Source organism: Helianthus annuus, chromosome 1 (genome assembly GCF_002127325.2).
Source record: "Helianthus annuus cultivar XRQ/B chromosome 1, HanXRQr2.0-SUNRISE, whole genome shotgun sequence".
In the NCBI taxonomy this organism is placed as follows: domain Eukaryota; kingdom Viridiplantae; phylum Streptophyta; class Magnoliopsida; order Asterales; family Asteraceae; genus Helianthus; species Helianthus annuus.
In genome coordinates, this window is record NC_035433.2 from 10,903,113 (window position 1) to 10,975,201 (window position 72,089).

Genomic DNA, 72,089 nt, shown 5'->3' on the forward strand with positions numbered 1-72,089 from the left:
TTCAGTGTTAGTAAATATCGTGTTTTATAAATTTAAAACTTGGCTAAAAGTGTAAAAAGGGCTTAAATATACATCAAAAATATATACACACTAACACGCATCAACCACATATTATGCTTAGCCTCACTCTTTGTCACTGAATATCATAGGAACAGACTAGGACGTATTTAAACATCCTTTTATACTTTGGGGGTATGTATAACCATATATACTAGCTTATGCATATCATTTATGCCCCCACAGTGACCACCATTAGGCATATGAGTTAGTTGTCCTATTGAACTTAGATCTTGAGATCTCCAGTCAACTAAGTTAGGTGTCCTTCACATACCCTTTTTCCATGGGTTTCAGTCTCATTCCACAACTTAATCTCTAATAAACCCTCAGGGTAAAATACACATATTTGTCCCGTGTAAATTGTATAATTTTTGTATAGATTTTATTTGTTTTCATTTAGTTTTAGTATTGTATTATATTATTTTGTGTTGGGCCAGGTCCTGGTGCAAATAGAGCGAAAATGGGTAATATGCAAATAACCAGCCAGTAGGGCAGAGTAGAGCGCCAATGACTGAAGTAAAATTACAGCAATTTTCTATGAGTAGGCCGAGCCCACTATCTCTAATTTATCTGTTAAAGGCTACCATATGAAAACTATCAAGTCCCATTCTATTGGTGAAGGTTGCTGTTATGGAATAAAGGGAGATGACATTTATTATTGTTAGGATAGAAATAAAAATTAAGGAGTTGATGTATTACAAATCGAAGAGGCTGTGATGATGATTATTTTTTTGGAGTGGGGTTTGACAAACAAAGACAAATGAGACGCAAGAAAATAAAAAGGGCCAAACATGTTAAGTCCAGTAGATTTTCGTGAATATCTAAATGGTTTGGGCCAAGCCGCACATCAATTAAATTGGGACGCACGTGAGTGGTGGAAAAAAAGATAATTGGTTGGAGCTTCCTTGCACGAAAAGGAATTTATCACTCTTAATATATAATTGACGGCTACATTATCAGACGGAGGAGAGGAGGCCGCACGAATTGGGGGGACGGCAGTAGACGCACAAGGATAACATCGGGACGAGGCTTTGCTGTGGAGTTCGACGATCAAGATTAAGAAGCATCTTTTGCAAGGTTCAACGCCACGGAATCGTTAGGTTGAAGCAAGAAGCTTGGAGAGTAAGGAATAACCGGGTTTTGCCATTCGGTTTCTTTTATTTTCTAGTCTTTTTGTTTTAATTCAATGAATTCATTATTTGAACCTTGTTTGATTATTTTTGAGACTTCGTTTGTTATGATTCGCGGCTACACTTCTTGTTACTACCTAGATATGGATGATTGATTGATATGTGTTTTGATTATATATGGATTTTTGGAAGCTATGGTTTATTTATAAATTGTAAACGGCTTGTTCTATCAGTTAGATGTGTTTGCGTGCTTGATAGTATTTGAATATTGATTATTGCTTCGCATGAATCTTGGTGACGGTCTTTATCACATAATAGAGTCATGCTAGAGTTTTAGGTTTTGGTGAGTGTCTATATCACATAATAAATCTCTAATCCTTTAGGGTGAAAATTGCATAAGTAGCCTTAGAAGTAATAATTGGTAATCTTATAAAATCAAGTGCTCTACTAATCGTCAATAGCTGTAAGGTGCGAGATTATGGATAGGTCTAAGTGTTTAAACCGTAAGGTAGGTCCTTCTTAGGAAGTTAACCTTTTGGCTGTTGTCTAGCAAGTCTAGCTGAGAAAACAAGCCTATCCTAGGTTTAGGTCTCGTAAGGGAGTGAGCCTTGTAGGATACTTTTATAAACCCATTAGATGTCTTGTAAAGGAGTCTAATAACCGGTAATTTAACAACCTTTAGGGGATCTTAGCGTGCTCTTGAGAAGGGTTAGGGGTCCTTAGATTTCCCGAGAGGTGAGAATTTTAAGATTCTGGTTCCATAGCAGACAACTTCCAAATATAATCATAACTAAAAGCAATCAGGATTCCTGTCTAGGTAGTTCCTTCATCATCCTTGAGTTCAGCCTTCGTGTGAGTTCGTGTCTAATTCGTTTAGTTAATTTAGTTGATTTTTTATTATTTTATTTAGGACTTTTAGAAACCCCCCATCCAAATAAACAATTAGTTAAGTCGTGTCAGTCTAAGTCTAGATAGAGTCATTAGCGCAGTAGAGTCTCTTGGGTTCGATACTCGGACTTCCTTAGGCTATACTACACCGATCGGTACACTTGCCGGTTGTGTGGTTTAGGGTTTAGAGAGTCTTAGTTTTATAAATTTAAAACTTAGAGAGTCTAGAATTAGGGTAATTTCAGTTGTTATTAATTAACCCACTTTCAGCACATCAAGTTTTTGGCGCCGCTGCCGGGGACTCTTGGCGATTGCGTTGATTACTTTGTTTGGACTTGATTGACATTATACGTGCTACGTGCTATTTGTTTGAGTCGTAGGAGTCTAGATTTATTTGTTTCTTTTTGTTTTAGTTTGTCGAGTCAGTTGTTAGTCTTCTTCTTCTTGATCTCCACCTAGTCCACCACCCGTAGCTCACATGGCCCGTAGGACAGTTTACGATCAGGCTACCACCGGCTTCGCCGGTGGGAATTCCCCCATCACCCTTCCAGAGATCCCGAACGATCGGTCTTGGCAGATTCCATCCTGCATTATGACTGCCATCACAAATTCCTGCCAGTTCCATGGTCGTGACGACGAGGATGCCCCCGCTCATATCAATCGCATCACTCGTCTCTGCAGCACCTTCTCCATTGAGGGTGTCAATCTTGATGCTAGGTATCTTCAGGTTTTTCCGTTCTCACTCGCTGGACGCGCAGCCGTTTGGTTCCATTCACAGCCAGCGGGCACCTTCACTACTTGGGCAGGTCTTCGCGATGCATTCTTAGCCAAGTACTTTCCACCAGCCAAGGCGTCTCGCCTTCGTGATCAGATCCACTCCTTCCGCATGGAGCCTGATGAGCCGTACCACTTGGCGTGGGAACGTTTTCAGACGCTTCTTTCCCGTTGTTCGCAACATGGTTTGTCTGATTGGGCGTTAGTTGAAAAATTCTACAATGGTCTTACTCCTGAGATTAGAGCTCGTTTCGATACTTCAGCAGGAGGGCAACTTATGGGCAAGAAGACAGTAGCTGAGTGTAACGATTTGTTTCAAAGTTTTGCCCATTCTGACATGGATTACAGCACTACCAGCAGGACTTCCATTCCTGTTCGTACCTCCTCGGCCGGTCGAGGGGTAAACCAAGTTAGCTTGGATCCATCGGTAGCTGCTGCTATGATCGAGAGAGTTAGAGAGGAGTTGAGGCAAGAGATGAGGCGAGAGCTGAGTGAGATTAAGAAGAGAGTTGATAGGTGTGAGGTCTGTAGGGGAGGTCACGACACGTTTGTCCCACTCTTACTCTAGAGCAGGTTGAGTTCATAGCTGGTCAGTCTAGGGGTCAATTTAGTAATAATAATAATCTTTTTAGCTCCAGCTGGCAGGGTAGTGGTAGTAGTAGTGGATATCGCCCTTCTGGCGATCCCCCTGGTTTTCCATCAAGTCAGTATCAAAGTAGGGGGACTGATTTATATCAGAGTGGTCAGTATAGTGGTTCGAGTAGGCAGTTTGCTAGTGGAGGACCGACTCAGGAGAGTCAAGGCAGTGGAAAGGCTCCTGAGGTTAGTACGAACAGGTTGGAGGAGATGTTCGCCCAGATGATGACGCAGACTCAGGCGTTCATGAAAAATCAGGAGCAGACGAATAGAAACCACGAACTTCAGCTAAAAAATCAAGAGTCTACTCTTTTAGATCTTCAGAGGTCAGTAGGGGATATAGCTAGGCAGTTGAGAGAGTCCCCCTCTGGTCAGTTTTCAGGTACCATTCTGTGAAAGCCATCACTACTCGTAGTGGGATGAGTCTAGGAGAGGTCGCGAGAGAGAGTGTTGAGTTAGAGAGTGACGCTGAGGTAGATGAGGAAATAGAGATGGAGGCCCCAGGTAAGGTGCAACATAGGCTAGACCCAGCAAGTACCGCACATACCGAGGAGCCTCAGGTTGAGAAGAAAGTAGAGAAGCAGCCGGTTAACGCTAGGCCACCGCCAGTGATTGATTATTCCCATCTTCCGTTTCCCGCCCATGCTAAGCAGCAGCAATATGCTAGGGAATACGAGAAGTTTCTTACGATGTTCACCCAGCTAAAGGTGAATCTTCCGTTCATAGAGGCCCTGAGATCCATGCCCAAATACGCCAAGTTCCTTAAAGATTTTCTCAAGCGTAAGGATAAGATAGGTGAGTGTTCTAGTACTCCATTGAATGGAGATTGTTCTGAAGTGATCTTGACTAAACTTCCTGAGAAACTCACTGATCCAGGCATATTCACGATCCCTTGTTTGTTTGGTGGTGATGTTAAAAACCACGCGTTGGCAGACCTTGGTGCTAGTATTAATTTGATGCCATATTCATTTTACGAAAAACTAGGCCTTGGTGATTTGAAGTCAACTCGTATGACTCTCTCGTTAGCCGATAAGACAGTTAAGTATCCGAGAGGGATTGTAGAGAACTTGTTAGTGAAGGTGGACGGGTTTGTCTTTCCAGCGGATTTTGTAGTGCTAGGTATGGAGGCTGATGAAAAAGTGCCGTTGATTTTAGGGCGCCCGTTCTTGAACACCGCTAAAGCGCTTATAGATGTCTTCTTAGGCACAATTACACTTAGAGCGGGTGACGAGTCAGTAGTTTTTGAGGTGAATAATGTGAAAGGGTCGAGTGAGGGAGTTGAGGCGATCGCTTCAGTGAAGGAGAACGAGAAGGTTGAGAGTGATGAGAAAGAGGCGGTGACTGAGCCGAGTCTAGAAAAGGTGTTAAAACCCAAGTGTGGGGATCCACCTGATAGGAGAGTAGAGGAGATAGAGGAGAGGTTACTAAGGTTAGAATCTAGGATAGAGACACTGAGTCAGGCTCAGTGTGGTGATAGATTTCGATATGAAACATCTAGATTCAAACCGCCCGATGACGAGTTGAGAGATTGTGAGAGATATGAGGGAGTTTGGAGAGATGCGGGAAATGATAGGTTTGATAGTGCTGCAGCCCGTAGTAGTTGGTATGGAGGTGGGCTACGCTTATATGATCCTCCATGAAGTACGTGAGAAGTTGTGCACCATTTGTAGAGTTTGTATATTGAGTCATTTATTTTTGTACTAGGAGTCTAATTTAGTAGTATTGAGTCAGTCTTTTGTTTAGAGTCGGTATTGCTTTGGTGTTTGCTTGTTTTTTATGCAGGTTTGAATACGTACCACCCGTACTCAATCTCCATTCGGGTGATTTTGGAGCTGCTTATCAGATATCAGACATTTATCGAGCATGTCTGTTAGTGTCAAAGCCGATCGCGAATGAAATGCTATACGATCGAGCTGGATTGGACGAGAGCATCCGCGCGAATTAAACCAGCTAAGTCTTTTCCGATTTGCCCTTGTCTTTTATTTCTTAGTTATTTTTAGTTTTTGAGTCGGTTTCCATCCTACATTGAGGGCAATGTAAAGTTTAAGTGTGGGGATGGGAACTATCGTTTAGTGTCTAGTTAGTAGTGTCTTGAGTCATAAAAAAATAAAAATACAAAAAAATTGAAAAATTGAAAAATCCAAAAATCCAAAAAAATTGAAAAAATTAGAAAATGTCCTTTGAAATAAGAAGTTTGCAACTTGAAAAGCAGAAAATGATAGAAAAGTTGGATTTTTGTTCGGGTTCAAATAGTAATAATATGAGAATAAATAAATGAGCTTGTGTCTAGTTTGGGATGTGCGGGTAGGCTCGGTTCGGTTTTGAGTTCCTTTGATATTAAATATACTTAATTGTTGGTCTACTAGTGGGTTCTCATCTAGGGAAAGTGGGGAAATTGAAACCGCCAAAAATAACATAAGGGGCCCCGTTATAAGTTAAAACCGTTAGAGTTTGTGATCATGTGAAAAAAATTAGAATAAAAAGTGAGCTAGAAACTAAATGAAAGTAGCCATTCCTATGTAGTCTGGGTTGGGGATAGCGACTCTACAGCCGGATTACCACTAGGGTGTGTGAAATCGACCGTGCAAAGCTATGAAAAGAAAAAAAATAATAAAAAGTACCGAAATTAAGTAGTCTGTGGTTGGGGATAGCGACTCTACAGCCGGATTGCCGCTTGTTTTGGGAAAGCACCGTCTAGACTCACGGAAAAAAAAAATGAAAAAAAAGAACAAGAAAAAAAATCTGATTGTAAACTCTCCTGGTTTTGATATAAGACGGTTGGAAATTGGTCCAGTAGTGATCGTTCCTTTTGTCCTATAAGTTTGAGGTGGGATTAGATGGGCTTGCAATTTTTAGAGTGAGACCCTAGATAGATTGACCCATATTTGAACCTAAATTGCATGATAAGGGCTTGGAACTGGGTTGGGTTTAAAAGGATCAATATACTTGCAATCGCGGCTAACACGAGTTTCGGTTTTAATAAAGTAACCTAAGCTTTTGTCCCGAATGATTTTCTCGACTATGATTCCGTTTGCATAATTCTTTTTCGAGGACGAAAAAAGGTTAAGTGTGGGGATATTTGATGTGGGGTAAAATACACATATTTGTCCCGTGTAAATTGTATAATTTTTGTATAGATTTTATTTGTTTTTATTTAGTTTTAGTATTGTATTATATTATTTTGTGTTGGGCCCTGGTGCAAATGGAGCGAAAATGGGTAATATGCAAATAACCAGCCAGTAGGGCAGAGTGGAGCGCCAGTGACTGAAGTAAAATTACAGCTATTTTCTATGAGTAGGTCGAGCCCACTATCTCTAATTTATCTGTTAAAGGCTACCATATGAAAACTATCAAGTCCCATTCTATTGGTGAAGGTTGCTGTTATGGAATAAAGGGAGATGACATTTATTATTGTTAGGATAGAAATAAAAATTAAGGAGTTGATGTATTACAAATCGAAGAGGCTGTGATGATGATTATTTTTTTGGAGTGGGGTTTGACAAACAAAGACAAATGAGACGCAAGAAAATAAAAAGGGCCAAACATGTTAAGTCCAGTAGATTTTCGTGAATATCTAAAGGCTCTCACTATCTGCACACCAAGTCAGGCTATCTGCACAATTAGGGTTTGCATACGCTGCGTATTGGTCAATACGCAGCGTATAGGGTTACCTGAATACGCTGCGTATTGGTCAATACGCAGCGTATATAAGTGGTAGGTGCACGACCAGACAGTCAAACCTAGTACCATGTCAAATCAGTCTTACATAGGGTGCGTATTGATCAATACGCACCGTATTGATAGACTGGTTTGACCTGATACGATGTTGTCCAGGGCACGTGAATAAAGTAATACGGTGAGTAGGGATCAATACGCTGCGTATTGACATGCCAGATGAAAGTCTATTTATCCCTCCATTCATATCTGTTACCCATCACCCGACATATACTTTGCTTTCCTTTTCATCTTCTTCTTCAGTAAATTGTTAGTTTTTGGTTCAACCTTGTTAAAATGTCATCATTTTGGAAGGATAATTATTTCGGTAATCGTTATTCTAACGACACATGGGGATCAAATGCTGCCAATGAGGAGGAGGAGGTTGTGTCTGGAGTCCCTGTTAATCAAGAAACACAGTTGCCAGACTTGAACAAGACTCCCACTCCACCTGTTGATGAACCAAATTACCCGGCGCATCAAGTGTGTCCAGATTACGGATACGGGTATGAATCTCCGTACGTGCAACAAAGTGGATACGGTGTTGAGAATGCACCTGTTGATGAACCATATTACCCGTCGCAGCAATCGTATCCGGGTTATGGGGTATACGGGGATGAAGGTGGATACGGAAGTTACAGTGGATACGGTGGTGATGGTGGATACGGGGGTGAAGGTGGTTATAGTGGATATGGGGGCTACGGTGGATACGATAGATATGGGGGTGACGGTGGTTACAGTGGATACGGGGGTGAAGGTGGTTACAGTGTATACGATAGATCTAGGGATGAAGTTGGATACGGTGGATACGAAGAACATGGTGGATATGGTTATGAGTCCCGTAACACATCACTTTATGAACCATCTACCCCGGGCAATCCATTTCAAGTAAATGAGGTATCACATTAAAATAATTATTGTTATTATATAATTGTTATTATTATTATTATTATTATTATTATTATTATTGTTAAAAATAATATAATTATAATAATTATTGTTATTGTTATTATTGTTAAAATACTTTAATTATAATTATAATTGTAATTATTATTATTATTATTATTATTATTATTATTATTATTATTATTATTATTATTGTTGTTGTTAAAAATATTATAATTATAATTATTATTATTATTAAAAATTGTATTCTTTTTATAATAATAATCTAGTTAGTCTAATTAACAAAATGGTTAGTTTAAACCTAACTTAGTTAGTTAAATCATAGTTATATCCTAACTAGGTTAGCATTTAATACAAGGGACCACTAACTGAGTTAGAGAACTCAGTTAGTCCAGTTAAGTGCCAAAAACAATAAAAAGTCCCTGAAGTTTCAAATTTTACGAAAATAGTCCCTGAAGTTTCAAAAAATTGACAAAACAGTCCCTAAAGTTTTGAAAATTGACAAAAATGGTCCCTGAAGTTTCGAAAATTGACAAAAATTGTCCCTGAACTTTTGAAAATTGACAAAAATGGTCCCTGAACTTTCGAAAATTGCAAAAATGGTCCCTGAACTTTTGAAAATTGACAAAAATGGTCCCTGAACTTTCGAAAATTGACAAAAATGGTCCCTGAAGTTTCGAAAATTGACAAAAATAGTCCCTGAAGTTTCAAAAATTGACACAAATGGTCCCTATACTGTTCAGTTAAGTATGCTAACTGAGTTAGTGTTTAAAGATGAAATCTTTATATGAAAGTTAACCTTGTTAAATCATTCTGTTAAAATAGTTTCAATAATAACCATATTAGTACCTGAAGTATGAGTTTCGATTATTATTATTATTATTATTATTATTATTATTATTATTATTATTATTATTGTTATTATTATTATTATTAATGTCTTTTTGACACAAATGGTCCCTGAAGTTTCGATTATATTATTATTAACGTAACTTTTTTTAGCGTTTCATGTCTCTAAATGATTTGAAGAATTGGGTACAAGAAACGGGAAAGGATAATGGTTACGTAATTGTTACCCGCCGATCAAAAAATATTGGCGGTACTACTGGGATGGTATGGCTTGTGTGCGACCGTAGTGGTGAACACCGTAGTAAAGCAACAGTTAGGAAAGCTGGTAGCAAAAAAATCGGCTGCCCATTTTCATTACTCGCCATCCGGGACGTGACGAACGACACGTGGGAGTTAAAAGTGGACTGTGCGAACCATAACCACGAACCTACGACGAGTCTGTTGGGCCACGCTTTTGTGCGAAGATTTACTAAAGCCGAATACAAGCTAGTGGAGCAGCTAACTGCTCAAAACATGGAGCCACGTATCATATTTCAAACCCTAAGAAAGCAGTTCCCCGACAGCCTGCACGTTCAGAAAGACGTGCAAAATGCGGTACAAAAAATTAGAGCGACAATAATGGACGGAAAGAATCCTATTCAGGCACTGGAAAGCCTGCTGCATGACCGCCGATTCATTTACGACACCCGACAAGATCCCAAAACAGATGTCGTAACAGAGATTTTCTTTGTTCATCCTTATTCAATCACTACGTGGCGTGCATTCCCGCACGTGATGTTGATCGACGCGACCTACAAAACAAACCTCTACAACATGCCATTTGTCCAGGTTGTGGGTATGACGTCGACTGGGAAGTCTTTTTGTATCGCACATGCCGTTATTTGTAAAGAACGAAGGGGTAACTACGTGTGGGTGCTTGAGCGGATCAAGTCAATATTGCATGAATGTATGATGCCGCGTGTGATAGTCACGGATAGGGAGCTTGCCCTAATAAACGCGTGTTCTAAAGTATTCCCGAACGCAAAAAGGCTTCTATGCCACTTTCACATCCAACAAAATATAGCTAGAAAGTGCAAGTCAGGGTTCGATAAAGAAGATTGGGGGAAATTTATGTCGTACTGGCGGACATTGTGCGAATCTTCATCAGAGCCCATGTACAAGTACAACTTGGAGAAAATGTATAACCGACTCGTGGTTGCCAACCGAGAAAGTAAGTGTTCCTTCAACAAACGACTCACCCAATCTATTATATTTCACACACGCTTTTACATTTCATTATTTTATTTTTACAGGTGTCTATGATTACGTCTACGAAAACTGGCTCAAAGACTATAAAGAAATGTTCATTTATGCGTGGACCGATAAGTGTCGCAACTTTGGTCAGCGCACCACCAACAGAGTTGAGAGCCAGCACGCAAATTTAAAAAGATACATTACGCGCGGGAGTTCATTGGAGCGAATAGCAAGATGCATCATTGATATAGTTGAAACTCAGTACGATGAAATACAAAAAAGTTTCACTGAGAGCATCGAAAAAACGATGAACCACCACAGACACCGAATGTTGGACAACCTACGTGGAAAGGTTTCCCATGAAGCACTTGATTTGCTGGAAAAAGAGCTACTGAGGAAGATGGATGTGTTGCGGAAACTTAACGCATCATGTGGTTGCCATATGTGGCTTAGCAAAGGATTGCCGTGTGCTTGTAGGCTGGAAAACTACACACGTACAGGTAAAAAATATTAAAACCACAAACCTTTTGTTATTTTGTACGATTTAGCTGTTTCTCACACCGTATTAACTTAACTGTGCAGGGCGTATAATACAACTCGACGAGATAGATGTATTCTGGCGTAAGCTTGACTTGCTCCCTTGTAAACTGGTAGACGAGGAGGTCGATATTGTAGCAGAGCTCAATAATGTGCGGCAACATTTAGAGGCGCAGTCCCCCGTTCAGCAAAAGAGTATGCTTTCAAAGATAAAAGCGGTTTTCACCCCGAAATCGTCAACCAAGAAACCACCGATCGTCCAGCAAAACACTCGCGGTCGGCCTACATCAAAGAAAGTACAAGAAAGGCTAGATGAAGCTGCGAGGTTAGACCAAGCTGCGAGATACAGCTCCTATGGCGAGGACAGCAACGTAATTACCGCTTCCCCCAAGCATAGGTACGATTTACCCCGACACAGCTCATACGTACCGTCAGAGGGCTCTCGTGGAACTGGTTCGTTTGTGAAGTCTGAAAAACCTAAAATGCAACCAAACAGTTCAACAAGTTCTAAAAAGAAGGAGACGAGGGATGATAAGGTTTTTCCATTAATAAAGGGGGACGAGCACTTGTTATGCATTAAGAGGTTTAAGAATCAAATTCCATCAGAGTTTCGCTCTTACATATCGCGTATACAAGATGTGACCCCAGACGGTCATTGTGGGTACAGGTCTGTGGCTGTCGGGTTAGGTTTTACGGAACACGCATGGCCCAATATTCGAAGAGATTTACTACTGGAGATTGACCATAACAAACCGCGTTGGAAGCATGTATTCGAAACATATAACGAAGGAGACTTTAAACGAATACGTAAGAGCATCGAATGGCATTCAGTGAAAGGGTGCGATGAAAGTCACTGGATGGAAATGCCCCAGGTAGGGCTTCTCATAGCGCAAAGGTATAATATTGTCCTCCACGTGCTAAGCATTGAATGGAGCTCTACCATCTTCCCATTAACGGATGCCCCACTAGATCCACGACCTCAAGCGATAACGCTTATACATGTTCACGGGGGACACTTCATACATGCTAAGTTGGAAGGAGACTACCCCATGCCTTTAGTCGACGTCGTCCGTAAGGCGCGTACGGGCCTAACGAGCGTCGAAACTAAGTCCGTCGTTGCCCGTTAGGCCCGTACGCGCCTTACGGACGACGTCGACTAAATAATATTTTTTTTATTATTTAGTCGACGTCGTCCGTAAGGCGCGTATGGGCCTAACGAGCGCCGAAACTAAGTCCGTACGCGCCTAACGACGGACTTAGTTTCGGCGCTCGTTAGGCCCGTACGCGCCTTACGGACGACGTCGACTAAATAATATTTTTTTTATTATTTAGTCGACGTCATCCGTAAGGCGCGTACGGGCCTAACGAGCGTCGAAACTAAGTCCGTTTAACGACGGGCTTAGTTTCGACGCTCGTTAGGCCCGTACGCGCCTTACGGACGACGTCGACTAAATAATAAAAAAATATTATTTAGTCGACGTCGTCCGTAAGGCGCGTACGGGCCTAACGAGCGTCGAAACTAAGTCCGTCGTTGCCCGTTAGGCCCGTACGCGCCTTACGGATGACGTCGACTAAATAATAAAAAAAATATTATTTAGTCGACGTCGTCCGTAAGGCGCGTACGGGCCTAACGAGCGTCGACTAATTAATATTTTTTTTATTATTTAGTCGACGTCGTCCGTAAGGCGCGTACGGGCCTAACGAGCGTCGAAACTAAGTCCGTCTTATATGTAGTAACTGCGTACAGGCCTAACGAGTGTCTCTGGAATATAACAGGTTCTGTGTGAATTTAAAGTTCAGAAGGCTTTATACGCTGCGTATTGATCAATACGCAGCGTATACGAAGTGTCAGTATACGCTGCGTATAGGGCAATACGCAGCGTATTAGCAGTTACTACATATAAGAATTAAGTTCCATGTTCTAACAGCTCCGGAACGGAGGATAAACTGGTTAAGGCGTTACGGTTCTAAACGATAGGTCACGAGTTCGAATCATGCTAAGGGCCGGTTCTTTAAAGAAGACCCCCTTTTATACTGATTTTATATATATTTACACTTTGGTCCCTGGTGTTTCATTTTTTATAAAAATGGTCCCTGAAGTTTCATGAAATTACAAAAATGGTCCCTGATGTTTGATAATTTAGATAAATGGTCCCTGATGTTTCCAGGATTTACAATAATGGTCCCTTATGTTTCAGGAATTGACACAAAATGTTTCCAGGTATGAAGTGTCAAATTTTACCAAGTTTATATACGCTGCGTATTGGTCAATACGCAGCGTATAGAAACCTGGCAAAAATTTGACACTTCAAACCTACCAAAATGACCCCAAATGTGCCTCAGTTTTATATACGCTGCGTATTGACCAATACGCAGCGTATAGGGACCTTGTTTTCTGTGCAATGATTGGTAATCAGGCACTGAGATCTATGGTTTATCTACGCTGCGTATTGGTCAATACGCAGCGTCTAGGGTTAACCTTATAGGCTGCGTATTGACCAATACGCAGCGTAGATAAACCCTAACTTTTGCTAGGGTTTGGTGTGCCAATAGGCACTTTAGTGTGCCAATAGGCACACTCATATCTAAATGGTTTGGGCCAAGCCGCACATCAATTAAATTGGGGCGCACGTGAGTGGTGGAAAAAAAGATAATTGGTTGGAGCTTCCTTGCACGAAAAGGAATTTATCACTCTTAATATATAATCGACGGCTACATTATCAGACGGAGGAGAGGAGGCCGCACGAATTGGGGGGACGGTAGTAGAAGCACAAGGATAACATCGGGACGAGGCTTTGCTGTGGAGTTCGACGATCCAGATTAAGAAGCATCTTTTGCAAGGTTCAACGCCACGGAATCGTTGGGTTGAAGCAAGAAGCTTGGAGAGCAAGGAATAACCGGGTTTTGCCATTCGGTTTCTTTTATTTTCTAGTCTTTTTGTTTTAATTCAATGAATTCATTATTTGAACCTTGTTTGATTATTTTTGAGACTTCGTTTGTTATGATTCGCGGCTAGACTTCTTGTTACTACCTAGATATGGATGATTGATTGCTATATGTTTTGATTATATATGGATTTTTGGAAGCTATGGTTTATTTATAAATTGTAAACGGCTTGTTCTATCAGTTAGATGTGTTTGCGTGCTTGATAGTATTTGAATATTGATTATTGCTTCGCATGAATCTTGGTGACGGTCTTTATCAGATAATAGAGTCATGCTAGGGTTTTAGGTTTTGGTGAGTGTCTATATAACATAATAAATCTCTAATCCTTTAGGGTGAAAATTGCATAAGTAGCCTTAGAAGTAATAATTGGTAATCTTATAAAATCAAGTGCTCTACTAATCGTCAATAGCTGTAAGGTGCGGGATTATTGCTAGGTCTAAGTGATTAAACCGTAAGGTAGGTCCTTCTTAGGAAGTTAACCTTTTGGCTGCTGTCTAGCAAGTCTAGCTGAGAAAACAAGCCTATCCTAGGTTTAGGTCTCGTAAGGGAGTGAGCCTTGTAGGATACTTTTATAAACCCATTAGATGTCTTGTAAAGGAGTCTAATAACCGGTAATTTAACAACCTTTAGGGGATCTTAGCGTGCTTTTGAGAAGGGTTAGGGGTCCTTAGATTTCCCGAGAGGTGAGAATTTTAAGATCTTGGTTCCATAGCAGACAACTTCCAAATATAATCATAACTAAAAGCAATCAGGATTCCTGTCTAGGTAGTTCCTTCATCATCCTTGAGTTCAGCCTTCGTGTAAGTTCGTGTCTAATTCGTTTAGTTAATTTAGTTGATTTTTTATTATTTTATTTAGGACTTTTAGAAACCCCCCATCCAAATAAACAATTAGTTAAGTCGTGTCAGTCTAAGTCTAGATAGAGTCATTAGCGTAATCAGTAGAGTCTCTTGGGTTCGATACTCGAACTTCCTTAGGCTATACTACACCGATCAGTACACTTTCCGGTTGTGTGGTTTAGGGTTTAGAGAGTCTTAGTTTTATAAATTTAAAACTTAGAGAGTCTAGAATTAGGGTAATTTCAGTTGTTATTAATTAACCCACTTTCAGCACATCAGATCCATAACATTAACAAATAACTTTGCATATTTGAGATCAGTTGTCATGATGTGTTCTTAACTCGTAAGTTAATTTTGCCTATTGTCAACTTCTAAGACTATAACCTCAGTGGTCATCTGAATCTGGTTATAATATATGTCTTTGTAAGATACGCTTATCATTTAAGGCAACACATCTCCATTATGCACTGCGACCTTTGTGTCCTCCACATAGTCGTCTGTTTGCAATGTTAGATTAGATTACAAAATCCTTATTGCCAAACTTTTATGATACAAATGCAAGATACCCCCACATTTAAGTGTTATAGGATATCATCCAGATGGGGTAATGAAAACCATTTCTACATACCCTTATAGGGTTATTTCTAAATGGATCCTCCCCCACATTTCTTGCCATTTGATTAACATTTCCGTAACTTCACTTATGATGACATTTATACACACATGATTGAACAAGATCAACCTCATTGTGTGAATTCAACTCATATTGCATTCCGAGTTGACCAAAGCAACACATGCCATTGTCATAAGTTTGTCACCAACTTAGAATAATTCTAATTTAACATCTAGAATAAGCTTAGACAATGAGTTCTGCTCATTAGCTTTTCGAACAAACTCTTAAAAAGTTACATGTCTTTTCCTTATAATGAATGAAAATTTTCCCTCAACTTTGTCTATACACAAATTCTTTTTGTGTTCATACACATTTGAATGTTTAGAGTTAATTAGTCTCCGTCAATACCCATAATTAACCAAGTACTAGTCTAGCATGCTTTAGACTACAATACTTTAGCATGTGAACAGAAGATAGATCATTCTGATTCTTACAGCCCTAAGGATATCATAATATCACTTTGCAACATTCATCCCTTGTTAAGACAAAATAATGAGACTTATTCATAATCCTAAAACATTAATATTTAGGAAGGTCTCACAAATTATTGTATATAGCACATAGCTAAATTTCATCATTCATTTAAGGAACATAACTTGATTACCTTTGATCTCCAACAATCTACCATTGACTCATAAGTACTTAAACATAAGTCTTAATCCAAGTCACTTTGTGAACACATTCATCACCAACAAGATGAATGTTTCTTTTCTACAATCACTATTATGTGTGAGATAGAGTCAACTAGATCGACACTCAACAACATGGCATTCATAATTTTGCCATAATTATTCATTAGGAGATATGTATATTTAGAATGCTCTCCCAAATGAAAGTAAAATCTCCATACACTTCAAACAATAATCAAGTGGTAGATGCATCTACTTATAAATCTCACAAGATTTATTAAAGGTATACAATAGCATATAGTATTTTTACTTTCATATGTTAGAATTCACACTTGTGAATTTTTCAATGACTTCTAATGAAGTATGCGACATGAATGTCGCTAGTGTATTTCATCTCAATACACTCACTACGTTCTTTCATTACTCATTCATGATGTGGTTATACATTTGATGTTTCATCTTTGATTTTTAGTCAATGTAACAACTCTCAAGTTGTTTATGTCCAAGTATTTTCATGTACTATCCGTTAAAACCATATTCTTTTAAACAATGTATAACCGACGTTATAATTATTTTCCACAAAAATAATTTATACGTCACAACCATTAGTGATTTATTTCTTTGTAAAAAAATGCATGTGTTATCCGAAGATATTGAACACAAAACAATAAAATACATTGGAAACTAAATCATAAGTGCCAATCACTTTTGAAATTTAAACAGAAGCATAGCCAATATGTAGACATCAAATAGCAAAGTGCTTTTATCTTCAACACTTTATAATCTGACCGAAATCTTCTCAACAATATCGTCCCATGGCATGTCTTGAGGTACTGCCTCAATAATACTCCATGCACTTGTAAGTACAAGTTCCCCATTTCATCTTGAAACTTTAAACTTGGACAATTATGCTCAAAACAATACCAAGTTGTTACAAATACTATATTTAAGTAGTAAACTTGAACAATTAAATTTGTTCACAACAACATCAAGTTGTTTTTCACCAAATAACATCCACTAGACTGTTACTTTGTTCACCATATGCTACTTCTAGTAAGAGTAGCAAACCATTTGAATTATCAATTTTATGCAAAACTTTGTTTTAAAATAATTCAAAACAGTTTCTTAGTTTTGCAATATATAATATTAATAATATCAATTAGGGTTATGAAAACATAGATCAAACCCAAAATATCAAATGGTTTTATATTGTTTAGTCTTACTACACATGTACTAAACATTTTCTAACATGCATGTTAGAAATAAAATGTTATAACAAGCACATTATAGAATCGAACATTTACATAAAATGTTTTCCAAATATATAGTTTATGAAATAAACCATTTCTCATCATTTTTAATGCACTTATAGGTAATTAAATGTTTACATAAAACATTTCTGTTCATTATGAACAATCTTTAACCTCATATTCATGATACACATTTTCTAACACACGTGTTAGAAAATTTAAGTCATTTTATATAAAACATCACAAATCACAAATTAAAGTTGGTGATAAAATCACACACAACTACACCATCACTTTATGGTGATTTAATTCTTGTATTTTTACTCTTCTATTTTTTTTCCAATCTCATTAAGTTAGGCACATAGCCTACTTTTAATACAAGAGACATGGGGTAGAGATAAGTCTCACTTAATTAAAGATTTTATTAGAGACATAAACTCTAATAAAAACTAATAAATTGACATGAAACCCTCCTTAAGAGTTTATCTTCCATATGAATGAAGAGTCTAGTAAATGATTTTAATTTCATTAAATTCATTTAAATACCATACCATCACTTTATGGTGATTTAATTCCTTGAAGCCAATCAAACATCAACTTCAATGTATGACATTTTATTTCTAAATCATACAAAGCATTAAAAACAATGCTACAACAAATTGCTTATATAAAATGTCTACATAAAACATTTCAAAGCATTTGTATTTTAACCATTTTTAACAATCATGTTAAAATGAAAGAAACTCTAATGCGCACGTTAGAAATATTAACATTTCCACAAAATGTTAATTCGACTTGCTAAAAACACATATATGGTTCAAATAAATAAGTCATTTCTAATACACACATTAGAAACTAAACAATTAAAAAATTGTTTCCAAACTAATGCTTTTCATGAACGTTTCTAACACACATGTTAGAAGACAAATGATTGCAAAAATCATTATAAGACTTATTTGTTCATATCAATCCATGGGTGAATGAAGAGTCTACTTTAAATAGAGACTTAATTAGAGACATAAAACTCTAATCAAGTAACATAAAACTCTTATTTAAAGACATAAAAAACTCTACTTAAGAGAATTTAACGTTTACAAACAACGTATGGTTTACACCAATAATTCCGGTCTAACATACATGTTAGAGAATTTAACGTTTACAAAAAAAACGTATGGTTTACACTAATAAACCCGTTCTAACATAAAAGTCAGAAAAATTAACGATTCCCAAAATCATTTCAAAACCAAACGTTGGAACCAAAACTATTCGTTTTGTACCACGGTATAGGATTTAAGATTGTATCTCAATCTCAAAAAATTCAAACACAACAAGTTGTACTACATACAAATTTCCCCAAAAAATTTTTTGTAAGATCATAACCTCTTTAAATATTTTTTTATTCTATTATAAATCCTTTCGTAAACCCAAAATCCTTATAAATAAGGTTTTTAAGATTGTACCAACAATCTCATGAAATCTGTTTTAAGTTTTGTAGGAATTAGGTTCACTTTTTGTAAAATATAATTACGAAGTATATAAACGTGGGTGATGCTAACCGCCTAACAATTACAATTCTATTATCTACACTCTTCTGATTACAAAAAATCTGGACGATTTCCGACAACGATTCTTTGATTTTTTTTAATAAACGATTGATTTAGATATTATACTTAGGGTTTTGATACAAAGTGTTCTTCGGTTTTACATCTCAAATATGTGTGCTTCACGTATAACTTTGTCTTTTATGTTTCCTTTAGTTTTGGTATGTATTTGTGTATTTGATAACATTATTTTCTTTTGATTTAATAACAATTCTTGTTTTCAAATATGGTAAATTACAAAACCAACCATACGTGTGTATTGGAGTGATACATTATGCAATGGATACGTCTTTGGAGAAATTTCAGAAGCTAAAGCGTCCAGCTAGATTTCTGAAGCATTTGATGAGATTTCAGACTTCTCCGGCGAGATTTTAGTCGTCTCCGCCAAGTTGCAGACTTCTTTAAGGGTCTACATATTCACACACCCAACTGCCTATTTCCACACCCTTCAAGACGCCTCGTATAGGCCGATACAAGGCGTCTAGGGTTACTTTATCTGACCAACTATTGAACCTCGTACCACGTCACATCACTCACATCAGACGGGGCGTCTAGGCCTGTACGAGGAAGCAATACGAAGGGACCAAGACGCCTCATATAGCCCTATACGAGGCGTCTTGAAGACAGATGTGACTCTGAGTCTGACATGCGACATAAAGCAATATGGGGTGTCTAGGGCTATACGAGGCGTCTCTGTTTCATATAAACAGGAACTTACAGTGCACTGTTCATCCACCCGAGCATTTCTTCCATTTCTTCTATTTCTTTGAAATATATTTTCTTGTTTGCATTCGTGTTCTTATCACTGTGAAGTGTTGAAATGTCATCATACTGGGACGACAACTATGTCTTTGGGTAGTATTCTAGCGACGTATGGGTGCCCGAAAACGTTCCGGTAACAGTTATTAGCTTAACTGTTTTAATTACTTGTTGTTTTAGTTGATTATTTACTAATGACGATACCGTTTTTTGGAGGAGTCCGGCGTTCCCGATTCTAACGAGCAAGAGGAGGTTGTGTCTAGTGTACGAGGAAAACAAAACATACCGTTTCTAGATTTGAACACGCATCCCCCTGTTGATGAAACATCCCCTGTAGATGACTCATACCATGCTGGTCAACCAAGTTATCCGGGGCAACAAGGGTATCCAGATTATGGATACAGGTGTGAATATTCTTACGTGCAACAACATTATCCTGATGGATATGGAGGAGACTGTGGTCATCAGCAATTCATTTTCCCGAGCGGTCCTTACGTTCAACAAAACTATCCGGACGTTGGAGGATATGGGGGTGAGGCACCCCCATCCCGGACAATCCGTACTTAAAAAAACAGGTATCAATTTTATTTTGTTATGTTAGATAGATTAATTGTTATTATTATTATTATTGAAATTTGTATTATTATTATTATTATTGTTATTATTATTATTATTATTATTATTATTGTTGTTGTTGTTGTTGTTGTTATTAATATTGTTATTATTGTCAATGTTACAAGTTTTCAACTCTCTAGATGAACTAAAGAAATCGATCGAGTCTTCGTTTCTTGAATAACTCATTTCCTTCGTATTTGTCACTCAAACTATCCCACAATTCCTTTGGCGAGTTTTTGTTACCGAAAGTGTGTAAGATCGATTGTGGTAACGACATCGTAATCAAGGACATTGCTTTCTCTTCGCATTCGTAATACTTTCTTTCATCATCAGTTAAATCAAGATAACCGGTAATTGTCAAAGTTCGAGCAGGTTTTCCTCCAATTCCTAAGGTCATACATAACCCCAGTTTTAAATCTTCCTCTTTGATGTATCTCTCAAATTGTATCTTCCATTCCGGATAATCTAACTCATTCAACAACACGGGAGGTTTATCACTGCTTCCTACTTCATTGTTGTGTCGAATACTTTGAACAATGGTGTTCTCAAATTGTTTGCCATCTTTACAAGATCTTGGTTTTAACAATTATTTAACACTTTCCAATCAACTAACTTACTGATGAAAACTTAACAATATCACAAGTACTGACAAAGATTAATTTGTTAAGAACTAACAACTTGAACAAATGTGGACAATGATTTTTCTCACAAGTGTGGACATATGGGGGAATGATTAAGTGTGGACGTGAATGATATCAATTAACAAGTGTGGACAGAATTGATTACCTAAGTGTGGACAGATGAAAAGGAACAAGTGCGGATAAGTGTGGAATAACACAAGTGTGGAATAACACAAGTGTGGATAAGTGTGGAATAACACAAGTGCGAATAAGTGTGGAATAACACAAGTGTGGCTAAGTGTGGAATAACATAAGTGTGGATAACAAGTGTGGATAAGTGTGGAATAACACAAGTGTGGATAAACAAATAAGACAACTACAAGTGCGGATGATGAATATCAATCACAACTGTGGATGACCAAATAATAACTACAAGTGCGGACCCAGAAGACTTATGTGCGCAGAAGTATTGATGTCAAAAGTTTGGACAAAAGAAATTCAAAAGTGTTGATGATGTTGTAGACTCACAGGTGCGCACAGACCCTTTTATAACAAGTGCGGACTAGTGAAAACCACAAGTGTGGAAAACTACTGACTCTGAATTTATTTCCCAAGTGTGATTGCACACAAGATCATTAATAACTTCAGTGAATTAGAAACCCAGAGAATTTGAAGAAATCTATAGATTTGACACAATCTGAGAAAAAAATTCAACAATCAAATCAAGCACAAATACTCACAACTAAACCCTAATCACCATCCATGATGAAAAATCAATAAACACATGAAGAATCCATGAAAATCGTGAGAAAAGTGTGAGAAAAAAAACCCTTGAAACTTGAAAACCCACTAGAATGAACAAAACCGAATGAAATCTAACCTCCAACATGAAGTCTACAGCGGTAAGAATACTCTGTATATAGAGCCTGCTCTGATACCACTTGTAAGGTCGTCTTCCTTCAACGAACACACGAATCGGACGGATCGAACACACACGCGATGTGCGGAAACCACCGCGTGCCTCGTACCGTAACGTAGAGCTCGTACAGAAGGTGTAGAAGATGAGATAACTGTCAATACACAGAGTATTCACAATCAACAATCATACAGATTGAATGAAGAACACACAAATCAAGGGTTTGTTTGCACAACAAGTTTTCTCCAAAAATTTTACTGTTTCATTGAATTCATTGGTCACCGATGGGTACAAGACACTTAGTATATATACACACCTAAGCCCAATGGCCACCAGCCCGCATTCTAACCCGGAGGTGGCGAGTTCGAGTCTTGCTCGTTCCCAATGCCCCTACGGTAGAGGATTTACCCCAGACTCAGGCTTGCTGGGTGGCGGTCTGCGAGATGGGATCACCTCGGCGGTTGGGAGGACTGTGGAATATCCCCCCCCCCCCCCCCAAAATAAGTATAGACCCCTTACTAAACCTACAAATGCCAATAGAATAGTTACTTTTATTATTTTTATCTTCTTTAATTTTCTCTATGATCTTCTAAATTTTTTATATGAACTTTTAATTTTTTAATTAGTTACAATTAACGACGTTAGTTAGTTTTTGAGTCGGGTGAGACCATCAGTGAGTCGTTAGGGCTAGCTCGTCAATTATTGTGTTAAATATTTTTTTTTAACTGAACGAAGCAACCTTAAAAATTATGCAAAAATGTAAAATTTTATGTAAAGTAAGATATCTAAATGTTTATCTACTTTTAGAAAGTGTGGAGGGTGAATTAAGAGGGGCTTGATGCCCATACCATGTTGGCTTGATAGGAGAAATATAGTGTTCTCAACGAGCGATAGCCACATAATAATTTATTCTAATTTTAATTTTAAACCAGCTAGAATGTTTATCTATTTTATGTTTTGAACAGTAAGATAATTACATATATTCATTACACACCTAGATGGTCAAAGAAAATTGCATGCAAATCGGTGTACACGTAGCATGTTGACAACTAAAATTGCATGCAAAGACGTAGCATGTTGACTACTCAATTGTTTATTTTTTATTTTTGATTTTTTTAGTTTGGTCGTTTGATTTTTTTAATTAAGGTTAAGATATGCTTTTGAATTTTCATCCTTTTTTGTTATTAGTGAAAAACTCTTATACTCAACACCAATATTCGTGAATGGTAGATTGTCAAAGTTTTCATTAAAAATTGTAAGATAATATAGAGTTCATAATATTATAAATAAGTTTAAAGAAAACAAATAAAGTTAAATTATAATGTACGTAATTTGAATGTTAGGTATTTTGATATATGATAATAAATGAGCCAAAGTCTTGATATATTTATAGTCTTAAAAACTTTGTATTTTTGACATTTTGATATCTTTATAAAGTCTTAAAAACTTTAGGTAATTTTGACATTATTAGAAATTAATACCCCTCAAATTTGAGGTTCTCTAGAAATCCCGATCAATCACGCATTCAAATTAAAAAATCTGTGTTGGAATGGCTATAACTATTTATCGGTAGGGAAGAGGTGTATGTATATGATGAACATTGTTAGTTTGTTTATAAATCTAGATGCAAAGAACTTGTTCGATCTTAAATTGACCACTACTTTTTTCATCAAGAACTTGGGAAAGCCTTTAACTTGTTCATGATCTATTACAACTGTTTACACTACAAAAATGTTGTTATAACTTGTTTATTCTTTAAAAGATAGCATATGATTTTGCTTTTATTGTGTGTTCTCCCTATCATAGTGTCGGGCTATTGTCAAAATACAACGATATACACAAAGGCATATGATGCATAAACGGAAGTTATTATGGAAAATCTAAGGTCTTCCTCTGTGAAATTTTGAGTATGTTGTATTTTTTACCCTGATCATTTTTCTACCAATGTTATTTGTTCCACGTTTTAGGAAAATTTACCCTAATAATCATATTGACATGATTTTTTACCGATATATAGACATGTAATTTAGCCTTCATCAAAGTAGTCAGTCTCGTTTCAACAGATATCAAAAGTTGTTGCATCAGCTTTATCAGCTTTGTATAAAGCTTTGTCGGCTGAAACGTCGTGTATTTAGTCTCCACTTTTGGTGAGATGGTTGAGATGAGTTGAGGTGACTAGATTTTGTCTCCACTTTTGGTGAGGTGGTTGAGATGAGTTGAGGTGACTAGATTTAGTCTACACTTTTTTTGAATCGGTTGAGATAGCTAAATGCCCACACTTTTTTGCGAGGTGGCGGAAATGGCGAAGCGTGCACTATTGGCGAAAGTGCCAGCTAAGACAATGCATTTGGAAGCTTAGCACCTGCTTTTGGGTGTCGGCTAGACTTAAAACCCACATTTTTAGAGTGTCTATTATGAAAATGTTGAAAGTCAACAAGAACAGCACACTATACAGCAAATTTGAGTTTTTCCACTAATGAAGGTTATCCGTTTGCCAACCCAAGTGGGAACATTTGAAAAAACACAACGCTGAAAGCACAAGACGTTACTCAATGTACAACCTATACTCTATATAACCCCATATGCTCCATGTTCTTAATGCACAATCAAGAATGTCATCATCAGGCTGTAAAGGTAATCTAATTGCTCTCTTCTAACTTCTTTAAGTTATTTTATATGATTTCATGAATAAAGTTTGTGGTTGGATGATTAATACAGGAAAGGATTCATGGCCCGAGCTTGTTGGGGCAAAAGGAGAAGCGGCAGCGACTACAATTGAGAAAGAGAATCCACTGGTTAATGCTATCGTGATATTGGAAGGAACTGCGACCACTAGGGACTTCAGGTGCGATCGTGTGTGGGTGTGGGTGAATCATAAGGGAGTGGTGACTCGAACGCCTATCATTACTTGACTGAGCTAAAGGCTAGCTAATAAAGCATGATCGTCATATCAAAACTTTATAAATAAATATATATGGCGTGTACCCCTTTTATATTTTATGACTACTGTTGTTCAAGCTTTGGTGTTGTTTCGTGGCTACGAAATGTATGATGTTCTGAATGGTTTAATAAGTAATGAAACAAGTTGAGAATTTATTTGTATTTCTATATATCTCAACTGAGATTTACATGTGTTTATATAGTCACAACATAATAACCTATGGAAGATCAAAGGATACTCTAACCGATGACATTATATATAATGGTAAAAGATCAAATACAAATAATCTTAACATACTAAACATACAAATTGAAGGAAAACTCAAAAAGACAAGGTGACATTTTTGTAATTACCACCAACTATCAAAGTTACTATACAAATGTGAACTCAACAAAAAATACCTAAAAAACACAATTTTTTTTAACATTTTTTATTAAAAAATCGCTATATTTTGTTAGCAAAAAAAAAAAAAAAATTTTTTTTTTGCTGCTACTAAAAGTAGCGATTTTTTAGTAAAAAATGTTAAACAAAATAATAATAATTTGTGTGTTTTTTTTTTTTTTTTTTTTTTTTTTTTTAGATTTTTTAGGTTTTTTGGGGGATTACCGTGACGTAGTTGGCAACAATATAGTCAAACCACACAATATATGAATGCACAGCAGAAGCATAAAGATAAATATAATCCAACCATTGATTGTAATATCGAATGTATCACAAATAGTTGAATGGTATCCACAGGAGGATCAAAATAATAAAAAGTATTGTTCAACAGACAAGGCATCAAAGCTTGCGAGACTTCTTAAGATGCTAAGGAGCTATAGCCAGCCGATTACGTTTAGTACCTGCAGTTAATCTTTTTGGGAAAATACGTCAGTTTACACTGGTAAATACATTCAACCGACACTTTTGTAAAATGTTTATTAAAAATTGATTTGAATGCACAAGGCACAAACTCTTTTATAACTTGGGAGAATTATTTAATATTATAATCTTGTGAACGAATTACATGTTCCTTTTGCGTTCGGTAGCCCGGATCTAGTCCGGGTTAAAGTTTAATAGACACACCACATTGCGTAAAACCGAGGTGGGTAACCCAACGGTTACGTCTTTTATTAATTATAGACATAATGCCAGGTGTACGCCTACACCCGGATGTCGAGGTCGTGGCCATTTCGTAAAATGATGCCAAGGATATCCGGGACATGGTCATTAACCCCCCAAAGGCTTTTAAGTAACAGGACTGTTTAAACGAGCCGATCAAATTATTCAATTAACCACCAAACGATGGAAGATTTGATGCTCGATCAAGCGGTATTTTATATATACCGTAACACAAGCCCGTATAACGGAAAATAAGTTAAAAGTATTTACCTTTGCAAGTACAGTCCTTAATTGATTAAATCACAGATATCTTTTACTGGGCTCCTATTCTGGAACGAAGGTTTTAAAATAACCTATTAGAATCCTAACGGGTCTTTTATATTAGCCGTAGCCTAGACCGGTCAGTTTCGAAGGATAGATACGGTTTAATCGCGTGAAAGGCGAAAACCGGGAATGGAATGTGATTCTGACCCAACAAGTTTGAAGGCTTGTTTTATATGGGTTTAATATTCACACTCTGGATTTTGGGGTCAAAATAATATGGTTTGACCCGTATCGGCTAATTTATGTAAACTAGTTACATAAGCCGAACCGTGCGCGCAATAGGCGCAACGGGTAACCGTAAGAGTCCTACGCTGTTTTCCTAAGTCAATATACTTTAACGAGGTTGTGGTATCAGTAGGATACCTTCCATAATGCCCGTAACGAGTTTTAGTTCATTATACGCCCCGTAGGGGTTTTCCGGTCATTTTAAGGACTTTTAAAGGGCTTTCTGAGTTCTACAGGAAATCTGAGTTTCCCGTTCAGTTTATAAAGTCCAAAATACTTTATTTATTATTTAAAATCAGTAGCAACTGGAATCGGGTCAAAAGACCTTGTAGAACTCAAGTTTTGGCCGAAAAGGGCATATTCGGTATTTACCGAACCGTAACCATAACCGCAGGTTATGAGCAGGTTAAAATTAATTAAAAATCTTTAAAAATCCCAAAATATTATTTTACAACAGTGAGTAAAAGGTCTGGTGTCGAAATCTTGGTTTAGGTAGGCGTTATGCTAATCGCGCCGTTTATTACAAAAGTTTCTTTTAATTGCGCTATTTAGCATAACTCCTATTCTGGACCTTGGATTGGCGTGAAACTTTAGGGACATGCTTAGAATTTAGTAAGCAAGGTTATGGTCCCTTCACGTGTCCGAAATACTCGTTTTATTTTGAAAAGGGCGTTACGGTCAACTTTTAAGCAATTAACGGAAATGCGTAAAAGACTCGGACAAACAACGAATCGGTCACAGAGGGTGATACCATCACGTGATCTGGTCCTAAGAGAGTCCTAAGGCATATCTACATTGCACTAAAACGGGTCAGAACTGAAGTCAAAGCAAAAGTCAAGTTTTGCGACATTCGGCTCCGAACCGGGTCAATATAGCAAATGGCCGGATCAAACAAGCTTAGACGTGTTAATACACTTATTATCATGTTTTATGAGTGTTCAAACAGGTTGCATACCATCTACATTACAGATTATATGAAAAATCGCAAAATAGCTTTCTGTTGTCTTTTTCTAAGCATGTTTAACTCGTTATTTGAACTAGTTAGAGTGGTGATCAGAGGGAACCCTTTTAGGGGTTTATTACCCACATAAATACCAACTTATAACTACTTTCAATTCGAGTATGACTGAGCCATTGTAGACTAATCTCGAAGTCAAACCGTAATTACGACGGTTTGATTTTTAGCTATATAACTAAGCAAAACTAAACCACAAAGGATTGAACGACTTACAGAGGTCTTATGCTTGCTTAGAGGACACTTGAGAGGAAATGTTGAGCTCCAGATGTGATCAATGAAATCAGGGAAGGTGTGAGTAACATGTTGTGCAATGAGGCCTTTATATAGTACTCTTAAGGCCCTAGATTATTGAGAAACATGTCTACCCATGCCCCTTGATCAGCAACATGTGTCCTCTAGTGCTAGAGAGTGATTAGGGGTCGCCCATACCTCTGGGAAACCCATACATTAATGTTCTAACGTTTTAAACAGCCAACAACCAACTTTCTGTCGCTGGACGGACCGTATGGTTTGGGCCTTGCGGTCCGTAAGCCTGTGGCGGAGACAAGCCAAATCTTTTACCCCCTTACGGTCCGTAAGGCAGGACCCTTGCGGTCCATAAGGGTTGTTTTTAAATCTTTTTTAAATCTTTTGTAATGATTAACGAAATCTTCGGTAATTAATAACCTGACCTTTCGGGTTTGAAGGGGTAACTTTGCGATTTGGCCCTCGGTTAATTACAATTAAGGGCCTCGTGCCTTTTACCCGTACTGTTAAGCCCCCCGGTTAGTTTAATTATTATCCGAAAAGCCTTAACTTTCATTGTTGACGCTTTTAACCCCTCTCGTACGAATTTGATCATAACTTTCTCGTTTTAAAACGGAACTTCGCGGAATTTATATAGTACATTCTAGTGAGCGTATTTTACTGTTACAAAGCCTCGGGTACGTCAAAGGGTCACTCAGAGGTATAATTAAACATGTTGACGCAGTTAACCCCTGCAGCTTGTAATCTCTCACTTTCTTCCGCGTTTCGCTTCCGTACGATCCATGATTTATTCGTTTGAAGGTACGAGCATCGTTTTAGGGTTACTATACAGTATACTTACCCTTGTTTGACATTTCTAACCCTCGAATTTACATACTTTCTAGGTTTGTCAACTTTAGTCCTTTATTTAATATTAAATGCCACGTGTAAACTCAAGACACGTGTCAATACATTATTGGACACAAAATTTCGAGGTGTTACATCCTCACCCCTTAAAATAAATCTCGACCCGAGATTTACTCAAACAAATAAGGGTATTTCTCTTTCATCGTGGATTCAACTTCCCACGTGAATTCGGGACCTCTCCTAGCATCCCATTTAACCTTAACTATCGGTACATGTTTCCTTCGAAGCTTCTTTACTTGTCGGTCTTCAATCGACAAAGGCTTCTCCACAAACTTCAAGCTCTCATCTATATGCACATCTGTGTGTGGGATCACCAATGATTCATCAGCGAAGCACTTCTTTAGATTGCAGATGTGGAACACATTGTGAATTCCATTGAGCTCTTCTGGTAAGTTCAATTTATAGGCAACTGACCCGACACGTTCGATAACCTCAAAAGGTCCTATGTATCTCGGGCTCAGTTTGCCCTTCTTACCGAAGCGCATCACCCCTTCTAGGGTGATACTTTTAGTAACACTTTTTCACCTACCTCGAAGTGAAAATCCTTACGTTTCGGATCAGCGTAACTTTTCTGCCTATCACGGGCAGCTTTGAGATGCTCTCGAATCTGGACAATCTTGTCCGTTGTTTCGAAGACTATCTCTGGTCCTGATAGTTGGACCTCTCCTACTTCCGCCCAACAAACAGGCTCAGCCTTTATGCTGGTATGGTAGCTATTGTTGTAGGAGAATTCGATTAGTGGTAGGTTCTTATCCCAACTACCACCCAAATCGATTGCACATGCCCGCAGCATGTCTTCTAACGTTTGAATAGTACGCTCACTCTGACCGTCTGTCTGTCTGAGGATGGTAAGCCGTACTAAAGTTCAAACGTGTGCCCAAAGATTGCTGGAAACTTTTCCAGAAATGAGACGTGTACCTAGTATCTCGATCGTAGATAATAGACACAGGTATGCCATGTAAGGCTACAATCTTATCAACATATAACTGGGCTAATGTGTCGGAGCTATAAGTCTCCTTGATGGGTAAGAAATGAGCTGACTTAGTCAGTCTATCGACTATAACCCATATCGTGTCATTTCCTTTCCTTGTTTTGGGTAACTTGGTGATAAAATCCATAGTTACACACTCCCACTTCCATTCAGGAAGTTCAGGCTGTTGTAGCAAGCCAGACGGCTTTTGATGCTCAGCCTTGACTTGCGCACAAGTTAAGCATTTGGCTACATAAGCGGCTACAGACTTTTTCAAGCCTATACACCAATAATTTGCCTTTAAATCCTGATACATTTTATCTGCTCCAGGATGGACAGAATATTTGGAACTATGGGCTTCCTAGAGGATAACATCTCGTAGTCCTCCATAAATAGGAACCTATATTCGTCCATTCAATCGCAAAATTCCATCCTTGCTAAGAGTTAACTGCTCCTCAGTTACTCCTAACTTTTCCTTAGGATAATTAGCTTCTAACACAGCTTCTCTCTGTGTAGCTAACACCCTTTCAATCAGATTATTCTTTACTTCAATGCTCTTAGCATTGATTCGGATGGGTTTCATCCTTTCTTTCCGGCTCAGGGCATCAGCGACTACATTCGCCTTGCCGGGATGGTATCTGATCTCACAATCATAATCATTTAAGGTCTCCATCCAACGGCGTTGCCTCATGTTTAGCTCCTTCTGATTGAACAGATGTTGAAGGCTCTTGTGATCTGAATAGACCACAAACTTGATTCCGTATAGATAATGCCTCCACAGTTTTAGTGCGAACACAACGGCACCCAACTCCAAGTCATGGGTGGTGTAATTCTTTTCGTGCACCTTTAACTGTCTCGAAGCATAGGCAATCACCTTGCCTTTCTGCATGAGCACACACCCCATGCCAGTGTGTGACGCGTCGCGGTAAACTACGAACTCTTCGGTACCTTCCGGTAGCGTCAACACAGGAGCGTTGCTCAGCCTTTGCTTCAAAATATCAAAGGATTCTTGCTGCTTAGGGCCCCAAACAAATTTTATCTTCTTCTTGGTTAGAGAAGTTAAGGGCGCAGCAATCCTTGAGAAATTTTCAATGAATCTTCTGTAGTATCCTGCTAACCCCAGGAAACTACGAATTTCGCTAGGCGTCTTTGGCTCTTGCCAATTCATGACCACCTCTACCTTAGCGGGGTCCACCTGGATACCACGCTCGCTTACGACATGTCCAAGAAATTGGACTTCTCGTAGCCAGAATTCGCATTTAGAGAATTTGGCATAGAGTTTCTCGCGATGCAGCAATCTGAGAATACATCGTAGGTGTTTCTCATGGTCAGCTTTGTTCTTTGAATAGATAAGAATGTCGTCGATGAATACGATGACGAATTTGTCTAAGTACGTCTTGCAGACGCGATTCATGAGATCCATGAACGCAGCCGGTGCATTTGTGAGCCCAAAAGGCATCACTAGGAACTCGTAGTGACCGTATCGAGTCCTAAATGCTGTTTTATGTACGTCTTCATCTCTGACCTTCAGCTGATGGTAGCCCGACCTCAAGTCGATCTTTGAGAAATAACTAGCCCCTTGCAACTGATCAAACAAATCGTCGATCCTTGGCATCGATTCTTTATCGTGACCTTATTAAGTTCACGATAATTGATGCACAGACGCATCGATCCGTCCTTCTTCTTAACAAACAGGACAGGTGCTCCCCAAGGAGATGAACTTGGTTTAATGAAACCTTTGGCCAGCAGTTCATCCAGCTGGGTCCTTAATTCCTTCATTTCAGTTGGTGCTAGCCTGTAGGGTGCTCTAGCAATGGGAGCTGCTCCAGGGATGATATCTATTCTGAATTCCACTTGCCTATCTGGTGGCAAACCAGGCAGATCTTCGGGGAAAACTTCTGGATACTCCGAAATGATTGGAATGTCTTCTATCTTTGGTTTGGGCTCTCTAATAATCACCTGTGCCATGTAGATGACACAACCTCTTTTTAAACATCTAGAAGCCTTGAGCATAGTTACGTTCTCGGGCAATCCATACTGCGTATCTCCTCGAATGGTGAGTGATTCACCAGTCGGGGTCTTTAGAACTATTTGTTTTCTGTTGCAGACGATCTAGGCCTGGTTGTGGGATAACCAGTCCATACCCAGAACGATGTCAAAACCAGCCAGATTAAAGGGAAGCAGAGATAGAGGAAAAGAATGGTTCTTAGTGGATATCATACATCCATCTAATATAGTGGAAACGGTTTCTACCGTGCCGTCTGCTAGCTCTACCTCGTATTCACAGTTAAGGTTTTGACAGGCATGTTCAGCAATTTGCAAAATTTTTGGTCTACGAAGGATTTATCAGCGCCTGAATCGAAAAGTACTCTTGCAAAGATATTATTCACGAGAAAAGTACCTGTGATTACGTTGTCGTCTTGCAAAGCTTCCTTCACATCCATCTTGAAGACTCTAGCATTGTTCTTCTTGGTTTCTTTAGTCTTCTTGGCGAGCTTGGGGCAGTTGCTTTTAATGTGCCCCTTCTCATTGCAGTTATAGCAGGTCGCATCTTTAATATTCTTGCAGTCCACAGTCTTGTGGTCCTTGGACTTGCACAGTCCACAAGTATGCGACCTCGACTGGGACTGTGAGTTCGACCCAAGCCTACATTTCCCAAAGTGGAATTTCTGGCAGTTTTTGCACTTGGGCTTCTCTCCGGATTGTTGCCCATCTTTCCTCGACTCTATCCCTCTCTTGCCATCACCGTTCCCACGGTGTTTCTTACCCGACCTTCGTGAGGTATCGTCCTCACGCTTCCTCTTCTCGGCCTCTTTGTTCCTCAGCGATCTCAGTCGGACCGCGTCCAATGTGAGGGACAAAGAGAGGTCGGTTACAGACCTGAAGGTCGTTGGCCGAGAGGCCTTCACACTTGCCTTTATTGCGGGTTCCAACCCCTCGATAAAACAAGCGATTCTCCTTGGCTCCGGGGTCACCAGATATGGAACCAATCGAGACATCGTGTTGAAGCTCGTTAAGTAGGCTTGGCAGTCCAGGTTTTTCATCACCAATACAAAATCGGACTCTATCTTTTCCACCTCATGCTGGGGGCAGTAATTTTCTTTGATGAGAGTAATGAATTCCTCCCATGTCATGCTGTATAGCACAGTCTTTCCCGAGGCCTGAACCAGCGCCCTCCACCAAGCCAGGGCCTCGCCCTTAAATGATTGCGACACAAACTTTACCACATCCCTTTCCGCACAGCCACTGATGTCCACCACGGTGTCCATCTCATCCAGCCACGTCATACAATCGACGGCACCTTTCTCCCCCGTGAAGTCTCGGGGTTTACAAGACACAAAGTACTTGTAGGTGCAGCCCCTGGCACGGGACGCATCAGTATACTCCCTTTCACGACGAACACTGTTTTCATTGGACGAGTGATTATTGTCGTCCTTCTTGGGCTTTGACAGGGGTTTGCTGTGGGATTTTGAGTGTGTTTTCGGCTTGGAAGGTGGTTTGGAAACGGTTCTGCTTCGAGATTCAGTATATTGTCGATCTAGAGCTGCCTGAACAGCGTTGTCGACGAGAGCTTTTAATTGAGCGCCCGTTAAATGTACTTGGGCATTATCATACTCATCTTCACTCGTATGACTATTTTCTCCATTAGGATTCGCCATAGTAGCTTGTATCTGCTGCAGAAGATAATGAAAATTCTATTTAGGAGTTTATTATTGAATTGTCTTTTATGGCAATTCATTAACCATGGTAACAGAGACCATATCTGGTTAATTTGTCACTCACTTTTACTTAGGATTTGAACATACTTATCCTAATTACAATTAACATTGCTAGTGGCATAAAAGCCTAGTCACGAGGACGTTATATAATATTAGCCGAGATTACAGAGAATCAAGGTATGAGGTTTGAACCGTAGTTCTTTTACCCCTTCTGACAGTGAGTCATAGACCACCACTGTCTTTTGTCTTATATGACAATAATTATGGCCCATAGGCACTACATCTCTAATGGATGTTTAATAAGGTTGGCCCGTAGGCACTACATCGCTAATGGATGTTTAACAAGTGATCACCTTTATTGGTGATTTAACCCATGATTTACAAATCATTAATTTGGGCATTGGAATCCTTTAAAGGATTCTTGTATATGAGAATGACGCGTGCGATTTTAACGAACCACATCTGCCATGAACGTTAACATGATTACAGAGGTTAACAGAGAAGCTGAATCTTTTAATCAGGTCTTACCATTTTGGCCGGATCTTATAAAGACACCTGGCTAGGTTTCACTCTTAAGATTCTTTACTTAGGCAGATTTAATTTCAATAGGAATGATTTTGATTTATTTCATATATATAGTAATAACAAAAATGAAATTCATAACATAACATTCCATAATTTCGAATACGATTACACGCTGCCCTAAACGGGACTTTTAAACAAGTACATACCTACATAGAGGTTAATAAAGAGACAAGTCCACGCAGGGACTAATACAAGATAGATGTCCGCGCAGGGACTAAAAGGTAAGTCCACGTAGGGACTGAAATACGATAAACATCCACGCAGGGACTTATTCAAAATAGACATTACATTAGAACATATATAAGGACTAATGGTCACGTTACTTCTTCTTGCCTTTCAACAGGTTCGCTAGACCCTTAAGGAATCACCTGTTGTTCTTTCGTTCTTCCTCGAAATCCCGTTCCACACGAGTTAAGCGGTGGAGGATTTCTTCTTGTTCGGGCGGAGAAAAACGTGGTTGTGGCGCCGATTGCGGAACTGGAGGTCTAGGAGGTGCTGGATACCCATGAGCTGAGTAGTCCGGTATCCCAATGTTTCCAAAAGCTCCGTCAGGATAGCGGGCATTATACCTAGCCGCTACCACATATGGGTCGCGCTCATAGTTGTAATTGTAATGTGCGTGCGACGACGGTTCGAACGGGTTGTATGCCGTTGGACCCGTGTACGCAGGTATTGGGTGGTCATACCCAAATGGTGGCGAAGATGGTGCAACTGGTGCGGAGTTCGCCTCCTGTACTGGACTTGAAGGTCCTTCTTCTTGTAGTGGCGGGTAGTGGCTACTACTAGAGTGTCGAGGGGTGCTGAAGTGGAATTCCCCTCCTTGGGTGGACATACGAGCACCCGATCTTCTAAGCCTTGGCGGATCAGGCATTACTGGTTGAACCGGTGGTGGTGGTGGTGGCGTAACTGCCATGAAACGTGGTTCCTCGGAGGGATCTTGTTGTTGTTGCTGCTCGTGTTGCGATGTTTGATGGGAGGGTGTGAAGTACCACTCATGTTGGTTGAACAGCGCTTGAAAGCTATCTGGCCCTTGGTAAGGTGTGCCATGAAAAGAAGATCCATCTGAGATCTTGATAGGATGTGTGGGCGTACCACGAGCAGGTTCGATTGGATCAGTGTCCTCATCCATATGGTCTTCTGAGAAGTGATTCTGTGGTCCTAACGGAACAAAGCCTGCAGGTTCCTGAATGTAATCTGCTGGGTTAAACTGGCCTCTGAAGTAAGGAGTGGGATCATCAAAAGCACGGTGCGATACCGAACGCTGTAGAGGTATGTAGGAGGGTTGAGGGTTGTTGGGATCATTTTCGGAATCTGGCCCGAACGAGTGACGGTACGATGGCGTCGAGCTGTGCGAGGTGGAATGCCTCGCAGGTTCGAAAAGGTTTCTCCGTCTTTGCGGTTCTTCACTCCTTGTGGTCGAAGGAGCTCGCGTATTTGAAGGTCCAGCTTCGTGATCGTGGTGAGTAACGATCTCTCCTCTGCCTCTTCTTCCCCTTCCTCTTCCTCGGAAAATTACAGGTGCCATATTTCCTGCTTTTAAAACTTTAAATAACAATAATAAAAGAAAAAGACAAACTTGGAATAACAATTCGAATTTGTCCTATGTTCTTGTCTAGACTCAAGTATGTGCAATTGTGTCACTGAGATTAAACACATTAGGATAGTGCTTAATTCACTCAATGTTGGCTCTGATACCAACCTGTCACACCCCGATTTCCACGTGTATCACCGGTGGGCCCGGTGGGGGATTACCGTGACGTAGTTGGCAACAATATAGTCAAACCACACAATATATGAATGCACAGCGGAAGCATAAAGATAAATATAATCCAACCATTGATTGTAATATCGAATGTATCACAAATAGTTGAATGGTATCCACAGGAGGATCAAAATAATAAAAAGTATTGTTCAACAGACAAGGCATCAACGCTTGCGAGACTTCTTAAGATGCTAAGGAGCTATAGCCAGCCGATTACGTTTAGTACCTGCAGTTAATCTTTTTGGGAAAATACGTCAGTTTACACTGGTAAATACTTTCAACCGACACTTTTGTAAAATGTTTGTTAAAAATTGATTTGAATGCACAAGGCACAAACTCTTTTATAACTTGGGAGAATTATTTAATATTATAATCTTGTGAACGAATTACATGTTCCTTTTGCGTTCGGTAGCCCGGATCTAGTCCGGGTTAAAGTTTAATAGACACACCACATTGCGTAAAACCGAGGTGGGTAACCCAACGGTTACGTCTTTTATTAATTATAGACATAATGACGGGTGTACGCCTACACCCGGATGTCGAGGTCGTGGCCATTTCGTAAAATGATGTCAAGGATATCTGGGACAGGGTCATTAACCCCCCAAAGGCTTTTAAGTAACAGGACTGTTTAAACGAGCCGATCAAATTATTCAATTAACCACCAAACGATGGAAGATTTCATGCTCGATCAAGCGGTATTTTATATATACCGTAACCCAAGCCCGTATAACGGAAAATAAGTTAAAAGTATTTACCTTTGCAAGTACAGTCCTTAATTGATTAAATCACAGATATCTTTTACTGGGCTCCTATTCTGGAACGAAGGTTTTAAAATAACCTATTAGAATCCTAACGGGTCTTTTATATTAGTCGTAGCCTAGACCGGTCAGTTTCGAAGGATAGATACGGTTTAATCGCGTGAAAGGCGAAAACCGGGAATGGAATGTGATTCTGACCCAACAAGTTTGAAGGCTTGTTTTATATGGGTTTAATATTCACACTCTGGATTTTGGGGTCAAAATAATATGGTTTGACCCGTATCGGCTAATTTATGTAAACTAGTAACAAAAGCCGAACCGTGCGCGTAATAGGCGCAACGGGTAACCGTAAGAGTCCTACGCTGTTTTCCTAAGTCAATATACTTTAAAGAGGTTGTGGTATCAGTAGGATACCTTCCATAATGCCCGTAACGAGTTTTAGTTCATTATACGCCCCGTAGGGGTTTTCCGGTCATTTTAAGGACTTTTAAAGGGCTTTATGAGTTCTACAGGAAATCTGAGTTTCCCGTTCAGTTTATAAAGTCCAAAATACTTTATTTATTATTTAAAATCAGTAGCAACTGGAATCGGGTCAAAAGACCTTGTAGAACTCAAGTTTTGGCCGAAAAGGGCATATTCGGTATTTACCGAACCGTAGCCATAACCGCAGGTTATGAGCAGGTTAAAATTAATTAAAAATTTTTAAAAATCCCAAAATATTATTTTACAACAGTGAGTAAAAGGTCTGGTGTCGAAATCTTGGTTTAGGTAGGCGTTATGCTAATCGCGCCGTTTATTACAAAAGTTTCTTTTAATTGCGCTATTTAGCATAACTCCTATTCTCGACCTCGGATTGGCGTGAAACTTTAGGGACATGCTTAGAATTTAGTAAGCAAGGTTATGGTCCCTTCACGTGTCCGAAATACTCGTTTTATTTTGAAAAGGGCGTTACGGTCAACTTTTAAGCAATTAACGGAAATGCGTAAAAGACTCGGACAAACAACGAATCGGTCACAGAGGGTGATACCATCACGTGATCTGGTCCTAAGAGAGTCCTAAGGCATATCTACATTGCACTAAAACGGGTCAGAACTGAAGTCAAAGCAAAAGTCAAGTTTTGCGACATTCGGCTCCGAACCGGGTCAATATAGCAAATGGCCGGATCAAACAAGCTTAGACGTGTTAATACACTTATTATCATGTTTTATGAGTGTTCAAACAGGTTGCATACCATCTACATTACAGATTATATGAAAAATCACAAAATAGCTTTCTGTTGTCTTTTTCTAAGCATGTTTGACTCGTTATTTGAACTAGTTAGAGTGGTGATCAGAGGGAACCCTTTTAGGGGTTTATTACCCACATAAATACCAACTTATAACTACTTTCAATTCTAGATATGACTGAGCCATTGTAGACTAATCTCGAAGTCAAACCGTAATTACGACGGTTTGATTTTTAGCTATATAACTAAGCAAAACTAAACCACAAAGGATTGAACGACTTACAGAGGTCTTATGCTTGCTTAGAGGACACTTGAGAGGAAATGTTGAGCTCCAGATGTGATCAATGAAGGCAGGGAAGGTGTGAGTAACATGTTGTGCAATGAGGCCTTTATATAGTATTCTTAAGGCCCTAGATTATTGACAAACATGTCTACCCATGCCCCTTGATCAGCAACATGTGTCCTCTAGTGCTAGAGAGTGATTAGGGGTCGCCCATACCTCTGGGAAACCCATACATTAATGTTCTAACGTTTTAAACAGCCAGCAGCCAACCTTCTGTCGCTGGGCATCGCTTACGGACCGTATGGTTTGGGCCTTGCGGTCCGTAAGCCTGTGGCGGAGACAAGCCAAATCTTTTACCCCCTTACGGTCCGTAAGGCAGGACCCTTGCGGTCCGTAAGGGTTGTTTTTAAATCTTTTTTTAAATCTTTTGTAATGATTAACGAAATCTTCGGTAATTAATAACCTGACCTTTCGGGTTTGAAGGGGTAACTTTGCGATTTGGCCCTTGGTTAATTACAATTAAGGGCCTCGTGCCTTTTACCCATACTGTTAAGCCCCCCGGTTAGTTTAATTATTATCCGAAAAGCCTTAACTTTCATTGTTGACGCTTTTAACCCCTCTCGTACGAATTTGATCATAACTTTCTCGTTTTAAAACGGAACTTTGCGGAATTTATATAGTACATTCTAGTGAGCGTATTTTACTGTTACAAAGCCTCGGGTACTTCAAAGGGTCACTCAGAGGTATAATTAAACATGTTGACGCAGTTAACCCCTGCAGCTTGTAATCTCTCACTTTCTTCCGTGTTTCGCTTCCGTACGATCCATGATTTATTCGTTTGAAGGTACGAGCATCGTTTTAGGGTTACTATACAGTATACTTACCCTTGTTTGACATTTATGACCCTCGAATTTACATACTTTCTAGGTTTGTCAACTTTAGTCCTTTATTTAATATTAAATGCCACGTGTAAACTCAAGACACGTGTCAATACATTATTGGACACAAAATTTCGAGGTGTTATAGGGGGGGGGGTTAGGTTTTTTTAGGTATATTTGTAGAGTAACTTTGATAGTTATTGACAAGTACAAAAATGCCACCTTGTCTTTTTGAGTTTTCCTTCAATTTGTACGTTTAGTATGTTAAGATTATTTGTACAAGAACTTTACCCTATATATAATAACAAAAAGTAACTTCGGTCACCATCATCTAATGAACCGACATGCCTACAGAGGACACACCGTTCAATTAATCATCCGTTGCATCAATAAAACAGTATTTAGAACTAACATCGGCCGCTACCGGTTTATGAACCGACATACCTACTACACGCCCACATAATATAAAGCGTTGGGTTGGTATTCATGCATCATAGTTGTACACGCGACGCCGGTTCGAGTGTCATTCACACCATTTCTTTTCTTATTTTAATTATCCCTTCTTTTTGTTTATTGTCACCCTATCTTTACAGTAACCGCCAATTTCAGGTTTTACCGTTTAATGTTTTTGCTTTTGATTAATTCGGTTCCTTTATATTATTCGGTTCTTTGTTTGTGAAGTATGAACAACATAAACATTTACATGTTGATAAGTCGTATGTGGATTTTTGCCCACCGCCTACCGCCTGCTACGGCGGTGGGAAGAGGAATGCATGCTCTCTCTTTTGTTGTGCCTTTCTTTATGCTTAGTACGGCAGAGATGACGATGTTGAGTTACTTGATCGGATGCGAAGACTATCAGAGAGAGGTTTCCTTATGGTACTGCATTTGGGTTTATGTTTTTGTTTAATCACGCCTGAAAACTAAAACGACAAACCAGAGAGAGAAAGAATTGTTTCTGGTACGACGACGTTCGCCGCCGTAGAGGGTCACAAGTCACGTGTAAATAGACGTGTCGGCTTTGTACAAGATTTGTCGGTAAATAATGCATTTTAATAGGGCTACGTATGGGGGTTGGTGGGTGGCGAATGTGGGGGGTGGTGATTAGTTTGGTGAGGAGGGGTCAGTGTATCAGAGATGTAGAGGGCAGCGACTACCTTGCCAGAGGAAGATAAGGGTTTTGTGATTTGGGTATTTATTTGTCAAACTCTGAACGGTTTCGACTGCGGTTTTTGGTTGCGGCGGCGACTGTTGGGGTGTGATTTCCTCCGGTGGGGTTGTGATGGGATCGACTAAAGGGGTTGAGGAGAGTTGTCGGATTTTTTAAAGGATTTTGATAAAAGCAAAACTATATGACAATACTTTGTTTAGAAGAATTTGGTGATTTCACATAGGTATAACTCTTAATTAAAAACTAGTTTTTTAGCCCCGCGCATTGCAGCGAAAATATAATTAGCATTACAATACTAACATTTGATATATAAACCAAAAGAGATAATGTAAAACTATAACATTCAAACGTAACTGTTGTACGTGCAAAAGCCGGTCAGTTTAAAAATGATGTTATAAAAGTTAATGTGACAACGTAGAACAAATAAATAACATGCATATTATTAGTAGAGTTAAAGAAAAAAACAAAGGAATTTAAAAACTCTAGTATTAGAAAATAAAAAGACCGCCGTGTGACAGCATACAATTAAAAGTTAAAGTACTAAACATATTATTAATAAAGTTTAGAATCTAATATTGTGTTAATTAAACTTTATTAAAGTTAAAGTAGTAAACATGTATGTTAGTAAAATTAAAAAGAAAAAAACAAAGGAATTTAAAAACTCTAGTATTAGAAAATAAAAAGACCGCCGTGTGACAGCATACAATTTTCGAATAGTGCCATTTTGCGAGTACAGGCATGTTTCTATTAATATAAAAGAATATTATTTCGAAATTTAGAAATTGACCGTAAGGCATTGTGTATTTGTGTGACATGCACGTCAGCACGTGAGTATAAATTCACTTTCTACCCTTTAACTTTTACATAAATATGCAACACTACCCAAATTATCCATGCTTCAATCACTTGTTAAGAAAGCTAAAAACACTTGCACATAATTGAATAGTAAAAATAACTCACAAAAGAATATTGTAAATTAATAGTGGGAAAATATTCAGATGCATAAATCCTAAAAAGAAGCCATAATAAAATAACTTTTATAAATTTAAATATCATTTTTAAAGAAATATGGTGCTAGAGTTTCAGATTTACTTGACAACGATTTTTTTTTTTATAAATCTTTGGTGATTTCACCGATAACACATATAGTATAAGAATTTAACAAAGGTTTACCTTGCTAACGGTATATTTCACACCAAATAAATCAACCGGAATAGTGAATCTATTTTTAACTGCAATAAAATAGAATGCAAACCGTACATTTTGGGTTGTTTTATTTGTAGTATGATAGAGCGTTAGTATCATAGCAAACCAAATCAGTGTCAACCATATTCCCTTTGTGCAATGAACCAGTTGCAACAGGTGGTAATATTTTTTCAACTTTCATCCATTTATCAAAATTACTATTCTTCTGTTTTTTTTTTTTTTTTTTTTTTTTACTTTTAGGCTCAATCTATTTGGACACCCTTCCTGCTTATTTGGACACTTTTTGTGCCCTAGACGCCTCGTATAGGGCTATACGAGACGTCTAAGCACTGAATTCAAGGGGGTCTCAGAGGGTGTCAGGCACAAAGTTTAAGAAACCCTATACGAAGAGTACAATCCTATACGAGGCGTCTTAGGCTTGGGTTTTTTTTGGCTGAAATAAGGGGTGTTTTGGTGGGTTTTGGTATGGCTTATTTCATAGTTTTTGAAGATGTGTTTTTTGGTTGAATTTTTTTTTGGTTTTAAAAAAAGTTTTGTTTTTTTTTTTTGTTTTTTACACTATAAAAAGTTATTGTTTTTTAAAAATCAACTATTTTAAAAATCAGCTCTTTAAATATATTATATCTATTAAATATTATAATGTTTTTAACATTTAACTTTTTTAAATATTATTCTTCCGATTAAAAATTTATCTCGTTCAAATATTGTTCCCGTATTATATTAAGGGGATATATTGTTTCCATATTATATTCAAAACATATTTTGTTTCCGTATTATCTCAATTTAAGACAACAATCATTAAGTAACCGAATAACTGAAAACAAACATAAATATGACATATATAAGATAACTTTGTACATCGACAACAAAAATATATAAGATAAGTTTGTACATCCATAATAAAAATAAAAACAACAACAGGTCTATGCATCCAAATCCAAATCCGAATCCTGATGCTGCTGCTGCGGCTGCTACTGCTGATGTGGTGCTCGAGCCGGTGGAAGCGGTATCAGGGGTAATCCCTCTCTCTCTCGGCTATCCTGCTCGGCCCGTACCAGCCAACCTACCAAATCGTTGAGCCTGTCAAGCTCGGCTCGTACATCCGGATGTAGCCCAGCTCCTCCTGGGGCATGACCTGGAATAACGTGACGTGGAAACTGAGGCGCCCCGTGAGGTGGCGGTGGCTGTGGCACCGCTGCACCGTCTACATCCTCCGGAGGGTCCTCCAAGGGCACTTCATCAGCGCGATCTTCCGGAGGATAGACGGGCACGAACTGTCCTTCTGGTAGGGGCTCCTCTCTCCATATGCCCCCGTCGCGGTTTTTAAACCGCGGGCTAATGGAGAACCTCTTGAGCAGCTTCATCCCCCACAGCGACTAAAAACCCATCCGCGTCGGCATGACTGGTGCAGTACGAGGCCCAATGAACGGGCAATGACGGTCACGTACGCCCCGCCATACAAAAATCCACGCTCCTGCCGGTGATGTGCGGAGGCGTAGTACTGGGCTAGACCGTGAGCTAGTGCACACGGCCTCCTGTACAACAAACAATAAAAGAAAAAAAAGATCTGTGGTCGTACACCACTCACGGCTGTAGCCGCGCGCTGCAATAGAATTAGCAAGCATATGGTGCATATACCTGCAGATAGTGTTAGCGAAATACAGAAACAGAGATTAATAAACAATACACATAATCACAATAATTGCCGTAATAAACGTACGTACCTGTACATTGGGTCTCTAATAAACGACACCCTCCCCTTCGACTTTTCGTGCTCCCATTGATCTGCCCCCGCAATCAACTGCCAAAACACTAAAAGAGTGGGTCTGTCAACCACCACTAGCCGCGCTGTGTAAATCTCAGTCTCGATCTCCCCCTGCATGTATCAACCCCTATGGTAATATTTTTTCAAACCCTTTAGTATTTATCTTTTAGTTTTCGTGCCAACATTTTTTCATTTTCAACTTTGCTCTTATGTATTTTTTTAACGAATTTGTCGTTTTATGTTTCAGTCTAAAACTTGCGTGTAAATACACTGCAACGTTATCGTTTTACATAAGTATTAAAAATTAGTAAGTTCTAATTTGACGTATGATTTCAAACTTTATAAAAAACAGTATTTTAATTTTGAAGTAAATACTTCTATAATCTTTGAACAATAATAATATAGAATGGTGTGTTTAAAGGGCTATAAAAAGTAAGAATATATATAATAGTTGATGGTAGGAAAAATAGGATGATACAAAAAGCACAAACACCCTTTTGGCGATTCGTAACCCCCGACTCTTTGTCTCTAACGATTCATTACCCCGTTTACATTTAAGAAAGCAAAAATAATTGTGCGGTGGGTGGGTGAAGTTTGCGACATTTTTGGATGAGAAAAAAAAACATCTGATTGTATATTGCGGCGGGTGAAGTTTGTGATGGTTTAGAAACAAATAAGAGCAACAATTTATTTGTGACATTCATTAGCAAGGAGAACTATGTGCCTCTTTAAAAAGAACAACCAAAAACGCAAATCAATCCTAATTAACTTAACAAATGCTTGGCTAAGATATAGCATAGACACATCTTAGTTGTTGGGTTTTCTTTATCATTTGATGATGTGTAATAACGTCCCGCTGCAATGCGCGGGTATGCGTCAACTCGTTTAGTACATTTTATAACTAATTAAATGTTGAGTTAAGAATGAGAAGATGATGAGCCTTGGAGATAATTGTTGCAGTTAATTTATTGCCTAACATGCCCCCGCAAGCTAAACGATCGGTTGAACCTGAAGCTTGGACTCTATGTCTTGAAACTTAGATATAGTCAAATCTTTAGTGAGAACATCGAGAAGCTGATCTATGGTCGGAACATAGCAAACTTGAAGAGTACGAGCAAGAACCATGTCACGAATAAAGTGAAGATCAACTTCTATATGTTAAGTGCGTTGATGAAGAAAAGGATTTGCAGCAAGATATGTGGCTCCGGGATTATCGCACCAAATAGTGGGAGAAGAAGCAGATGAAATCTGAAGTTCAGATAGTAAAGACTTTACCCAACATACCTCAGCAGCGGTGTGAGCAAGAGCACGATATTCTGCTTCTGTACTAGATCGAGCCACAGTTTGTTGCTTTTTGGAACTCCAACTGATGAGATTAGCACCTAGGAAGACACAGTAACCTGTGGTGGATCGACGATAATCAGGACATCAAGCCCAATCCGCGTCAGCATAAGCATGAATAGAAGAATCTGAAGACCGATTTATAGTGAGCCCATGAGTAGAAGTTCCTTTGAGATACCGAAGAATGCGTTTGACTGCTTTCCAATGTTGATCAATGGGTTGTTGGAGAAACTGGGAAACCTTACCGACAGCATAGGCAATTTCAGGACGAGTCATCACAAGATATTGGAGAGCCCCCACAGTAGTATGATATAACTAGGGATCTTCTAAAGGAATCCCCGAATGCCGAGATAGTTGACGACCAGAATGACGACCAGAACTTACTGGTGTGGGCAATGACTTGCATTGGCTAAGACCAGTTCATTGAAGAAGATTTTGAAGATATCTGTTTTGTGAAAGATGTAGTGTTGAATCGGAAAACGTGGCTTGAATTCCCAAGAAGTAGTTTAATCGACCAATATATTTCAACGCAAATTGAGAGTGAAGACGGCCAATCAGTTGTTCAACAAATCTGGTTTGGTTTCCTGTGACAATAATATCATCTACATACACTAAAACATAACAGAGTGTAGAGTTATGGTTATAAACAAATAATGATGTGTCAGATAAGCATTGTTTGAAACCAAAGGTTTGAAGGGTGGACGATAATTTGGAAAACCAGGCACGTGGAGCTTGTTTGAGACCGTAGATAGCTTTCTTGAGAAGACATACATGATGAGGTTGTGATGGGTCAACGAAGCCAGGAGGTTGAGTCATATAGACAGTTTCCGAAAGGTCACCATTGGGAAAGGCATTATTCACATCAATCTGTCGTATATCCCAGCCACGAGAGAAAGCAGTAGATAAAATAACTCGAATAGTAGTAGGTTTAACCATCGGACTAAAAGTATCAGTGTAATCAACCCCTGCAGTTTGGTGAGAACCCTTGGTAACTAATCAGGCTTTATAACGACTAATAGAGCCATCAGCATTATGTTTAATGCGGTAGACCCATTTACAACCAACAACATTGGTGGCAGGAACTAAAATCCATGTGTTGTTATTGTATGAGGCTTGTATTTCAAAGTGCATAGCGTCATGCCACTCTTGATGTTTATTGGCTTGGTTAAAAGTGGATGGTTCGATGATAGGAGTAGATGAGGCATGAAAAGAAACATAATCAGGAAAGATTTTTGGTTGGCGGGTGTTATCGCGTGTACGGGTTATCATAGGATGGGTATTTTGCGACGGTGGGGGTGGGGGTGGTGAAGGTGGTGGTGGAGGAGTGGGTGGTGGTGGTGGAGAAGATGAGGGTGTGGAATAGGTAGTAGATACAGGCAGTGAGCCTTGTGAATTTGACGAAGACGGTTGAAAGAAGGGAAGGGTGGAAACGTGAGGAATGATAGTGGTGGCTGAAGAAGTGATAGAATTTTGTGCTGGTACAGAAAAAGTATTTTCATGGAAAACAACATGTCTGGAGGTATAGGTACGGCCAGATTTAGGGTCATGTCACAAATAACCATGATGATTAGAGGCATAACCTAAAAATATGCAAGGTATGGATTTTGGTGATAATTTATCTTGGCGAATGTCTCCAAGGAAAGGGTAGAAAAGGCAACCAAAGGTGCGGAGATATGTATAATCATGTTTAGTTTTGAAAAGAAGTTCATATGGAGAGTGATGATTAAGATTTGCTGATGGGAGACGATTTATTAAAAAGGTGGCGGTGGCAAAGGCATCATACCAATAAATTTTGGACAAGTTGGCATGAATAAGTAATGAGCGAGCAGTTTCAGACAAGTGACGATTTTTTCTTTCAGCAACCCCGTTTTGTTGGGGGGTATAAGGACATGAAATGCGATAGTTTATTCCACAATCTGATAAAAACGCGGCCATGGTTCCTTGGGTGAGTTCGGGTGCTCCGTCACATTGAAGTTTTTTATTTTTTGTGGAAAATAAATTCTCAACCAAGTTTTTAAAATGTCTAAAGGTGTTAATTGCTTGAGAGCGATGTGTTAGAGGATACATCCATGTGAATCTACTAAAGTCGTCAATGAATAAAATAAAATATCGATAGTTAGAACGAGAGATAACGGGAGAAGGCCCCCAAATATCACAATGAATAATGTGTAGAGGATAAGAAATACGTGTTAAAGATGATGTAAATGGTAATCATTTTGATTTAGACATATTGCAAGACGAACACGTTTTATTAGAATGATGCATAACAAAAGGAAAAGAAATACGATCAAAAACATAGCTAGATGGGTGCCCTAGTCTATTGTGCCATAAGATGTGAGCTTTAGAAGTCCGTGCAACAAAAGATTAGAGCTTGAATGGCATAGGTTGTAGGCGGTGGATGACTTGTCCCGTCAACGTCTGTATAGATAAACCAAGATATGAGAAAACAACTGAAGTAGGATTATCAAGCACAAGTTGTGTAATGGATAATAAGTTTTTGGTTAATTTAGGCACGATTAAAATATTTTTCAAGAAAAGTTTGTGGTTAGATAGGGAAATAGTAGTTTGTCCAATGTGAGTGATTTGTAAAGCCATACCATTACCAACTATGACTGTTTCGGAACCAAGGTAGGGAACGACATGATCAACCATAGAGACACTTGTTGCCATGTGAGAAGTAGCTCCCGAGTCGGCAATCTAAGAGTCCACTTCATCACAAATATCTGAAAAACTTGGTAAATTAGATGTGAAACCAAAGCGGGTTGGACTAGAGGATTACATAAGCCAAGGGTCACCAGAAGTTGGACCAGTGACATTAGGAATTTGGTTGAAATGAGTGTCAGGAGTAGATGGGTGTAAAAAATTAAAGTGTGGTGGTTCTGTATGGAAATATGAAAAATCAGGAGAGGTGTTTAGAGTATTACTTGGGCCAGTAGCAATATTTGCATGGAATGGTCCAGGAGGTAAAGTTGGGCGAGTAAAATTGAAGTTCGGTGGAGTAAGAGTTAAACTGGTGTTTGGGCTTTGTGGGTTAGGAGGAGGGAACGGATCGGTTGGCGGGTTAAAAGGGGTCCGTGGGTCATAGGTGGGTAGGTTAGAGATTTTATAACCAAAAAAGGCTGCTTCTTTTTGTGGGTCTGTACTAGAACCAGAGAAAGAGGATGAGCGATGTGGTTCATCAAAAACCCTTGTGCGATCAGAAGCAACAAAATTAGACATATGAGGGGGATAATTCGAAGAGTAATCAGATGTGGAATGACCGTGCATAGAGGTCATCGCTTGATTAAAGGTTGGCTGCCGACGAGGCCCGGTGGAGCGGTTCCGACCTCGGAAGTTTGTTGGGCGAGATAGCGATTACCCGGAAAAGGGTGACGAGGGCCGGAGGATTGTGTCGGAGGTGTCTAGCGATAGCGGCAGGAGGAAGCTTCATGGCCGGTTCCTTGCAGATTTAACATAGGGCACGAAGCTGCGGGTTAGATGGTGAGGTAGGGATGTTGTCAACGGCGGCCATGGCTACTGGAGGAGCAGAATTTTAGGTTTGGGTTTGTTGATGGTGAAGGCGCTCTTCATAAAGAAGAAGTTTGGATCGTAATTGCGAAAAGTTTGGGGTTTTGTCGGAGTGCTCAACATACAAGGCAAAGGCATCATAGGTTGGGTGATCAAGACCGTTAAGGACTTGCAGCACAAGAGCTTCATCGGTGACCGGATCACCAACCGATTGTAACTGATCAGCAAGTTGTTTTGCTTCATTACAATAGTCAGTGACCGATTGATTCTTTTGTTTTAGAAGTTGGAATTGGGTTCGGTATTTGGAATGTTTGGCAAAAGCTTGTTCATTGAAAGTATCTTCAAGGACTTTCCATAATTCAGCAGCGGTTTGTGTGCCGATTGCGAGATGAGCAATTGTAGCATTAAGCGTAGCATTGATGCAAGCAGAGACGTAGCCATCATCTCGTTCCCATTGGGCGGTGTCACTGGTGGAAGCTGGTGAGGTAGATGAGATGTGTTCAAGGAGATCCAAGGTTTTTAGAATAGTAATGACCTGATGTTTCCAAGATAGGTAGTTCGCGTCGGTTAGTTTGACGCTTACGAACGAGGCGATATTGGTGAGAGATGAGAAACGAGAATTGTTTTGTGAATTGTTGCTAGGAGAAGATGGCGGGGTTTGTGGGTTAGAGCCAACCATGATTACGTTGTAAAAAAAATGAAGAAGGGAAAGAAAAAAAACTGGTAATGAAAAAGGATCAGAAGAACAATGCTCTGATACCATGAAAGAAGTTGATGACATTTAGTACATTTTATGACTAACTAAATGTTGAGTTAAGAATGAGAAGATGATGAGCCCTGGAGATAATTATTGCAGTGAATTTATTGTCTAACAAGTAAAATGTGTGGCACGGTATGAGTTTCTTATCTATCACTTATGTAACTATTCAGTTGTTTGATAATTTGTTTTAGTCACTTAGGGCATAAAGTGTATGTCACTATTATAGATATCAAAAACCAAACAAGTTCCAATAAAAGATAAAATCAAAGAAACAAAAGTCTCTAAGTCTTAAGTTATCCAATTACTACTGAAAATAAATGATAACGAAAAGCTTCAAACTCTTGATCATTGCCACCCTAATTATCAGAATTATCCTTATCCTGGCCGTTTTCCCTAGATCACCATCACCTTGCTGCCTACTCTGCGCACACAAACCACCGTCGCTAGTGTTACTATTCGATTCGAGATGAACCAATGTCCAAGATAGAAGCCTTTTCTAGTAGGTGAACACTCCCAAGAAACAAAGTAAAGAACAAGACATCTTTATACCAATTTTTATGCCCTTCAATACTAAAATGCGAAAACCTTTAAATAGGCATACAAACATGCAACAAAATAAGAAGAAATACGTGGATCATGCACTAAACAATATGGAAAAGTGGGCCTAATGTAATTGCTACCCATGAACATGACTTTTAACAAACTAACAGCTAAATAGAACATGATGATGAACGTGGGTGATGCTAACCGGCTAACAATTAAAATTCTCTTATCTACACTCTTCTCATTACAAAAAAATCTGGATGATTTCCGACAATGATTCTTTGAACGATTGATTTGGATATAATTATACTTAGGGTTTTGATACAAAGTGTTTGTTGATGCAATTAATGTGGATGCGACTCGTTTCGGTTCGACTGCGTTACGAAGTGAAGACCGAGGTCAAGATTTCCTCCTATCTTGACTCGGTACGACGTGTAGTTTGTGATTAATGTAAAACAGTTGCGCATGTGCTACTGTTAGTTGTGTGTGTATTGTTTGTTGTTGCCTATTTGTGTCTGCAAGTTCTGTTTGATTGCAACCATCCCACGAAAGATCATGAACCTATCATGAAAGTCCATGAAGAACCTTCTTCATGGACATGGTTGTTTACTGATATTGATCCTCACGAAACACCTCATCAATGAAGAACCATTTAATTGAAATCTCACGAAGAACATTCTTCACCTGGTGGTTTTTCGTTGGATTAGACCGGATGAAAGACCCTTATCTTTCATGGGCAAGCATCTTTCGTGGGCCATTGTTTGGGCCCAGTACCATGTTTCGTGAGGTGCTCTTTGTTTGGCCTAAAAACACAAACATTTGCAACACAGAACAGTAAGTGAGCACACACCAGAGAGTTGAGAGAATTTCTTATATCATCTTGTAACAAAACTCTGCTGGATTTAATACATAAGCTTTAAACTTTGAATCTTCTCTTGTGTTTGTGTGTTCTTGGCTTGGTTGCATACCCACTTGGATTCCACACTTGTGTGTGTGTTAAGTAGGTTTGTCTTGATCCTCCGAGGGGACCAACAAGTGGTATCAGAGCTTTGCCTCTCTTCCTTGTTAAAACCAAGCTTCTTTTTGTGTTTTCGAGCAAATTTTTGAAGGTTTCTGAAAATTTTCTTGAACATTAAACAAGATGTTCAAGTTTTTGAAAGTAAATGGGTTAAAACTTGAGAAAAACTTGTTGTTTGCTGAAAATTTTTAGTACGAACTATCTGTATATTATTTAACTTTCAACTTTCAAGTTTGTACTTTGTATAATTTATTTTAAATTCCTATCTTCTGCTGTGCATTGTGATTACTGGTGTCAATTGTCACGCATATACCCCAAGTCCGGACTTACCGGGAAATCAGGGTGTGACAGAAATGATGCGACATAAATGTTGGTATTATCGTTCGGAAGCTTGAAGTCGAGATTGGGTAGGGATTTTGGTGATAATCGGTAGCTATAGTTGACTAAAAATCACTTGGAGCTGGGGTTTTTCAATTTGCTGTGGCCGAGCTGATAACCGGTATCGCTTGGTTAGCAAGGAATTGCGATTAGGTTTAGTTAGCAAAATCATAGCCGATGAGAAATCTTGAGTCGCCGGGGTTATTTGTTGATTGCTGACGTGCCAGAGGGTTGTGTTATCATCGTGGGTTTTCACAGAAGAAAGTATTATCTTCTGTTTACTATTATCAACTATTATCAAGAAAGAAATAAAGATAGGATAATATTTTTTTTTTTGGAGTTTACATCGACATGAAGGAAGCCAAGGGAAAATTAATAAAAGGTTCTTTTTTAATTTTGGGGGCCTTTTTTTCTAATGTATAACGGAAAAAAGAAAAGGTATGTTTTTATTTGTTTGAACAAGGTTAGTACCATTGATTAAAATCCTTATAGCCGCTAGTTTATATTTTAAATGGATTGGAGCCGCTAACGAGGTTTATTCAATCGTTGATCGAGTTTGGGTTACAGGCTAAATAAGATTTGTTTTCTGAGTTCGGGTTTTGACGTTTATTATCAATCAATTTTTTTTGAGGAACCGGGGTTGTGATATTTTAGCGTTTTGGGTTGGATTTGTCTGCAGAAGATTAGTCTGAGGTAACTGTTTACAGTTTATGTACAGTTACTTGATTTTTCAGTTTTGGAGGAACAAATCGGTTTATTTGATAATGTTTAGTAGAAACGCGGGAAGTTCAAGTCTGTTCCATTGCTGTGTATGTTCACTGTTTTCGATTTATCTCATTTGTTATTGTTATAATGGAAGAGGAGATGGTTTTAATTGGAATGTTTGACGATTTTGGGGTTCAGTTGATTAGTTTGTCAAAGAAACTTGGATGTAGTACTTGATGATGGTTGAACCCGAGAAAATAGAACCAGAGGGTGTGTTGGTGACGGCATAAGTGAAAAAAAGTTAGGGCAAGTCATGTGAACTATTTCCCGTTTGGATGATCTTTCGGTTAGGCTTTGCGTTAGCTGATCGTGTGTACGGTCACAGATACCTTGGTACCACTTACATTCCATTGAAAGCTCGGCTGTTGTGATACCGATCGTTAATTAGCTGGTCTGGAACTGTGAAGCTATTCTTGTTCGGTGGTGATCAGTGGTTTGACATTGTGACCATCTTTGTACTGGCACTATGTGGAGGTTTTTCGTTGGGGAAGTACGAGTGGAGATGCGCCTTATGGAATGTTGTTCTGGTATGGGCTAGGTTAACAGGGACAAGGGGAGTTGGGCATAGTGGACTTGGTGGGGCTGTATTGAGGCGTGGACATCTTTTAGAATATATGCTTTTAAGAATGTGTTGAGGTTGATCATTGGGACTCAGTGGAAGGCAGTGAAGACTCTTGTGTTTGAGATCCCGGTATGCTTCATTTCATGTTACCCATTGTAGTGATGTATTGGTGAATTTAATTGAAGACTTTGGGATGGTACGAGTTCATGTAACGCTAGAAGAAGTGAACCAACTTTCAAGTAGTAAAGACTTAGCTCGCTGAATCGGGTAGAGCTAATTGGATTCATTTGATAACCATGAATCTCAGAGCCACGAGGATGTCAGCTCTACCATATTTGGAGGTTTAAACCTGGTCGGAGATTTGGTAATGGTGAGAACACAATGGATGTTCTGGCATAGTTATATTGTGACGTTGGGTTTTGAGACCGGAATTCCGAATGAAAATTCTCTCTTAGGTGCTTTTTTTTTTGGATAGTGTTCTTTCCTCTGGAAGTCTATGGAGCCAGTAGTGCGAATCAATGGGAGATGGTTGAGATTGAGGATGAGTCATTGGCTAGATTTGCCAAGGCTGGGTTTGTGATGACCGTATTGGAGCGGTTGGGAGCTTCAATGGGCTTTTCAGGTTACTGATGAAAAGGGCCATTGCAACTAGGTGGATTTATGGACAAGTTTGGAGTTTAGTTTGTTCTTTGCGAGCTGGACCTGTAGACTTCGGTTCCTACGTGTCAAAGATTTCTAAGTACTCGATGATTGAGTTGTTTTGTGCTTGTGGCAAGTTAGAGTTTCTCGCAAGGCCTTCAAGTGGGAGAGTGTTGGGTTTGTGAAGTCCTTGGTTACTGGGCTTGTTTAATTGATGATTAGAAGACTTTGATGGAATGCCTAGTCTGACTTGTTTAGTTTTCTTGTTCACCAAGATAGAAAATCTGATTGTTTTCTATATATACCTAATCATGTATTGTAACTTTTGTGTGCCTTTAAGCTTAATGAAATAAACCTAGTTGCAGCCTATGGACGTATGTCCCTCACTGGGATCGAACCACTAATAATCTTTCCTCGTGTATTTATTATTATTCTATAGTTTCTGCGTGTGTGTTAGTTTCCGCACTTGAAACCTAACAATTATTTGCATAAAACATCCATACATTGTTTAAGCCTAAACTTGTTTAGGCCAAACAATGGCGGAGCTTGATCAAAAGTTCGGGGGGGGGGGGGGGGGGTCATGGGACCAATTTTTTTTCCTATCGCTATATTTCTGGTTATATGTTCGGTTCGGATATTCGATTCGGGCCGGGTCAAACAATAATAACTCCAAATAAAACTACATAATCTTCGGCCCAAATTTGATTAACAAAAATAAAGACCAAATATTTATAATGATTCGAGATAAATGTTACATAACTGGACGAAGAATTACAACTCAGCCCAACAATCTTTAAGATAAATGATAAGTACCTTTAATATAAAAAAGAACCCTCAACTTTTATTTATATATAAAGTACTAACAAACTTTACTAATAGTTTATAAACAATTATATAACTTACTAATAGCCCGTTCTTCCCATTTTTACCTCAATACGAAAATGTATATATATTTTTAACAAGGGCCTTGGGGTTTTTAGGTAAAAAATTGGTGGGGGTGGACCTATATATTTTTAAAATTTTCAGATGAAAAATCGGAAATATTACATTTCTAACCGAAATATTCGGGGGGGGGGGGGGGTGGTGGGGAAGGCAACGCCACTGAGGCCAAACCTGCTTTTTTTCATTACCAACCCACATTGGGGGCAAGTTACTGAAGCCAAACCTTTTTATATGTACACCTATATATACTGGGGGGGGGGAGGCAACGCCACTGAGGCCAAACCTGCTTTTTCAATACCAACCCACATCGGGGCAAGTTACTGAGCCCAAACCTTTTTATTTGTACACCTATATATACGATCAAATCAGAGTTTTTGTTGCATACTTCACCTTGTGATTTGTGAAAGTATTTTCACAAGTAGTGTGATCTTGGAATTTTTTTCACAAATAATGTGAATTCCGTTTGAAATGATGATTTATCATTTTGTTGTAAGGTTTGTAAGAGTATGTAAGAGATTATGATTAGGAATGTAAGGAAACAATGATTAGGTTTTAAGAGAATACGCTAAATTGCCATTTGTAATGGTTATTTATGACAAATCACCGTTACAAACGACAACCTATGACACATCACAATTACGAATTGCAATTTATGACAAATCGTCATTCCAAACAGCAATTTCTGACACAATATCTGACGTGATGACACATAGTGATTATTTAAATTATTGGTATATTAATTAACATATTATATGAGAACATACATTCTCACATTCTTATGTTTACTATAATCCGATTATTTTTAAAATCTAACTAAAATATCAAACCCAGTTTTATGTAATGTCTTAAAAAACGAAGTTATATGAACTGCCTTTAAAAAAACGAAATTATAAAAAAACGAAGTTTTTTGAATTGCCTTTAAAAAAATTCGAACTTATATGAATTGCCTTTATAATAAAAATGAAGTTATATGAATTGTCTTTCAAAAAAACAAACTAAAAATGAAGTTGTTCGTTTACAATTTTAGACACAGATTCAACTTGTTCGTCCATATTTTTCATGTATTTAGGATTGGGTATAATTCGATTGGATAATTTGCTTTGAATATGGATGAACAAGTTAAATATGTGTCTAAAACTGAAGACGAATGTAACACCTCGTAAAATCGTGTCCAATGATGTGTTGACACATGTAATGAACCTTAATAAAGTCAAACGTTGACTGTGAGGGACTAATTTCGTCAAAAATGAAAACTATGAATATAGAAGGACTGAGAGTGTCAACATGCCTAAACTAGCCTCTGAGTGACCTTATTCGATGTCCGTATTCTCAAGTGAGCCACTTGTTGGATGAAAGGAGCCGTTCGCGTAATTATGTGAAAGTGCGCGTCGAAGGGTTAAAAGTGTCAACATGTTAATTCTTACCTCTGATGGACCTTTTAACAAACCGAGAGCCTCATGATGCTTGATCATACTCTTGGGAATGCCTAATATTGGCCATTCAAGGATTTTATGCCAATAAGTAATGTTACGCGCAAGTTTGCGAGTTATAGGGGTTAAAAGCGTCAACGTTGAAAAATACACCTTTGAGTGACCTTTTAAGCAAACTGGAGCATCGTAATATTTGAGCATACACATGGGAATGATTATTATGGGCTAAGGAAGGCTTTGATATCAATAAATGATATTACGCATCACTTTATGCGTTAAAAGGACTAAACGCGTCAACGAGTGAAATTACGTGTTTGAAAGGTCTTTTAAAAGAACCCGGAACTTTGTAACATTGATCGTACTTCCGGGCATGCCTAAGATTGGTAACTAATTATATTGTACCTTATAATAACAATATACATGTTTATATGAGATTTTAGTGCCAAAAATATCAAATATTGAAGTTAAAGATGAATAAGAAGTTACAGGGACCTTATCTGCCAAATTACCAAACTTTGTTGCTGGACTGATGAGTGTGGCGGGCCGCGTAAGCCTGGGCCACCATCCTACGCGGGCCGCGAGGCCCAGGTCTGCAACAGATATATATTTTTTTATTTTCTTGCTTGTTCATCACTTATATCCATTCCCAACCAATCATAATCGAATCCTTGGGCTTCAAGACAATTGTTACAGCTGTTCCAACACCTGTAATGATCCTCGAGATCCCCCTAACACTTGTCATGATCCAATTTATACCCAAAACCTATAAATAGGAAGTGTGTTCATCCATTTCATTTGCATCATTTCATTCTTTCTCTATATCTCTCAAACCTGGAGCTTTCTGATCTGATTGGGAACTCTTTTTAGTAGAAAAGAAAGCTAGGACCCTTTGTAAGTGTCTTAGCCCCCTCATTAGTTCAGTTTCATAATTTAAAAACCGAAAAGTCAAGTTATCGTAAATTAACTTTGACCTTCGGTTTAAACTTAAATGGTCCAGCCACTATTCGAGATGAATGTGGTTATGTGACCATAGTTAGGTCGGTGATTAACCCTTAAAAGGCACCTCCTAATTCTATACAAACACTGCTATGCTAACTACTGATGTTACAATTCAATACATAAAGTAAGCATAAACTGCTGCTGCATCCTTCCACTGCTGTGAACCCAGCAGTACTTGTCATGATCAGCCGTGCTTGAAACAAGGCAGTAGATTGAGCAGCAAAGCTTTAGTTCTTCCATCAGACTTTGACTTGATCAGCAGTTGTAGGTCAGCAGTTTGCATGATCAGCAGATAGGAGGTCAGCAGATGTTGAAACCACTTTCAAGGGGAGAGACTTGTAACCAAACATCTGCTTATTCTAGATCCACTGCTCTGATCCAGTTTTGGCTTTTATTATATGTTCCTTTGGCAGGGTTCAATCCCAACAATCTCCCCCTGGAACAGATAATGCCAAAACTCTTCATTATTGTAGATCTTTATTGCCTCATCAACGGTTCCCTTATTTGCACTTTGAATTGCAATTCAAAAGTTAAGGCATCTGTATCATTATCATCCCTGCTAAGCGGAAGATCAAGGAGATCCTGCAAATCTTCAAGACTTAGGCCAAAAGCTTGTTCCCTTGTTAGTTTCTTCACTTCGCCATCAGACCTGAACACAGTCAGTACGTGGCTCTGTTTATCAGTTTTCCACTTTAGTACTTTTGAGCCTGATGGGTTTCTTGGGAGATTTTTATTTGATGAGGAGTTTGGTGATGCTGGCCTATTCATGACTGGCTGAGCAGTACTTGCAGATTGTTCCAGTTCAGATTCTTCTTTCATCATTAACATAATTCCCTCTTTTACAAGGTCATTACTAGCAATTAGATCTTGAACTGTTTCAGCACCCAACTAGTTTTGACTCCTTCTTTTGTAGATGGCAGCACCAGCAGGAGCAGTGGTTCTTTTGGCTTGCAGCTTTGGTGGTCTTTTTGAAACCTCTGCTTTAGAGTAGTCAGGTTTTTGTGGAGCTGTTGGATCTTTCTTCCTGAGCTCCTCCAACCTTTTATAGGTGGCCATGACCCTAGCTTCTCCCCACTTTGACACATAATTCTTAGACCCATAATCAGCTGTTACCAGCTCCTCTTTCATTCTCTTCAACTCTAAGGCCTTGTCAGCTTCAAATTGTTTGAATTTTTCAGGGGGAGACTGCTTGACCTTATTTTTGATCATTTCATGAATCCTGGCTACTTCTTTTTCAAGCTCAGGAATGGTCCAGTTTTTGTACATGTGTTTCTCCCCCTTGTATTTCTTGTAGGTCATGATGTTTTCAATGTAGTCTTTTCTCAAGGACTCATCTGCCCTTTCAGAAATTTGCTGACACACATTTTTGGCAAACTGCTCCATAGATCTGACCCGTGTGAGTAGAAACTGATTGTTTTGTTGAAATTCTCTAATAGATTTTCCATGTTTATTTTTGATTGAGATATCCTCTGCCTGCTTGGCTTTGATTTTCAAATATTCTTCAATATTATTTTATTTGGCCTGGGATATCCTTCAATCGATGGCAAACTCCTTTTGGCAGGATCATCCTCATAATAGAAAGATTTGATCTCTTCCCTAACTGCTATGAGTTCCAAAGGGAATATAACACCTGCAGGAGGTAATGGCTTTTGGATTTGAGCTGAAGAGAGAGGAATGGGTTTTGAAACTGTGACAAGTGCTTGGGATTTTGAAGCTGTTGGTGGTGGTGATGGAGAATCATCATCTGATATGATAACCCTTCTCCTTTTTATTTTAGGAGAGGCAGATGATGTTTTGGGTGGAACAGTGGAGGTGGTTTGAGTGGCAGTGGTTTGTGACTGACTAACAGTTGTTGAAACAACTGGTGTTTCAACCACTGTTGTCACTACAACAGATGTTTTAACATGTGCTGTCTTCTGCTTTAAGGCAGGAACTGATGGTGGAGATATTGTTTTTGGTGGTGGTAAGGCAGTGGTAGTGGTGTGTGTTGAAGTGGTGTGTGTTGAAGTGAGAGCAGTTGTTGTAACAACTGAGGTACCAGCAGATGTTGATACAACAGGAGTTTCAGCAACTGTTTGGATGGAGGTTTGATGTTGGTGGCTTTTGGATGGTGGTTTTGGAGTATGCTTTGGAAGACTGGATGGTGTGGATTTGGGTTTCCTTACTTTTCTAGTAAGATTTCTTTTTGGAACAGGATTTTGATCATTCTTTTCACCAGAACAACCCTGCTCATTCAGCTCCATGAAAGCTCTCTTCTCCTCATTCCACCTTGATAACTCCTTTGCCGCTCTATCCCTTTTTACACTTATAACACCATCATCAAGTGCATTATGGGTAACATCAATCTTTTTGCTACCATCTGGCAAGGAATATTTCTGAGCATTGCATCCTTTTCTAGATCAAGATACAACCCATTATCAATCCCTTTCCTTGTCCACTCCTTAATTTTCTCCCCCTTTTTTGGCATTATCTGTGGGGATTTCATCAATAAACAGAACTGTTGGAGGAGCAGTGCCAGTGGTTGCCAACAGATGGGCCTTGATAGCCTTGATGTCATCTTTTGTATCTTTGAACCTAGTCTCCATTGTATTTTTCAGATCTTGAACATGTTTTTCATGTTGCTGCTCAGCCAGTTGATGTTGTTGTTGGAGAAAAGGTTGAAAAAGGTTCCAGAGCTCATTTGTAACATCTGCTGGTGGAGGAGCAGGTGCTTGAGGTGGAACAACAGTGGATTGTACCATTTGAACTGTTAACAACTGTTGCAGCATTTCTTTGATTTCTACAACAGATGCATCCAGTTTTTCAACTCTTTCTGTCAATTCCTGGTATTTTAAACCATCACCCAATTTAATGGGATCATCTGATTTCCCACTAGCAGCGGTTTTATCAGACGTTGAGGTAGGGAGTGTACTCCAAACATCAACAACTGATGCCCCTTTTTCTTGGTACTAGGGTCTTCTTCCTTCAACACTTGATAATCTTTTGATGGAACCGTTGGTTAATACAAACTCACTAGCAGATAACAGAGGTGTTATGGAAGGAATTGCCTCCAAGGAAGTCTTATTAATGTAACCACTGTCCAAGTGTAAACCTGTAGGTTCAACACTTGTAGTGGCTGTTTCACTTGGATTACCACCAAGAGTTACTTGTAACTCAAGGGGTGTAACCTCCCAGGTTGTGTTGGTGGGTTAGCAAAGATTGATACATCAGGCCTAGTCTTTTGTTGAGGTATATTCTCATGGACAGGTGATTGAGAAGGACTGGTTTGTGCCATGTTCAGATCAATTGCATCCAATAGTAGTTTGGTATTAGGTGGAAATGGGGATGTGAAGGTAGGTTTAGAAAGCGGAATTGCCCCGGGCATTGGGCTGTGGATGATGGAAACAAGTGCTTCCAGAGCATCATGATGTGGTGACCCTATTTGTACAACCTGTTCTTTTTGTGAAGAGACAGGAGGAGTTTCAGGTATGGGTTGAGATATTTTTACCAACTGCTGTGAGGAAGAAGCAATAGTGGTTTGTGGTGACTTTTGTGTTGTCACAGGCAGTTGCTCTGGTATCTCATCCTCCAGAGATGCATTTTTGGTAGGTTTTGGGGGTTTTTGATTTTTCTTTTTCTTTGGCTTTTTGGTGATTGTAGGTGTGGGTTTCAAGGCAGTTGTTTTGCTACCTTGATCACCTTGAGCAGTGGGATCAGCAGCAGATGCCTGAGGAGCAGTGTTTACTGCTAAAGTCTGCTCAGGCACCTCTGCTTGTGTTTTGCAAGGTGTTGACATTCTTGTAAATGTTTCAGCAGTTAAGCTGTTTATCTGAAAAGAGTCACCTTGGTTTATTACCGCAATATCATCCTTACTGAATTTTTTCTCAAAATAATAACTTAAAAATCTTGGAAACAGTAAGAATGATTTTGTTTCAACATTTTTAACCAAATCTTTGAAAATTACCTTGGAATAGTTAAAATTTTCTTCTTGTAAGATAGCATATCCCAAGTTTTGAATTTTCATTGGTATTTCATTAAAAGAGGTGGTTTTATTTTAAACACACATGAGAAGGGTATGGAATAAAAATCTTGTTGCAGGAGGGAAGAAACCTTGTTTTAAGGTATCCCTCTTCATCATTGTGTCTGCATACCCTCTCTCAATGAAGTCAATTTTTAACTCGTTTTTAGGGAAAGAATCTTTACCTTCCTGATCAGCGAGCTGAAAGACCTCAGATATGGATTGCGGTGTTATTTGAACTGCCTTTTTCTGCATAGTGGAGTTAATGGCTATGACATTTTCACCTTGTTTTTCAAGGGTACAATTTTTCCAAAACTCCCTCTGAGTTTGAAGGTAAATGGGTGCATCAACGGTTAACAAAGTTTTGTACTTTGACGCGTTGATCATATCGAGGATGGAATCAAATGTATGGATGTTGCCGGGTTTTGTGAGAAGACCCAGCAGATTATGAGACGGTTTGTGTGGGATTTCTGTGGAGGTAGCCTTTTGAGAGGCCCCTTTGGAAGATTTTGCGGATGCTTTCGATTTTGTCATTTTGAAGATGAGGATCGAAAATGATTTTGTGAAGAAATTTGATGGAATGGATTGGAAACTGCTTTGAGAAGAGAATTTTTAAGAATTCAATTCGACAGTGAAACCCTGTTTGGGCTTTAAAAAGGGGTTTTATAGAGGAAAAGTGAATGCTGACGTGGCATCGGTTACAAAAGGTCTGACCACTATGTACTGTCCGCATGCCATCCCCTGGTGAAATGAAGGACAGTACTTTTGAACAGTACATTTTGTGAAAACAACTGGTGAAGACAGTAGTTGTAATGATAATGGAGAACAATGGATGCTTTTAACTATCAGTAGATAGCTCAGCAGTGGATACAACACTGATTTTGAACATCAGTGTTTATCAAAGGAAAATGAGAACAGGGGATGACTTTCAGCAGTGGACAGACTTTTGAGGTAGAACAGACTTTTGAACCCATCAGTGGTTATGGCAGACTTTTAGGATTTTAATGAAAAGTTCATTTTTAGCTATTTTTAAGGATGGACTTTTGATTTTCTGAAAACATTTTAATGCTTTTATTCATAGAAAAACAGGATTTTGCCTGTTATTCCATGTTTAGCATGCCAATCCTAGAGATCAAGCTTTCAAAGGTGGATGTGTCTAATGCTTTGGTTAGCACATCTGCCAGCTGATCCTTAGTTGGAACATGATGCAGAGAAATCAAACCTTTTTCATAGCAATCCCTCACAAAGTGATGTCTGATGTCGATGTGTTTGGTGGTTGAATGGGAAACTGGATTTTTGATGATATTTTCTGCTGTCTGGCTATCCAACATAAGTGGTGTTTTCAAGGCAGTGATACCAAAATCCAGTAACTGATTTTGAAGCCAGAGCAGTTGGGCTGTACAACTTGCAGCAGCTATATATTCTGCCTCAGCAGTGGATGTGGAAACAGCTGCTTGCTTTTTGCTTTGCCAGGACACTAAGCAATTGCCTAGGAATTGGCACCCTCCTGAAGTGGACTTCCTTGTTTTATCACATCCAGCAAAGTCACTATCTGAGAAACCTGAAAGCTCAATTTTACCATCAGCTAGATACCAGATACCAAGTGTGGGAGCACCTTTGAGGTATCTGAATATCCTTTTTACAGCAATAAGGTTTGACTTTCTTGGGGCTGATTGGGATCTTGCACAGACACATGTTGCAAACATGATGTCTGGTCTAGATGCAGTTAGGTACAATAAAGACCCAATCATGCTTCTATATAAGGTCTGATCAACCAAATCATCCTTTTCTTCAGACATGACCAGCTTATTGGTTGCAATTGGTGTACTACATGGCTTACAATCATCCATATCAAATTTCTTTAAAAGTTCTTTGGCATATTTTCCTTGATGGATGAAAGTACCATTTTGCAGCTGCCTTACTTGGAGACCAAGAAAGCACTGGAGTTCACCCATTGCACTCATTTCAAACTCAGCTGTCATGAGTTGCCTGAACTCTTCACACATTTTACTACATGTGCTTCCAAAAATGATGTCATCCACATAAATCTGGACAATCATCAAATCCTTCCCTCTCCATTTTAAAAACAGTGTTTTATCAATCCTGCCTCTGGTGAAACCAATGGAAAGTAAAAAGGTGGACATAGTTTCATACCAGGCCCTTGGTGCTTGTTTCAAGCCATACAAAGCTTTATGTAGCTTGTAGACATGATCTGGATTAAATGGATCCTCAAAACCTGGAGGTTGACAAACATAAACCTCCTCTTGAATCTTACCATAGAGGAATGCACATTTGATATCCATTTGATACACCTTGATGTTGTGGTTGACAGGAAAGGCCAGAAAGAGTCTGATAGCTTCAAGTCTTGCTACAGGGGCAAATGTTTCATCATAGTCAATGCCCTCTTCTTGTCTGAAACCTTGAACCACAAGCCTGGCTTTATTCTTGACAACAATACCCCTTTCATCAATTTTATTTTTGAAGACCCATTTTGTGCCAATAGGACTCAAGACCTTCTGGCAATGGAACAAGCTCCCATACTTGTTGTCTTCTAAACTGTTGGAGCTCCTCTTGCATTGCTTCTACCCAGCTTTTGTCTTTCAGTGTCTCTTGGTACTTGACTGGCTGATGGAGTGATAGAAAGCCTGCAAAAAGACAAATGTTTTGGGACTGCTTTCTTGTGAGCACCCCTTCATTGATGTTGCCAATGATTTGATCTGGTGGATGAGATTTCAAGAAGATAAGCTCTCCTTGGTATGGAACAATGGCATTGAGTGGTGAGGGCTGCAGATGTGTATCATCTGAGCTAACCACTACTGGTGACTTTGATGACCCAGCAGTGGCTTCAAAAGGTGGTGGCATAGGAGGTAAAGGTGTGGACACCTGCTGACTTTGATCCACTGTTTGAGGACTTTTGTCAGCAGAACAAGCTCCCATACTGTTTGGTATGATGCTTTATCCTTGCCTTTTCTGAAATGATTGGCTGGAGGTGCATCAGTCACTTGTACATCCCTTTGAACAGATGTTTGGTTCAGCTGTTTTGTGACAGCAATTTGGACATGGACAAACAGTGGTTGTTTCTTGGTGAATTTAACAGATGATGCTGATGAACTTAAGGATGTTTTTGCAGTGTATTCTTTCTTCTTTTCATCAAAGTTTTTGAGATACACACATTCCTTAGTTTTGTGATTATTCTTACCACAGATGGTGCAGCTTTCAGCAGGAACAATGACGTTTGTTTTTTTTAGATCATGTGCTTTTAGATGAAAACAATCTTTTGTTAGAAGATTCTTCTTTTCACAGAAATCACAAAACAGGTTTTTAATCTTTTCTCTTTTCTTCCTTTTCTCAGATTCCTTTGCAACAGAGTTTTGAACCTCTGTTGGGATATCTTTGATAGGAATGATTCTTGCTTTTGGAGCTTTTACACCATCAGTGGTTGTGAAATCCATTGGTTTAAAATTTTCCAGGATATCACACTCATCAGACCATGTGGGTTTCAATTGGTATTTCTCAATTTCCTCAAAAGTTGAGGATCCCACAGATCTTTCCAGAGTAATTTTGTTACCAAGTTTGTCGGTTATTTTAACCTCTTGGCCATTTTTGTTGGTTGGAATTATCTCAGTTGAACCAGCTTGTTTTCCAGCAGTGTTTTCAAGATCATCATATTTTCTATGTCCAATACCAAATTTAACATTGCTTTCAAGCTGTTTTGCAAGCATAACCTCATACCCTTTACAAGACTCCACCCATCTTTCACAGGTGATCTGGGTAGACTCCAACTTCTTTTTGCAAACTTGGTATTTTTCTACCATAGTTTGGAGTTGAGTTTTGGTTATGCTCTGCTCTTCTTTTAAACTACTGATCTCTTTATCTTTTTCAGTCAATTTGTTTCTAAGTTCTTTTAATGACTTTTCAAATTTGACTTCATCATATAGGACTTTATTCCTAAGGTTTTCATTTACCTCTTTGATGTTAGCAAATGCAATACTACATTTGTCTGAACACAGTTTTTCAAGAACTTGAGGTGATACCTTAGCAGCAGCCATCATGGCACAGTCACATTGATGATCACCTTCTTCATCAGCTCTAACTTCTTCCTCACTAGCTTTCTTCTTTTCTTCTTCCTTTTTGTCTTCTTTGGATCAGGGGTCAGACAGTGGTTCAAGCAGGGTTTCTGAATTTTCTCCCAGCAGTAGTTCACCAGCAACTGCAGTAACCACTACTTCAGCAACTTCATCCACTGTTTCAGCACTTAGCTGTTCACCTTCAGTTTCAACCCCTTCTGGTATTGACTCTAATGCCATCAAACAAAATTCATCATCAAAAGTATCATTAGAAGCATAGAGTGCAAAATTTTCATCACCAAGTTCATCAGGCATGCTGTTCCAATCAACAAAGCCTTGTGTGAAAAAGCTTTGCTGATCTGGTTGTGTCACTGTTGGAGCAGCTTGTTGAGGTGCAACAGGTTGCACTTGTGCCTGAGGGACAGGGGCTTGAACATACTGAATTTGTGGAACAGTGGTTTGAACATAATGCACAGGCACAGGGGTAGCAGCATAATGAGCAGTGTTAACATGTGCTGCAGGGGCATATTGGGTATAGTACACAGTGTTTTGTTGTTGTGGTCTAGGGTTTGAGCCAGGGTGAGTGATTATGGGACCAGTGGTTTGACTCCTACATTCCCTAGCAAAATGACCTAGCCTATTACACTTGAAACACTTGATTTTTGATTTATCCAACCCCACCCTTAAATTCCCATGAAGTCCTGGGAATTTTCTCCCTGTTCTTTTGTAGAATTTGCTTGTTCTAACACTAAGCAAAGCCAATTGATGCAAGATGTCCATCTCTTCTAAGTCAGTGGGATCAAAATGTTGCAAATCATTCAGCTCAAAGCACAAAGCACAAATTGTCTGACATCTGGTTTTCAGTATTTGCAGTGAAAGCATAACTTGCAGAGTGAGAATCAGAGTTGTTAAAATTACCCCCAGCAGTTATGTCAATAAAATGATCATAACTCTGATCCTTACTGCTTCTACCAGATTCTTCCTGACCAAACAGAGCTGTGCTGCCAAACGAATAGTCATCAGCAACTTTACCAGACTCTTGCAACTTCCTTTTCTGGTTTAACTCCCTTTCATAAGTCAGGAGTCTACCATGGAGTTGGGTCAGGGTCAGATCTTTGAACTCAGCTGAATTTCTGGTGACAAAAGCAATTGTGTCCCATTTTTCTGGCAGTGATCTAAGGAACCTGCTATTTTGGGTTGCATTTGGAACGTTCGAATTGTTGGGTTAGTGATTCCCCTTTGATGTGACAAAATGTTTTATACTGCTGATTCAGAATTTCCCTGTTGTTTTCAATAACCTCTTCTGTTCCCCCGAATTGTTCCTTCAATGCATCCCATAATTCCTTAGCACTGTTACAGTGTAACAGCCCAACATAGATCTCATTGGGCAATGCAGAGGCTATGATGCTAAATGCTTTGGCATCCAGTTCGAACTTCTGAAAATCAGATTCAGTATAATTTTCAGTTGGTTTTGGAACGAACTTTTTGGTGTCCTCAGCACTTGGCACCATAGGAACATGAGGACCGAAAACAACAGACCTCCAACATCCAGTGTTTTGTTGAGCAAGGATGTGACACATCCCCTTCGCTCCCAGATGTTGTATTCATTTCTTTTAAGCATAGGAGGTTTAAACAAAGAGCCAATGTTATTTTTATCATCTTGTGACTGAGACATCTTCCTGGTTGTTTTACAGGCACTGATTAATCAACTTTATCGGTGATTAAACCTTGCTCTGTTTTTCAACAATACGAACAAACGATCAGTGATGTGCGTGAAGTGTGTTATAATTTTGATGTATATTTAAGCCCCTTTTTACACTTTTAGCCAAGTTTTAAATTTATAAAACACGATATTTACTAACACTAAACACACATATGGGCAAGTGCACCCATCGTGGACGTAGTATAGTGTTGGTAAGATACCGAGGTCGTCCAAGGACACAAGAGCTTTTAATACCGGTTTATCCTCAACGTCTAATCAAATCAAAAAATGAGAAAATTGTTTTAAACTAAGAAAAATAAAAACTAACTAAATGCTGAAAAATAAAATAAAATAAAAACAGATAGACAAGATGAATCACTTGGATCCGACACGTGTATTAGTATAACCTTTGATTATTTTCGCACTTTTGCACTTGTTTAAGAGATTATCTTAGTTATTGTAGTAGGCCCCTCTTTTGAAGGCGACGTTACCCTCAACCCAGTAGTTTGAGTCAGCAAGGATACAATCCTAAAGGGTCGGATTATTGAAAGATAATGAATTAAGTTATTAATGCAAATTGTGGTAGGCCCCGCTTTCGGCGGTGACGTTACCCTCGGCTAAGTAGTCTGAGTCAGCAGGGATACAGTCCTAAATAGCCGGGTTATAGTATTAATAGTAGTTAACTTATGAGGGGGTCAAAGAGTTTGGATCCCCGCCATCCAATACCTATGGGCATTGAAGGAGATCCTACTAAATTTGACCCAGATCCCAAGCAGGACCTCTAAACGCTGAACAAGGGCAAGACCCTTACCAAACCGTTCCCTTAACCCCCGACCAGGTAGCCAACATACCTCCATATAGACCGTGGAGATATGAATGGTGAAAATCTTTTATTTTATATAGACAGTAAAATAACGCCAAGACACCACGGACAAACGATAAGGAAAGATCACCTTCAACATAAGTAACTAGTTATTAAAGTCATTAATACAAAACCAAATGAAAAGTGCAAAAGATTAAAAATAAAAAGTATTATACTAAACACTTGTCTTCACCAAGTGATGTAAGAGACTTAGGCAAACATGGCCTTGATTGTCAAGAACTCTTACTATCAATCTTGGATCCCGAGACGACTCACACACTCTACGATGGACAATGGATGATGGTGGTGGATGATGGTGTTATGGTGGTGGTGGGTGGTGGATGAAGTGTGAGAGAGGTGGTGTGCCAAGGGATGAAGTGGAATGAAACCAAGCTCCCCTATTTATAGGCTGAACAGAAGGCTGGGCACGGCCCCGTGTCCGCTGGACACGCCCCCGTGCCCGTCTGACATTCTCCCTCTTCATTAATTGTAATTCGCAATTACAATTAATGCGCCTGCTGTACTTTCACCACGCCCCCGTGCCCGCTGGACACGGCCCCGTGGTGGGCAATGGAAGCTTCTACTGGTTTGTCTTTTCTGCTGCTTCCTGGGCACGGCCCCGTGTTCGCTGGACACGGGGCGTGTTCAGTCTCTGTTTTCTCTTCTTTGCCTTGGGAGGTGCCGTTGAGGATCCGGGCAGTCTACTTTTATTCCTTTTCTTGTATTTGTGCTAGAATTAGTTGTCTTTTTGCTTCTTTTGTGATTTTGAGCTCATTTCATCCTGAAAATACAAAAGGAAGACAAAAACACTCTTTTTCCAACATTAGTACTAAAAAAGGGTTAGTTTTATGCCTTAATTGATGTGATTTATATGTTGTATTTTACACACATCAAATACCCCCACACTTGAACTTTTGCTTGTCCTCAAGCAAAACTCTTTAAATGTGGCTTACACTCCCAAATGGAATAGGTAGAAGAGAAGGTTTTTAGCTTGTCCTAGAGTGTCGGGAATCCAAGGTCTTTGTAAGTTTTATTTTTATTTATTTACAATCCTATTCGTTATGATTTATTTTGAACGTTTCATAAGATAAATTACTTATTTGGGCATAGCATGCGTTATTAAAATTCCATTTATATACAAGTTCACATACCTCACGGGGGATCACTCAACACTTGGCCGAAGGTGTATATTTTTAGTGACTCACTCGAGAGCGGCATGGAACTTACGCCTTCCATAGGCTTGCCAAGCAATCAATCCTCCTCCTTTTTAACTTTTTACCTTTGTAAATATCAAGAGGACTTTTGGGTGAAGGGTTAGGCTTGGGTTAAAGGTGGGTGGTTGGGTTAGTGGTTAGTAAAAAGGGCGAAAAATCGTAAAAGCGTCGGTTTTCGTAAAATACCTTGTCTTTAGCGACTTTTTATTTTGAAGTATTTCTCCAAACAAGCTTTTATATAGCATTTGTTTGTTTTTGACTTCATATTTTTTTTTTCACATAAAAAGGTGAGTTTACGAAAAAAACCGAGCTTGTTACTAAAATAAAGGGTGAAAAATAAAAATGGTTTTTGGTGGGTAAAAAGGGTTTTGGGGTAATGAAATGAAAGGTTTAGGCTCAAAGGGGCTATCTAGGGGGATTTTGGGTAGGTGATAAAAAAAATGAAAAATAATGGTTTTGAAAGAAAAATGGTTAGTCCTAATGCCTCCATCATTTACTTTCTTGGGTTTAAGTTGGTAAGGACCGGGAATGTATTGTTGTGGCAAGTTCTAGATTTGTAAGAACCAAGCGGCTATTCACACAAGAAACGAAAAATGAGCATTTAGTCTAAATATGTATATTTTTATGCTCAATAAAGGCTCAAAACTCACTTTTGTGGGAATGGGTTTTTAATGTGATCAAGTATATATAATCGAAAATTTAACTAGACTTGTTATGCCGTTTCATAATTTTCTTAGGTTGGTTCTTTGTTATCACGACGCTATCGGTTGTAAACTTGTAAAAATATAACCTTTTTAGAACTTGTTATTCCCAACTTAAACTAAGACAAGTAAATAAAAAATAAAAAAAAATGAAAAAGTTTTTGAAAAAATTTGGGGTGTTTAGCGGTTCCAATAGAGTTTTGTGTAAGGCTTGTGTTTAGGATTTGCAAAATTCAAGGTTTTAGCATCCCCCCCCCCACACTTAAATTACACATTGTCCTCAATGTGTCCAAAAATAGGTTTTTGGTTGATTAGAATGTGTAAAAGTGGTTTAAAAAGCAAAGATTTTTGTTACTGGCATCCTGGACACGGCCCCGTGGTGACCGGGCACGGCCCCGTGGTCAAGTGTCAGTAACAAAAATTAGAGAATTGAAACAGAAGCCTGGACACGGGGGCGTGTCCGCTGAACACGGCCCGTGTCCAGTTACCTGAACTGGGTGTTTTCCTGCAGGTGGCTCAGCACGGGGCCGTGTTGGTTGGGCACGGCCCGTGTTGAGCCTTCTGTGATGGAGATTTGTGTCGGGTTGCTCTGTTCTTTGTGCATGGGTCCATTTTTCTCGTTCCCCTTTTTCATCCATTACCACCATGAGTGTGTTTTATTCTCAAAACAACCATCAATCTTAAAAACCATCATAACATTGAGAATCATGGAGAGACATTACATAAAGTTAACGATGAAGGTACATAAATATTAAACTATGGAGTTCTAGCCCTATATTTTATTTTAATTTAGCAAAATTTCCAAGAAGCTACTAATCTTGGTTAGATAAGGCTTTTTAGAACTCCTTCTTCCGGGTGTGGTTCTCCTCATATGTCGGCGAGCCACTCCTCTACCCCCCTTGGAAGGAGAAAAGAGGGCTCATTTGCATTAGTTTGAGGAGTTTCAACTTCCGCTGGAATTTCTTGTGGGTTTTCCATGGGAGGTTCTGCGGGAAAGTCTCCCCACCCGGTAGGGTTGTTAACCCCGAGTGCCAAGTTCCAGTCTTGTTGTGGAAGGACTGGTTCCATAGGAGGTGCTACCAGAATGTTTAACCTTTGGTGCAAAAGGTTAATCTCTTGGAAGCTGCTTTCAAGTCCCATCGTAAGATCGTTAATACGGTCAATGAGGACCTCCTCCACTGACGTCATTTCGTCGAGAGCTTCCCTCAGTGCTATCACATAGTGCACAAGTGTAGCTTCAACGGAGGGCCTTCTTCCCCTTCGGCTGTTTGAGGAATGAACGGATGATGTTTCGCTGTTTTCACTCGCCATTCTACGAAAAATAAACCAAAAGCAGTTTATATGACGAAACCGTTTCTGGACACGGCCCCGTGCTCACTGAGCACGGCCCCGTGTTCATCTTTCTGCAGAATTTTGGAGCATGGAATCTTGGGTTTTTAAGTTATTTCCTGAATTTATGTAGACTTTTCGGCAATAAATAACTTTAAACAATGTTACACAACATGTTTTTACCAAGATTCCATGATCAAAACTCATTGTTTCCTACCACAAAGGTTGAAGGATTCAAGCTTTTCATGGTAGTTCTTGAAGAAAGATGAAAAAGAAGGAAATGTTTAGAAGAGGAAAGGACAAGATGGGTTGTTGGAAACTTCTTTTAGACTTACCTAGGATTGTTTGAGAGAAGATTCCTTCAAATCTCTGTCCCAAGTTGGTCCAAATGTGCAGGATTTTTGGCTGCATTTATAGAAAACGACAGCCTCCTGGACACGGCCCCGTGTCCGCTGGACACGGCCCCGTGTGCAGATGAAATTCTGACACAGTTTGTCCGTATTCTGACGTTCTGATCAGAAGGGAATCTTTTGGCGGACACGGGGGCGTGTTGGCCGGGCACGGCCCCGTGTCGGAAAGCTGTTTTATGAAGTTTGTCTCTACTAAGGAGTTAATTTATATCGGGTGGCTCTTGATTTGTTGGAACAACCCCAAATTGCCTAAGATACCTTAATTGTCCTATACTAAGGCGAGAACGCAAGAGGTTATCGGTGAGGGTAATTCCTATTTTCATTCTAGGTGGACAAGTCCAACCCTTTTCCGGGCTCTCGTTAAAGAAGGTGTATGTCGAATCGCTCAGGTCTATGTATGCACCGAACGAAGTCGATGGGGATTCCTTCACGGCACAATCGACACAGGGACGACTATCGTTCACGTCTTTTCTAGGTATGAAGGTATTTTCGGGAGCAACGAGGTTGTCGGAATGCGGTTCCAACATTTCCTCATGGTCATCATCTTGGGATGGATCTATAAAATCCTTCCTAAGTTCTTTTGACCAATTGAGAATTAGTTCTTCTAGTTGAAATAACTCGTCAAGGAGCATTTCTCCTAGAATATCTGGCTGGGCGCATTCGAGGGAGAGTAGTGCTTATTTTTACTTTCGCCCCTCTTAAGGTTACAAGGAATTGGTGGGTGTATATAGTGGGGCCTATAATTGAGAAAATAACATTTTAATTCCTCATGTTCGCCTCCACATAATCGACACCACAAACCATAAGATTGCCGAAAGTAAAAAGAATTACTATCACTCATGTTTGTGTCAGAAATTACCAACCGCCGGGATCTAACGGTTCTGTTTTCAGTAACTGAATCTTGGGCACGGGGGCGTGTTGAGTGGACACGGCCCCGTGTTCAGCTTACTGTCTGACTTAAAACAGGATTGCCAGTTCCAATGATTGAGCACGGGGGCGTGTTCAGCAGGCACGGCCCCGTGTTGAGCTCTGCATAAGCTGAAAATCTAAGAAAAAATCCTAAAAAAATTAAAGAAAAATAAAAATATGATTAGGCCGTTGATTCCTAACTTTCTTAAAATCCTTGTGTCCCCGGCAGCGGCGCCAAAAACTTGATGTGCGTGAAGTGTGTTATAATTTTGATGTATATTTAAGCCCCTTTTTACACTTTTAGCCAAGTTTTAAATTTATAAAACACGATATTTACTAACACTAAACACACATATGGGCAAGTGCACCCATCGTGGACGTAGTATAGTGTTGGTAAGATACCGAGGTCGTCCAAGGACACAAGAGCTTTTAATACCGGTTTATCCTCAACGTCTAATCAAATCAAAAAGTGAGAAAATTGTTTTAAACTAAGAAAAATAAAAACTAACTAAATGCTGAAAAATAAAATAAAATAAAAACAGATAGACAAGATGAATCACTTGGATCCGACACGTGTATTAGTATAACCTTTGATTATTTTCGCACTTTTGCACTTGTTTAAGAGATTATCGTAGTTATTGTAGTAGGCCCCTCTTTTGAAGGTGACGTTACCCTCAACCCAGTAGTTTGAGTCAGCAAGGATACAATCCTAAAGGGTCGGATTATTGAAAGATAATGAATTAAGTTATTAATGTAAATTGTGGTAGGCCCCGCTTTCGGCGGTGACGTTACCCTCGGCTAAGTAGTCTGAGTCAGCAGGGATACAGTCCTAAATAGCCGGGTTATAGTATTAATAGTAGTTAACTTATGAGGGGGTCAAAGAGTTTGGATCCCCGCCATCCAATACCTATGGGCATTGAAGGAGATCCTACTAAATTTGACCCAGATCCCAAGTAGGACCTCTAAACGCTGAACAAGGGCAAGACCCTTACCAAACCGTTCCCTTAACCCCCGACCAGGTAGCCAACATACCTCCATATAGACCGTGGAGATATGAATGGTGAAAATCTTTTATTTTATATAGACAGTAAAATAACGCCAAGACACCACGGACAAACGATAAGGAAAGATCACCTTCAACATAAGTAACTAGTTATTAAAGTCATTAATACAAAACCAAATGAAAAGTGCAAAAGATTAAAAATAAAAAGTATTATACTAAACACTTGTCTTCACCAAGTGATGTAAGAGACTTAGGCAAACATGGCCTTGATTGTCAAGAACTCTTACTATCAATCTTGGATCCCGAGACGACTCACACACTCTACGATGGACAATGGATGGTGGTGGTGGATGATG

At 39.1% G+C, this 72,089-nt stretch overlaps 1 protein-coding gene and 1 long non-coding RNA gene across 2 annotated transcripts; both read left to right on the forward strand.

The window, feature by feature from the left end:
* Positions 1–9,133: 9,133 nt before the first annotated feature.
* Positions 9,134–19,988, forward strand: LOC110873268 (PKS-NRPS hybrid synthetase CHGG_01239). Its single transcript, XM_035982021.1, has 4 exons — positions 9,134–10,164; positions 10,247–10,687; positions 10,770–11,800; positions 19,638–19,988. Exons 1-4 carry the CDS (start codon positions 9,216–9,218, stop codon positions 19,986–19,988), a joined length of 2,772 nt encoding a protein of 923 aa, XP_035837914.1. The 5' UTR covers positions 9,134–9,215.
* Positions 19,989–24,055: 4,067 nt separating this feature from the next.
* On the forward strand, positions 24,056–24,674 carry LOC110863833. The gene is made up of 2 exons (XR_002549407.2): positions 24,056–24,206; positions 24,291–24,674. It is a non-coding gene; the product is annotated as an uncharacterized LOC110863833 (long non-coding RNA).
* Positions 24,675–72,089: the final 47,415 nt, after the last annotated feature.

Coding starts and splice junctions, on each gene's coding strand:
- LOC110873268 (XM_035982021.1), top strand. CDS start 9,216: ATGGTATGGCTTGTGTGCGACCGTAGTGGTGAACACCGTAGTAAAGCA. Junction 10,688..10,769: donor GGAAAACTACACACGTACAG/GTAAAAAATATT, acceptor TTAACTGTGCAG/GGCGTATAATACAACTCGAC. Junction 11,801..19,637: donor TAGTCGACGTCGTCCGTAAG/GCGCGTACGGGC, acceptor CGTTTTTTGGAG/GAGTCCGGCGTTCCCGATTC.